The 63051-nt window shown below is 42.1% G+C and overlaps 1 long non-coding RNA gene across 2 annotated transcripts; it reads left to right on the top strand.

Annotated features, from left to right (window-relative positions):
- The first annotated feature begins 7065 nt into the window (after positions 1-7065).
- On the top strand, positions 7066-29452 carry LOC135186575 (uncharacterized). Of its 2 annotated transcripts, none has more exons than XR_010307032.1 (4): positions 7066-7207; positions 7835-7904; positions 21733-21831; positions 29069-29452. It is a non-coding gene; the product is annotated as an uncharacterized LOC135186575 (long non-coding RNA). The 2 variants fall into 2 exon arrangements; XR_010307031.1 differs by having other exon boundaries at positions 7067-7204.
- The last annotated feature ends 33599 nt before the right edge of the window (positions 29453-63051 follow it).

Genomic DNA, 63051 nt, shown 5'->3' with positions numbered 1-63051 from the left:
ACAACATCTCTCTTGAATTGAGGAGCCCAGGACTGGACACAGCACTCAAGGTGTGGCCTGAGCAGTGCTGAGTACAGGGGCAGAATAACCTCCCTTGTCCTGCTGGCCACACTGTTCCTGATCCAGGCCAGGATGCCATTGGCTCTCCTGGCCACCTGGGCACTCTCCTGCCTCATGTTCAGCTACTACCTATGAATTAGCCACTTTGATATTTGAGGAACAGCAGTCTGGTAGAATGGAGAAACACAGCCTGGGCCAAATTCTGCTGTGAGTTGTACCTTTATGATTCTACTTCTGCCTACAATGATTTTGGTAGGAGTTTGAGGATGACAGAGAAGACAACTGAATCCAGACTGCTGGTACAAGTATCTCCATGTACATGTGTAATGCTTCCCACCTTTTCTTCCTCTTCAGTTCTCCTGTGGCACTTACATGGCTACCAATCCTGCTACAGTCATTGCTGGGCCAATTTCCTGGGAACCCCTTTGTGCATGTTTGAGGATTTGCCTGCATGGAGTTTTCTGTACAGTTGTGGCTGTTGCTACTTGGAAAAAAAGACAGTTTAATTCATTGTGTTTGACTGGCACATAGGAAAAAGAAACTTTAATTGTAAGAGCATTTATGCCACTACTACTAATGATAATATTAGTGATATTATTGCTGCTACATGTTGTTATTACAACATTTAAATATGTTATTGTATTATTTTTATTATTAAAATACTGTACTTAGTTTCACTGTAGTGAAACCAATTATTATGTGTACATATATATATATATAAAGAGGGAAACACTTAAAAATCTAATTTCATAGCTGCTAAAAATGACTCATTTTCCAAGCTCTGGCTTTTTGCAGGGATAATCCCCGGCCAAGCCAAGACACTGTAGACTGGAAACAAAAGTGTATGACTCAAAAGAAAGGCGCTCATTCATAGCAGAATTACTGGAGCAGCTCACACTTCTGTGCTGAGACAAAGCAATGTCCAGAAGGGTGTGATCTTGGCTGAGAAGAAAGAGTTTAAGTCCACTCCTCCACCAGTCTTGGTTCATGGTGTCTCACAGGCTGACATGAAGGTCAGTCCCTACGCAATAGCTTGCCCTTCCCCAAGGCACTGTGAAAAGCTGTGCAGCGTTTGCTCCTCCAACTGCAGCCACAAAGGAAACTGGGTAGCCACATGCAGGCTCACTAATGCAGATGTCCCAAAAGCAGCTGCTGCTTTTGCATCTAGAATTACTTACTTTAAACAGTACTCTGTGGCAGGTATGCAGTGTATCCCAGCATTACAATTTTTGGAAGAAAAACCCCAGACAACCTGAAAATGGTAACATGTTTCAGACTACTGCCATGTTGTGCTAGTTTGAGGCAAAGTGGAATATTTCAATGAGAAATTAAATTCTAGGCTGTGAAAAGGAAACAATGGTGATGTCTACTTCACTCATAGGCTCGCTGAGATGTCTAAAAACAAGAGCACAGAACATAGATAAGACAGAGTGGGAGAGTGAGTGTGTGTGTTTCTCTGTTGGGTGCCCTGGGCTGCTTCTGTGTAACTAATTTTTCTGCTTTCTAGCCCCCCTTGCTGATCCTCCAACCCCCCCTTGCATGTAAGGCAAACTCTGGGACAAGGTAGAAGGGTGGTTGGGAGCCCCTCCTGGGGACTCTGGTTTCTGGGAGGGCTGTTGTGTTTCTGTATTGCCTTGAACTTGCTTATTTCTGTCTATAGCTGTAAATATTGTGAATAACTGCTTGTGTCTTGTGCTAAGGTGTGAATATAAAGCTCCATTCCTTAACTCCCAGCTGGCTGAGTCCAGTCTAGGTGATTTCATATGAGTGGAGGGGCAGGTAACACCCAAACCATCACACATGTAAAAGCAAAGTAAAATCGTTATGCGTGTTCTGGGGTACCCAAAAATTCCTTCTTCTCTCCCCTCCCCCCCCCCCCCCCCCAAGGGTTTGAATGGGGAGAAGGCAGGAAAACTGCTTTCCCTCCCCCACCATGGGCTTGACAGGGGAACAGCGAAAGGCCTCCCCCACACGTGTGCTGACCTGTGTGGAAGCCTGCGCTGGAATCGGGCTGGTGGCTGGCTGGGATTTTGCACCCAGTGTAAATGGTAAATGGACACTTTGTCTAGAAAAGCCTGAATAGAGCAAGAGAGAAGGCAAAAAGGTTCCTGCCTTGAGAGTTCCTGCCTTGAGAGCTCCTGACAGAGTGCCCGACAGGACAGGCTCCTGCTGTGACTGGACTGTCTCCATTTTTGGATGGCTCCTACCTTTTTCTATGGCCTTTGTTTTTACCCCGATGGTTCTCCACACTTCTGCACCCTTCTGTACAAACTGGCAGGCTTGGCAAGCCCTGGGGTCCTTTGAGAGAGCTGCCAGTGGCATCTGGAGCAGCCCCTCTTGGGCCGTATCTGGCTGTCCCCCAGATTGTGAAGGCAGCATCGCTCCATGACCATCCCACTCGTGGAAGAAGTGCTCGAGGCATGTCAGAGTTTCCTCAGAGAGTGAAGTGCCTCCACAAAACGCAGCAGAGACAATCACACATCATTTGCTGTAGGAAAAGGCTCCAAATGCCCGGGAATGCTGCAAGAGCTGTGCTGCCCACAAAGCCCACCAGTCTCTGCTGCTGGGCGCTTCCCTTCTAAGAATGTTACTGAGCCAGACTAGTGCTCCCACACATCATAATTGGTATCCAAAAATGTATCTGGGGCAAGCTGAGTATGTTTCTATGTGGGAGGGCATAGCTGCCCCCCCTTGCAGCGGTGGGCATGGGCCTGTGCCAGCAGCTACTCATTTCAGGGGCCAGCTGGCGCCATGGGGCCAGCCATGGCCGCTGTACCACACTGCCCACCCTCAGTGGGTCTTGCTAAGCATTCTCTTCTCCCCGATGCAAACCCAAATAAACAGCAATGTCTGTAATGATGATGAATGCCCAGCAAAGACTCAAATAATGCGCAAGTCTCTAATTTGTTTTTAAATGCAGTGATTTTATTTGCGAGGCTCTCTGTGTGAGCCTTTCAAACACCATTAAACTCATACTCAAATATTTACAACGTGTTTATACTCACCGTGTTCACCTCTGAACAAATTGTTTGACCTTATTTGCAAATGTGTTACGAGGGCTCCCAATGACAGATGATCTTTCATAGGAAATCACAACATGCAAGTGAAGTTGAAGCTAGGCTGCTGTCCTGTGCAGTATGTCAAAGTGCTCTGATCTCCCCAAAACATAAACCTGTAGCGCAGCCACCCTGGGTGGGGATGCAGGACACTCCTCCTTTAACCTCTAGTGCACGGACACCCACTTCAGAGGTCAGTTTAAGCCACATGAGATGAGGGCATTTGACGTGCAAAACCTGAGTGGCTGATGTTACCCAGTCACTCAAATCACATAATTAATGTGCTTCTGGGTTCCAATAATAAACAATTCGGATGTCTACTCACTGCAGCCCAACTTCCCCGGCTAAGTAAACAGCTGTTTCCTTAAAAATGGCTCTTAGCCAAAACGAAGTTTTTCACTGATCAGCCAATCCTGCTGTGAGTGTATATTGCCATGGTTGCAGGGGGTACTAACTGGTTTACTTTCCCACTGATTACGTTAAGATGAAAAGGACTCATTAAAGAATTATTTATGCCTCTGGACCCATAAATTTTACGCCGACAATCGCTCACTTTAATTTTGAGACACAGTAGTCACACTTAAACCCTGTCAATTTAACTGCCTAAGCATCATTGAAAGGGTGGAAGTAATGGAAGGGACAGAAAACACCAAGGAAGAAGTGAAGGAAACTTAAAATAATTCAAAATATGCCTTTTTGTACCTGAATTGCTAAAACAATCACCGGAGAGCAAGAAGGGCCATGCTTATCTTTTTATGTCTTACTCCATGGAGGAAATGGAAGGCTCAGTATGAAAGCTCTTCCCATTGGCCAATGAAATGTTTCAGTCAGGCCTTTCTTTTGCTTCTCAATAGCTTTACTAGTTGAGCTCTTAATAGGAAGAATGTATGTCAAGGAAGCCTCTCCGTCCTCAGGTGTTACACGTGCAACTCACTGGGTGAGAAAAATGGGGAAGAGCCCTCTCTGGGGACCTAACCCTGCCCTTCCATCCACAAATTTTTATGTTGAACTATCTCCATGAATTTTATTGAAGCTGCTGTAAATCAGCAGTTCTGATTTACAATATCTGTGTCCAATAAAAGAGTCAGGCCAATTACAGTCCTTCAAACAGGAGCCTAAGCAATGTCTGTTCTCCATTTAGACACAGTCTAGACATCATTCTTCAGCCATCCTAAAGCCCTTCTGGAAGGGCAGTATCCATAGTCATGCAAGCATTGTCTTTTTGTTGACATTACCAAAAAGAAAGTCAATTGGTATCAGCTGTAGTGGTGATTTTGTGATGGGAACATCTGCCCAATTTATTCCTGATGAGACTTAGTCTTGGTCACTGTTAATTGGGCTAGGATGAAAGCTCCTGATCCTGTTACAAGTCCTTTGAGTAAATGACTTATTCATCATATTTTCACATAGTTTATCTTCTTTGATTTGTAAAATTGCTTCCACTTGATGCTTTGGGGGCCAGGTGTCTTTTGGGTAATAATAAAACATTGCAACAAGCCTCTGACAAATTCTAGGGTTCCTTTCTACCTATCCTGATAGTTTGAGAGATGCTGTATCTTCCTCAGCCCTTTATGGTCTGTTAACCTTTCCTGTTTCTCAATTAATTATCCTGACACACACATGTTCTACCACACACACAAAAAAAAGGGTTGTGAATATTCAATATCTAGTTCCTAAATAAGACTAGCAACTACGGATTTCTGCTTTGTTCCTTTATCACACCTATGAGATGGGTTGGTTTTTTTTCACTTCAATGCAAACACTGTTGCAAAAACAACAGAAAGAGCTCTCTGGTGTCAGGCACAGATTATTCCATACACATCTGCATCCTGTCAGGCAGAGTAACAGTTAGAAATAGCTGAGGTTTCATTGCTAGCTCCACATCCCCCATACACCTTAGACACACATCTTTGGGTAGAAACTCTTTAAAATAATTTGATGGTTGCTAGGACTCATTTAGTATTTATAGACATCAATTAAGGAGCAGAAATAAAGAAATTATTGTGGAGTTTTTTAATTTCCAACAACAAATTCTCACATTCAGATTTCACCTGAGTAGAACAGCTGAAGTTGTTTAAATTTGGAAATGTCTGTTGTGGGTTGGATTTAGACAGGTTGGAGAGTTGGGCAGGGAGAAATTTAATGCAGTTCCACGGGGCAAGTGTAGAGTTGTGCACCTGGGAATGAACAACCCCAGGGATCAGTATAGGTTGGGGACTAACCTGCTGGAGAGCAGTGAAGGGGAGAAGGAGTTGGGAGTCCTGGTGGATGGAAGGATGGATATGAGCCAGCAGGGTGCTCTTGTGGCCAGGAAGGCCAATGCCATTCTGGGGTGGATTAGAAGGGCTGTGGTTAGTAGATTGAGAGAGGTTCTCCTGCCCCTCTGCTCTGCCCTGGTGAGGCCTCATCTGGAGTACTGTGATCTGGGAGCTGCTTGAGAGAGTCCAGCGCAGAGCCACAAAGATGATTAAGGAAGTTGAACATCTTCCTTATGAGGAGAGCCTGAGGGAGCTGGGACTTGGAGCTTGGAGAAGAGGAGACTGAGGGGTGACCTCATTAATGCTTGTAAATATGTAAAGGTGAGTGCCAGAAGACTGGAGCCAGGCTCTGCTGGATGATGCCCAGTGGCAGGACAAGGAGCAATGGGTGGAAGCTAAGGCATAGGAATTTCTATGTGAACCTGAGGAGCCATTTTTTCTCTGTGAGGGTGACAGAGCACTGGAACAGGCTGCCCAGGGGGGTTGTGGAGTCTCCCTCTCTGGAGATATTCGAGAACCATCTGGATGCATTCCAATGTGATCTGCTCTAGGTGATCCTGCTCTCACAGGGAGGCTGCACCAGATGATCTTTTAAGGTCCCTTCTGGCCCCTGACATTCTATGATTCTATGATTTGCATCCCAACAAATTGGAAATTTACCCTCCTGAATAAATTTACCACACCTATTCAGAACTTCTGTAAATAAAATTTCATTTAACTTCCAAAGTAGACTAAATATAGAAGTATAAAAGGCAATGTGATGGTTTGGGTGTTCCCTGACCCCCCACTCTCATGAAATCACCCAGACTAGACGCAGCTGAGCTGGAAATTGGAATGGAGCTTTATATTCACAGCTCAGCACAAAATATCAAGCAGATATTTACAATAGTTACAGCTATAGACAGAAATATACAAGTTAAAAAGGTTATACAGAAACACAACAGCCCTTCCAGAAACCAGAGCCCCCAGGAGGGGCTCTCAACCACCCTTCCACCTCCTTTCCACCCCTCTACCTTATCCCAGACTTTGTCTTACATTCAATGTGAGTTTGGAGAGCCGACCAGGGGGGTTAGGAAGCAGACAGATTAGTTACACAGACAGCAGGTTAGAGAAAGAAGGGAGGCAGCCAAAGCCTGAGAGCAACCCTGTTATCTATGTTTATGTTCTTGCTTTTATACATCTCAGCAAGCCTATGAATGCAGCAGACATCATTGTTTCCTTTCCACATTCAAATACATTTGCTCTTAATGGTCCCTGCATTTAAGATTGTACCTACTCCAGAATCAGCATTATTTGGCTTGTACTGAGGTAGAGCAGTTTCTTAACTGCAAAAGCAGAATGCAAAGCCAAGTAACATCTTATAAGATAGACTGCAATAGTCATGAAAGCAATTATTCTTTGCTCTCAGATGTAATGCTCTGTAACAAAACACTGGAGAAAGTATCACATCACAAGAAACAGCATTCCAGAGCTCATTGGATGCCTGCTGCTGAACCACCACATCAGATCCTGACAGCAGATACAGAACTCCCTTCTAAGGCACATCCTGTCACTGCATTGTGAAATACTGCACAGGGTTAACCCTCCTGGGAGGAGTGAGCTTGAACCTGATCCCAGGTGGTCTTGACTCCTCCCCAGGGGTGGGTGTAAACACTACCAGGTGATTGTGGTTTAGCCCAATCCCCCTTCCTGGCTAGATCCATGAAAGCAGGGGGACGTCGTGTTCTCCCTCCCTGCCAGCATCACCGCTCCTGTTTTCCTGTGGCTCTTTGTCTTACCACGTGGCCATCATCACCACGAGGCGGATGAAACCCACTGCCATCAAATCTGGTTGTATATTTACATGTTTTGTACCTTGTTTTCCCTTCTCTACACCTTTGTAACTTCCCTACCTCATGGACCTCTTACTTATTGTTATTTTTTTCTTAACTTCCAAATCACAGTGAGATTATTTATTTGGGTCTGCATACCTTTTCTCCCTGTCCATCTAATTCCTTCTCTTTTGGGAAAAAAAGGGGGAAGAGGGAAGGGCACTCTATAAATTGTTATTGGTTCTATCAAATACATTTGTGTCTCCTGGCTTATGAGAGTAGAATTTTTAGTGATCAGTTCTGAGTTACCTTTTTGGTCAATGATACTCACTCTTTGAGTAAACCTTCTTGGAGTTACCACTAGTTTGAAAGGTTCTATTTTTCAGATGTGTAACATTGGTGCAAGCTGACCCAATGCTTTCCAAAGAAGTGGGAAGTCTTGCACCGATTACCCAACTGAGTTCAAATCCAATGTTATCATGTATGAAAATGGGGATCCTCATTGCTGCTAGTGACTATGGGAACTACAATTTCTATTTCCTTTGACTTTAGTATCTTGTCAAAAGAACAAGCTAACTTTCACATTTGGAAAAACAATTTAAAGTGCAGTTAATGAATATGGAGATAAATGGAGGATATCTCTACTCAGTCTTCCAGGTATGGTTCTTGCATACTGCAAGGAGAAAGTTGTAGAGACTTCAATTCTTTTGCTTTTTCAGGTGGGTGTTAACTTTTCCAAATAGCTGTCTGCAATATGTGTGGCCTTGTATCTCATGAGAGACATTTTTGAAGGTTTCAAAAATGTTATTGAAAGAGTGTCCCTGTGTAGAATGTTCTTATTTGGGGTCGTTATAGGAAGGGAAACGCATGCCGCGAGTCTGCAATCCAGGTTACTCTCCATGTGGTTCACACATGTGTAACATAGGCATGTTTTTATGAATCATTCCTTAGCCAGGCTCTTGTGTTTAAACAAATGTGGAAACAACACAGTACAGCTGTATAAGGAAATCTTTGTTCCTAAGGAAGATCTATAGGTTTTTAAAACTACACTTTCAGCAATAAAGAAATTGTTCGTACTACTGGGATGTTCTTCATGCCTTGATAAAATCTTTCATTGTTTTGGTGGGGAAAGTAAAGATCTACAAAAAGTCTGGTGATGCCAACTTGGCATTACATGAGTTAGGAGTAGTGAAAACTGAGGTGCTATTCATTACTAAGATCTTAAACCAGGCCTGTCTGCTTGGCAAGAAGATTTGACCTGGTGTTGTTTCTAAAATTAATAACATCTTATTAAATGAAAGGCTTCAGACCTTGAGACAGTTGGACACTAAAAAAGACTGAAAAGTGAAATACAAAATGCATGGCATTTGCTGGCTGTTCCCTCTGTTTTTCCATCCTTCCATTTTCTTTCAGACCATGAAAAGAATAGCTTTGGATGGTTGCAAGTGTATATGAGAAAGTGGTCAGGACTGGGTGACTGAAAATATTACTTCCTGAAGTACTGTGCTCTGCCTAGTCCAAGAAGTAGAGACTTAAAAGCGGAAGGCGTAACTGCTTGCCAAAATAAATGCTGGATTTGGACAATGTGAATTGTAGGTCTCAAATATAAGATGGTCTACATGAGAAATTGTCTATCTGTTCCACTACTAATTTGATGAAAAGATGAGGCAAGTTCAAATTTCATATTGTCAATACACAGAAAATGAACTGCCTTCCACTGGCATACTATCCAGCCTTACTCCTGGGCCTCAGACACAATGTAGAATGGTATTCAGCTCCAAATCGGTGTGCATGACTGCTTGGGAAGCAGTAATTTCTATCTGTTGTGAAGGAGCACTGCAAGCTACTCTCCCAACCATGTCTTTGACTGTGTTGCAGATTTATGTTTATTTTCTACCAAACTTATGTCCAAAAGAAGTATTGTACAAACACCCAGCATCTTTGCCAGGTTCAGTACGTAAGACAAAATTTCTTAATCCCTTCTCATCTTGTTTTCCCACTGAGAAGCTAGTACTGGACTCATCCTGCCCTAGGGTCCTTCAATAAAACTAATAAACATCTTTTGCATACATTACTACTTTTGTTTAAATGAGGCCTTCAAAATCTGTATACTAACAGCTTTGATAAAATGTCAAACTATTTTCCCACAAAGTATGAAATCGACCCAAAATATACATGCCTGTGTGAGCACAGTTCTCTGTGTCCAGAGGAGGGCACCAGGGCTGGTGAGGGGCCTGGAGCACAGCCCTGTGAGGAGAGGCAGAGGTTGCAGAGGGTGTTTAGTCTGGAGAAGAGGAGGCTCAGGGTACACCTCATTGCAGTCTACGACTACCTGAAGGGAGGCTGTAGCCAGGTGGGTTTGGTCTCTTCTGCCAGGCAACCAGCAACAGGACAAGAGGATAGAGTCTCAAGGTGTACCAGGGGAGGTCTAGGCTGGATGTTAGGAGGAAGTTGTTGGCAGAGAGAGTGATTGGCATTGGAATGGGCTGCCCAGGGAGGTGGTGGAGTTGCTATCCCTGGAGGTGTTGAAGCAAAGCCTGGATGAGGCATTTAGTGCCATGGTCTGATTGATTGGCTAGGGCTGGGTGATAAATTGGACTGGGTGATCTTGGAGGTCTCTCCTAACCTGATTGATTCTATGATCTTATGGTCACACAGTTGTGCTCTATGTGTGATATTTAAGAGGCAAGTCATAAACAAAGTTCTTTGTTTTTTTCACAGCAGAGTGATTTGCATTGGAATGGGCTGCCCAGGGAGGTGGTGCAGTCACTGTCCCTGGAGGTGTTTAAGAGGAGGCTGGATGAGGCACTTAGTGCCATGGGTTAGTTAATTAGAAGAGTGAGGGGATAGGTTGGACTCGATGATCTCAGAGGTCTTTTCCAACCTGGTTAATTCTCTGATTCTAAGTTCCTACCACTAAAATAAGCAGTGGTTATTTTATAGTTGATTAGATGATTAAACATTCTTTTATTTAAAATATTGGTTATTTAAGATGATTCTATACCATCTAGGGAAAGTAGAGAAGATTCCTTCAACAACACAAAAAATAAAATACATGCAGCCAAAAGAATATTTTTGCTTTTACTTTCCACAAACTGAGCTTAAGCAACATTGAGCATCTGTGTTCAAACTATAGTTACACAATTTACTTCCAGAGAAGGCAGGTACTTCTAAATGCTTCTGAGTTAGCATAGCCTGGGGATTCATGCTTTTGAAAGCAGGCAGTGTTATGTAGTCTGATATCTACTCATTGCTGAGTAAGGAAAAACTGCTTCAGGTGCAACGTTAGATATGCTCCATGCTTTGCTGAACAACCTAGGAAGGAACTGCGTTGCTGAATAAACTTGCTAGAATGAAAAATATCACTTTATTATTCACTGTTTCCCCCCTTGATCTGTGCTAAGAAAAGACGGCAAGATGGGAACCACACCTGTTTGTTAGCCTGTTGTGTCTATTGCAGCCTGGGTGATGAGTATGGGGTCTGTGATGACCCCAGTGCTGTAGCTGTAGAGAAATCCAGATGTGTGGGAAACCCTGGAAGCAGTGGCGGCGGCACTCAGGAGCCGCCAACCCCAGTGTTTGACGGCTGCAGAGTATTCAGCCTGAAGAGCAACATTCCCTTCATCCTGCAGCAACCATGATTGTGCAAACATACAGCAGGTCTTGAACAGGGTTTTCAAGAGGTAAATGCTGGTTTATAATGTATTTATACTCTTGTGCTTTCCCTTCAGGCTGGTGATGATTTCGATCAGAGTTTTGTGTGGTAACAACAGAAAGAAACTTGGATAGTGTTTTGGGAATGGGATAGCCTATCTATTTCTCTAGGTACCTTTACTTCTAGATGTTTAATAATAACAACTTTAGTCCTCAGCAGGCATTTAGATTGCTTATCTACCTGTAAGGAAACAAAGAACTGTAGGAGTAAGAAAAATGAACAATTCAATAAGCTGTAGGTAAAACTCTCAGCTAGACTTATGTCCAAATGGGTTCCATATGGTGAGTCAGATTCTGTTTTACATTACATGAATGTAAATCTGGAGCCACTCAGCTGATTTCACTGGGGTGACTGCACTGAAAACAGGTATCAGAATTTGGCCCAATAAGTAGAGATACAGCTTATCCTAGTGCTGTTTATGCTCTCGCATTGCACCAATATACTTGGAACTATTCAGTTCTGTCACCACAGGTGAAGTGTTCTAAGCTCTTTATTTTGCACTTCGGGGGTTAGCAGTATTTGGGTGGTGTGGCCGTTTGAGCTGAGATAGAACAGAGAGGAGGCAAGGTGCTCCTGGAACTTGTTGTTTTCCTTGATAACACCACTATCTGCAATGAGCTGAGGATAAGTGGGTTTTGGAAAGTGAGTGTGAGAGCCATTTGTTAGTCATCAGGGAAACCAAAAGGAATTCTAAACTCTCATTTTACTCTGTGCATGAGAAAAAGTTGAAAACCTTCCACCTTTTCTTCCAAAGCCCAGCAGCTGTGTTCAGTATCCCAGATTGCATGCTTCTAATAGACATCTCAGCATGGTTAAAAAAATTAACAAGTATTCATTAACCAAATGTGCTGGGGTTTACAGAGATAGCTGAGTTACAGCAGCTTAATAAGTTACTGCCTGGCAGCAGAGCTGGACATACCTGTCTGAAGTCTGTCCCAGTTGTAAACATGTAGCTGAGATGCTGACAAGTCAGTGAATCACACAGAATGGTAAGGGTTGACAGAGACTTCTGGAGATCATCTAGTCCAACCCTCCTACTAAAACAGGCTTGTCTAGATCTGTTTGCACAGAAATGCATCCTGGGGGGTGCTCAAAAGTCTCTAGAGAAGGAAACTCTGCAGCCTGTCCCTGTGCTCCACCACCCTCAAAGTAAAGTTTTTTCTTATGTTTAGGTGGAACTTCTTGTGTTCCAGTCTGTGCTCATCACCCCTTGTCCTACCAGTGACCACCACTGACAGGAGTTCACTCTTTAGATTTTTATAAGCATTGGTAAGATCCCCTTTCAGTCTTCTCCAAGCCAAACAGCCCCATATCTTTCAGTCTTTCCATATAAGAGACATGCTTCAGTCCCCTAGTTATCTTTGCAGCCCTCCACTGGACTCTGTCTGGGAGTCACTTGGCTCTCTTGAACTGGGGAGCCCAGAGCTAGATGCTAGGTCACACTGTGGCTTCACTAGAGCAAAGCGGTGAAGGAGGAGCTCACTCAATCTGTTTGCCACACTCTTCTTAATGCATCCCAGGACACCTTCCTTCTTGGCCACAAGAGCTGGCTGGTGGTGAATTTATTGTCCACCAGGACTCCCAGATCCTTCTCTGCAGAGCTGCTTTCTAGTCAGTCAACCTCTAACCTGCTCTGGTGAGTGGGATTATTCTTCTCCAGGTTCAGATTGTACACTCGACCTTGCTGATCTTCCTGAGGTTCTGCTGTGTCCAACTCTTAGCCTGTCCAGGTCTCACTGAATGGCAGCGCAGTTCTGGCATGTCAGCCACTCCTCTCAGTTCTGTATCATCAGCCAACTTGCTGAGAGTACACTGTCCCTTCATCCAGGGTGCTGGTGAAGTTGCTGAATAAGACTGGACCCAGTACTGACCCCTGGGGACCACTGCTAGCTACAGGCCTCCAACTAGACACTATGCCACTGATCACAACTCTGAGCTCAGTTCAGCCTGCTCTCAGTCCACCTGTCTGTCCACTGATCTAACACATACTTCCTAAGATGATCTATGAGGATGTTATGGGAGACAGAGTAAAAAACCTTGCTGTGGCTGAGGTAGACAGCATTTACTGCTCTCTCCTCATCTACCCAGCTAGACACAGCAGCATAGAAGGCTATCACTTTTAATCTTGTTCTTTCTGCCTCCAACTCCACGAGCCTGAGAGCACTTTTGTTATACTGCAGCTGATAGATGGTAACTACAGAGAACTTTGTCCCTTCTAGTGAGCAAAACATAGGAGCTTTGTGAATTTGATAATCTATCAAAACTAAATGCTGATTGCTGAGTTATGACTCAGTCCCTGAAGGGCTGGATTTCAGTTCCAAAATGCCTTGTGTATTCCTCATGGGTCAGACTCTGTGAGTTTTTATTCACATGTTCATATAAATCATAGCACTGAAGACAGTAGAATTATTTGAGAGTAGAAGCCGCTGTCCATGCACTAGCCGTGATATCTATGGACCTCTACAGTCTCTTTGCCAGCGAATGCTAACACTTAGAATTCTGTGGTCACCAACAGCAGTTCCACACCAGCATTAGGAGGGTCTCCAAATGACTGCTGAAGGTTAGAAGATAACAAATGGAGGCTGTAGAATGGTGGGATGGCTTATCAGAAACATGTCCGAAGCTGCTGCTAAGTCTTTTTCCCCCTGAAAGAAAAGCGAAAGCAAGCTAGAAAGGAAAAAGCAATCTGCAAATGTAGCAGGAAATGTCCCACTCTGGATTGAATGACAGGTGCTAAGCCTTTTCAAGGAAGGTTTCATTTACTCATCTTCTCCTACTCATGCTGCCTCTAAGCTGGTGCCCTTTGTTGTCCAGAGATCAGAGTATACAATATACAGGCACTGGTTTCTGCAAAAGGAGCTTTAGAGAGAGTCTTCATGCTTTGGAAGTTTATCTCTAAAACGAAGTTTGTGACTCTGCTAAAACAACTCACACTAAAAATCAACGCGATTGAAGAAATTGAATTTGCAGTATCTGCTTGGGCATGACTCCAGGAGCCATTAAAAGAGACCAGATGTCAAGTATTTTCTGTTAGGTTCTAAAACAAGGGGCAGTAAAAGTTTTTATTTGATTTTACTCATTTTAACCTCATGGTGAATCACTGTGCAGATATGCCCACATATTTTAGTGATATGATCATGACATGGGAGGAACGGATGCTCTCATGATAATATTGGCATGTCCAAGATAGTGTTGAGGGAAATGATCTCTGGATTCTCTGATCTTCATTGTTCTGGTCACAGATGAAGACTTGGCTTGACAGATACACAGGACTGAATTTTCCCACAGTTTCCACCAAGAGAGAATGGGAACTGCGTGCAGTGGGGAGAGGTAGGGGTGGTGTGTGTGAGAGAGAATCACTCTTGTTGGTTATTCTGGTAGGGCTAAGAAGTCAATTCATGTGTTCATTTTGATTCCTTTTTAGTACTTTTCTCAGTAAAGGCCTGTGCTTGTATTTTATGAAAGAGCAAACTTCAGGTTTACCTCTTGCTTAACTCTTAATGTAGTGCCGGGCTCTGGGAAGTGCTAAAGAAAGTTCTTCATTCAAAACACATGAACCCTTGGACAAGATTGCTGCCATGCTGCGAGTTGAGTATTTGCTCAGAAATTCCTCTGGACAAGAGCCCAAAGGAATTGACAGCAACATTCTGTCAGATGGTACAAATCTGGTTCATCACAGTGATCCTGGGTTACATGTCTCATCTTGGAAGCTTTCCAGAACTTCCCAAGAATATTCCATTTCCATTAAAAAAAAAAAAACCACAAAACAAAACCCAAAGCTAAAGTTTGTGAAGTGAACTGACAGAACACTGCATTTGATAGCTTTCCATGAATGTGTTAAAAACATAGACCTGGCCTGTTACCCTGTGCTGAGTGGTTAAGATTCCATTGTTGATGAGGTTGTTCCTTGTCCTGCAGCTGGTACCAGGTGTGCAGCCGGTAAACGTTAGGTGGAAGCTTACTGACAGTGTGTATTTTGAAGCAGATCAAACAGAAACTGCAGAACCTGCAGTTCTGTTGGAAGAAAGAAGCATTTCTGGAAATCTACATTTTCCATCCGTTTAATCTTTGTGTCTCATTTGAGCTCTTCTGTGGTTTTCTGTAGCACTAGTGAGAAACTTGGTGTTTCAGGCTTCCTGAATTCCATTAAAAACCTTTGTTCTGGCTTTGGTTTGGATGAATTCATACTCTGGAATTCTGCACTAAGGGTTAGGGTTCAAACCCCAAATCTCAAAGCAATTCTGTGCTAAAATGATTGAGTTTTAGGCTGTTTATTTGTTGAAACCAGGGAACTTTCACCCAGACTGAGGGATCAAATGAAATCTGATCCTAGTTTTGCTAAGAAGCATCTCAGTTTTCTAGCTAGGTGTATAAATGAACAGCATGATCCTATCTGGACACCTCTCACTTAGATAATTTTATCTTATAATGCACCACCAAGGTATGAAAACATTTTCCTTGACTGGTGTAGAGCTTTAAATCCTGATCTGAGGGTAGATTAGGAGTATGTTTATACATGTGGGTCGGTGAACATGAGCAGAAACTTGTCCATGTACTGACCTGGCCAGCCAGTGGAAGGTGAGTCATAAAGTTGACTTTTCATGGTGCCAGACTTGACAACACTATGGCAATGTAGCTGTTTGAATTTTGCCCAGGATTCTGGCTTACGCCTTAGCATCTCAGGAGGGTTTTGTCTGCCTGTCTGTTCTTGTATGGTGCCTTAGAAAATAAATGGTCAAGCTGGGACTCAAATTGAGGCTCTCTGTCCTGCATCAGTGCCATCTAGCATGACTATTCAGCTGGTAAGACTTCCAGTCTGAAATCTGAAATTCCTACACTGGTCATTCTTGCACAACTCTCTTCCTTCACAGCCCATCCGTATGGGAAAGGACTGAAAGCTCTGCCTCCTCCTCAAAACCTTTCAAACTTTCACTTATCTTCACTCAGAATAACTTGCCTGACCAGAGTGGGAGTCCAGGCAGTCCTAATTTGTCCATTTGCCAGAACACTTTGTAAGCAGTCAGCTTCTTATCTTTTGTGTGAGGAAGGAGAGAAAAAAAAATGACCTTATTGTGCTAGCAGGTCATGTCATAGGTCATCCCTTCATTCTCCTCACAATCGACTACATTTGCAATCAAAGAGACAGCACATTTTCTACTAGCAAAATGCTGCTTTCAGAAGCAATTGGAATGCTTGCTGTGCACCATGCCTGTCCTGAGTCTCATTCTTCTTGCAGGAAGCAGAGAATTAAGAAAACTAAAAGATACTAGTGGAAATATACAGAGAGATATAATATTATACTGCACAAGCAGATGCTTTTTCCTGTGAAACCTTCAGTATTTTCCTCTCCCTTTCTCCCTACTCATTTCACAACTGTCAGAGGCATCAACAAGAGTGGGGGTCAAGTTTGTTTTCTTTTTTTCCTTGTAATTTAAGCATTTCATCCTGTCAGGGTTCACTTTCCAGTGACCTCTGAATTCATGTAAGATTGCCTAGAAGAACCCAAGTGTATGCAAGTGTGGGAACTCATCTGTTTGTCACCTCCACCCAGAGCAATGCAGCTTGCCACCGAGCCTAAATAGAAAGGGTGAGTGTGTCTATGCTCACAGCAAAGACTCCCTTAGATATGTAAAGCTTGTTAGGCTCAATATTAACAATTAATCAGAAAGCAGCACAGAGGTGTTTTTAAGTAGTAGCTTTTGGTGCCTTCAGTTTTATATGCTTGAAAGGAGATGTCATGCAGCTGGTTTCTATAGAGCCAAGATGATCCCTAGGTACATTTGGAAATCTTAGGATATGCTTTTGTTTTAGGAAATACACCTGCATCACCTGACACTGTGAACAGAGTAAGACCAGAACTAGGAAAATATGTCTCTAATGATTTCCTGGATTTTCCTGGGTTGTTTTTTTTTCCTGCTGACTAAAGGCTTACATTTTTTTATTTCAGTCTGAGATTGGAGGATATCAGTCTGACTCTCTTGCATCTTTCCATTTAACATGAATAGGAAAACTGCACTTTTTCCTTTTCTTTATTACAATTTATTAATGAACTGACTATGTATTTAGAACATGTGGATCTGATTTAGACTATTCAAAAACCTGCATATATGGTGAATTTAATAATGGAAAAATGATACAAGTAAACTAAGTAGTACAACCCTCATATGTTAAACAGCTGTTTTAAATATGAATATAGTGCATATGCAGTGTATAAGACCTTCAAAAAGAACTCAGTGGAATGCTGGAATTCAGTTGTACTCCACTTAGTTTACAGTGAAGGTTTGCAGATACTATACAGAAGTTTAGAGTGAAATTAGGCAAGCACTGGATTTAGGGCAAATTACTGACACCAAGATATTTATCTGATTAATTTAGTTCCTCTTCTACACATGAATTAGTTACATAGAAATTTATATTTTACAAAATGACTTTATTATCCAAGTACAGCCAGATCCAGTGATGTCTCTGAATGACTCACAGCTTTGAACCAAGGAGCCGTCCAAGCTCTCACTGAAGGTAGTGGGAGATGAACTGGCTCTTCAGTGACCACAGAATGTTAGGGGTTGGAAGGGACCCAGGGAGATCGAGTCCAGCTCCCCTGCCAGAACAGGACAATACTATCTAACACAGATCACAGAGGCACACATCATAGGCTCATAGGATGTTAGGGGTTGGAAGGGACCCAGGGAGATCATCAACATCCAGACAGGCCTTGAAAGTCCCTGTAGAAGGAGACCCCACAACCTCTCTTGGAAGCCTGTTCCAGTGCTCTGGGACCCTTACAGTGAAGAAGTTCCCCCTTGTGTTGAGGCGAAACCTCTCTTGCTGCAACTTACACCCATTGCTCCTTGTCCTATCCCAGGGAGCAAGTGAGCAGAGCCTGTCCCCCCTCTCCTGGCCAGCCTTCAGATACTTATAAACATTTATCAAATCCCCTCTAAGTCTTCTCTTTTCCAGACTAAAAAGCCTCAGGTCCCTCAGCCTCTCCTCATAAGCCATGCCCTCCAGTCCCCTAATCATCCTTGTAGCCCTCTGCTGGACCCTCTCCAGCAGATCCCCATCCCTCTTAAACTGGGGAGCCCAAAACTGAACACAGTATTCAAGATGAGGTCTCAGCAGGGCAGAGTAGAGGGGGAGGAGAACCTCCCTTGATCTGCTGGACACTTTTCCTAATACACCCCAATCTCAACCTCTTTATTTCTTTAAAACTACTTGTTAACTATTTATTTCACTGGTTTTAAAATGTGTTCACCTTCTGATCCTCTACTATTCATCTAGAGAAGGTATGGCACTCGGCATTTAAATCTGTGGACAGTTTCTTCTTGTTTTCTCTATTAACTCTCATACTCACAGAGCAGAATGAGTATGTGGACTTCTATGGCTCTGCAGATCACAGGATAAAAAAAAACCCAACACTTTGTCATGGAGCAATTTGCTCTTCAAAAGTCAGCAGACTTCTCAAATTCTCCCAAAATACTTCTTTCAAAACACTCTCAGTCCAAATACTGGTTCAAATGCATGTCCACAAACAGCAACTAAATATTTTCTTTCTGGCAAGAGAGCTCTTTGGTTTTAATAACAATTCCAGGGGGGGAAACCTTTGTAGTCTAGAGTGCACTAGAATAGGAGACTTGTGGGTGTCCTTGTCAGAGCAGGAATCCAGAATTATACTAATAACCAGGGCTCATTGTCACAAGCATCAGCAAAGTAGAGACTATGAGATGTGTTCCCTATGAATCTTAGAGTCATCTGTATTGCATTTAGTCATACAGCCTGGGTAGCCTATATTATTTTAAGTCAACAAGAGGAACTTTTAAATGGCCTTAGAATGTGCCATAATGATGTACTTTATGTCTTTATTCATTGGTCCCTGTGAGTGAATGTTTATTGTTTTGTGTTCAGTAATGTGTGGTAGATATAAAGGGGTAACAGACACTGTAGATCTCAGTGGTTCGTTAGTCCTGCACTTTACAGTGTTTTAAAACATCTCTTTCTATAGACCACAAAATAGCTTCCTCCTGTGTCATGTGTATTAAGTGTGAATCCACAGAGGAAACTTACAAAATGTTACTGCTCAAAAAATAATAATTCTTCTATATCTGTTATGGTCTAATTTATTATTCTGGAGAAGCTTCCCTGAGTAAATGCCTAGACCTGAGTATAGTCCCTTTTATCCAGAATCCAGTGCTCGTATAGAAGTAATTTTGGCTCAGCTGAAGGGGCATAGTTAACAGTTTCAGAAATGATGGTGTGCTCCATTTTCTGTCCTAAAGGCACATCTCCCTCATCAGTAGATGCTGTGATAAGAGAGACAGGGAGCAGCTTGATGCAAGCTAAGTTCCATTTATTGTACTTTCAGCACTTGATTATATACCTTAACATGCAAGCTAAAAGACCATGCCATAATCCTAATTGGTCATTAAGATAGACCTCAGTACATACCTCATCAAGACAGACCTTGTATGTTAGCAACTAGATAAGTAAAGGTTAACAAAACTGCAGTATCATGTTTTACATAATTTTGTCTGCTGCAACATTCTCTAAGGTCATTTTGACCCTCTATTTACTTAGTAATTTTCTGCCTTTATACATTCTGAACCCATGGCTTATGTTCCAGTATGTCAAGATCAAGCAGCTGCACAGCACTAAAAGTCCTACCATTCTCAACAAGTAGATACAGGAGACTGTTACCAAAAATCCTAGGACACTTTAAGAATATGCATAGTGAATCAGTCGAGATGGGCAGGTGAGAGAATGTACATGAAATGTCACTAAAAAAGTAGTTATAATGAGTCATTCTCCAAAAAGTGCAAAGAAAGAGATGCTGAGGGCTTGGTGCCATTCCTCTCAGAGGGAGGCCTTCTTTCTCCCAGAGGAAAGAGGCCAGGAACTGAGTTGGGAAGAAAAGAACGTGAAATAATGTTTTTTCTAGCCTGGTTCCAGTACCTGGATGATGATCTGATGGCTTGGATAGGAGTTAGTTCTGATTTTAACTAGACTGGGTTTTTTTGCTTTAATGGAAAAAGCAAGGAGATTTGTTTTCCAGTAGGAGAAAAAAATCCATGCTGTCAAATTAAGCTGCTCCTCACACCTAGTTTCCATCTGAATCTACACCATCAATTTAGTCTTGATAGGATGGGTCCATAAATATCAGACAGAGGAATTATTTGACCTATCCATTTTCCTTTTGCTGCTGCCACCAGCATTGTTTGCTGTACTGCTCTAGGACAGAACCTTGTGAACTGCCGCAGCCACAAAGTCACTCCAACCATTCAAACCCTTACCCTGCGCAAAGGCTGAGTGTACCAGAGCCCTGATTATCCAAGGAGGTGTGTGACTTACTCAGATCTCATCTCCTCTGGGGTTAGAATGATGAGTCACTGACAGGCTGTAAACATGCTGCCGTGGCTTCCAGTGCTGCCAGCCTTCTCGTGGTGTTGAAATGTCAGGCTTCTACGACACCTCCCTGGGGATTACTCCTTCTGATGGGTAGAAACTGATTTAGAAACAGCTCCCTCACCCTTCCAGTCGAATTAATGGTCCCTCTGTGCCCCTTACATTCATATTGTCTCTTATTGAACCTGTTTACGACTGTGAAAAATATTCTGACTGGCTTGAGTGCAGGTGATCAGTAGAACAGGTCTGGCCATGACAGCCAAAAAGAGCTTTCTGTCAACAGTGGTCCTATGTGTGAAGGTTGTCTGGAGCTGCAAGATAGTCTGTAGAGCATGAAAATGTAGGCTGGAGGAACCCTTGCTCTTTGCCTGTAGGGCCCATGGTTTAACAGAATTACCAGGTAACAGCTGGACACAGAGGTTCATGGTGCTGTCAGAATAGGGAGGTCTGGAAAGACTTGTGTATCTCTCATTTGGTTAGAGCAGTTGCTGCCTTGTCCTACGAGGTGCTGCGTATGTTACACGTCTGAATTCATATGCCCAGGCAGGCTTCATCTTGTTTTCCAGAGCCATTAGGTTCAGTGTCCATGAGCACTGGGTTAACTGTAACTTCCTCAGAGGCTGCTCACCAGTTCTTTGTTGATGTGTGACTTATACTACACTACCTGCCTTGTACAAGTCCACTGTTTAATCTTTCAGCACTGAGGAACAGTTATTGCTGGATGCAGGAGACATTTATCAGAGACACAACTGCCAATTTACCACAAAGCACTGCTGGATTTCTCTAGGAACTGTCTTTTGACCTGTTGCTATACATTTTGCATTCTAAAATTGGCAGGCTTTGACAGCTTTCTGTAACTGCCTACTGCCAAAAGAAGCTCTGACCTCAAAGGGCCTACACATTTTGAAGCAAGAAGTTGTGCAGTGGTTTTGGTGTTAATCTAAAATGTACAATGAAAATATTGGGTCTCTTGTATATACAGCAAGCCATATTAATTGTAGCTTTCAAAAATAGAAACTAATCTATATTTATTATTTTTTTAATTAGAGGTGGGTTTATGTGCCTTCTCTGGTGTTCATGGTACATGTGTGCACATGCAGGTTTCCCAGCTCAGCCAGGAAATCCAGGCAGCCAGAAGCAGTACCTCAGACAGGAAGCATTGCCTCTAGAAAAGCCAGGTCAGGAGCTGGATCACATCAGATGGCCAATTTCATTTTAGTTTTTAATGGAAAAAAATTGAGGTTAGGAAAAAAGTAATGGCTGCAGCTTGTCTAATAAGGGAATTTCAGATGGTGTACATACCCCAGTATGTTCCACTGGAGGAATACAGAGTATTCCCTCATTTCCCACTGAGATGTGGATTCTGCATCAAACTCGCCTTTCTTCTCTTGGCATTTCCTGCTCACTTTGTTTTTTCTTCTGTCTCCATTGCACAGGGAAAGAAAGGAAGCTCCTGGGTGCTGGGAAGGAGCCTGTGTGATCATGCAGTCAGCTGTGATCTGCACTCCCTTGATGGCTGTGATATTCACAAAGAGGTGAGTAGATGTGCTTTGTTTACTAGTGCTTCTGTAAAGCAATTAGCGTAGTCTTATCATCAGGTGCAGTGCCTGGCACTGCCATTATTGGGGGGTTGGTCTCGATGATCTCCTTGGTTCCAACCCCTAATATCCTGTGATTATACATTTGTGAGGTGGGTGGCAATTAGCTCCAGCTCTGGAAGCTTAGGAAAGGCAGGTCTGCTCCCTTGCACTGGCCTTCTGTGTCCCTCGTTTTGGAGTCAGTGCTTACTCTCAAGGTTATAAAACACACAGGGCAGGTTTTTGGCTGCTACATACCACAGCCCCTTCTTCCCTTCATAATATAATTCACATCTAAAGTAATACTCTGGTTTGTGAATTTTCACACCTATGCTTCTGCCTATGGCAGGGGGTTGGAACTAGATGATCCTTGAGGTCCCTTCCAACCTAAACCATTCTATGATTATTTTCCTACGTGAGCATAAATGAGAGTGAGACATATGATGGCCTGCACATTTACAAGAAAGAACTCACAAAAGTCAGCAGCTAGAGTTGTAAAGCAGCATATTTAGCACCTGTGGCTCAAATGAAATGCAGAGTAGCTGCTGGTTGAATGGACACTATGTTTTCATCAAAATGCACTTTTGGGAGGTGCTCTTCATTCTTGCATCACTGGCTTGCACATTGTACTTTAGTCCAGAATCTGTCTCTTCCTCTGCCCAGTAAGTGGAAATCTGGTTCTTTGTGTATCTGTGATTTGTGCTGTTTATAATGACAGTGAGTCTCCTGAGCTGGTGGTAGAAGTTAAACGACAGGCCCTTCACCTAGTATGCCATATTTTTTGTCAATTACTTTGCTGAATATTCCAGATGGAGAAATGTTTGCATTGGCCAGAATCAGACCTGTGCCTAAAGAAGTATTTTAGTAAAATGAACATTAGGAAAGCCTTGGAATATTGAGTCAAAAATAGTTCTTTCTGCTTAAATTAAATACTCTCCTTAGCCTGTTGTATGCATAGTGTAGTGCTAAGCTGTTATTTGAAAGACTGGCCTATTTTCAGGCATTCAGCATCATTACTAATGACAAAGAAAGAATTCATCTTTTCAAGCTTTTAAAAAGCCCATTGTGTAAGTCAGCAGCCCTTACAATAGACATCTGTCTGAAAAACACTCCTCAAACTTTCACGTGAAGTAATGTTGCGTTCATTAAACACCCTGCTTTTGTAGTCCTGTCTGGTCAAAGATAAAATGCGTCTGAAGAGCCCAACACAGCAGATTTGTGAAACCACATCTGTTTCTGTCTTGGGGAGAGCCTAACTAGATGCTCACAAGCTACAACAGACATGGCATTTGCTGATGGCTGTGTCAAGAGCTGAGCAAACTTACTTCACATGATTAAATGTTTCAGATCAGATGACAGATGGGATCTTCCAGGCAGTAACTCGCACTACATATCCACGGTCGTTTTACAGAATTAGGCTAAGGAACTATTGGGTATGTTAGGACTGCAGATGCCCTTTGTGTTTTCTTTCCTTTTTAGGGTATACTAGAGCTGTATAATTAGATGGACATTATTTGCAACGTTATTTAGCAGTCATTATGGAGTCATTAGGGTTCTGCTTGGCCAAGAAGATAAGTCCTCTTCCTCTCTCACACTTAATGCTTCTATCAACAGCTTGGAAAAGTGATTCACAATGAATTGCTACTTAAGTAGTCCTATCTTCCTCTGCAATCTCTCTCTTGTTGTTATTCCCTGTGGGCTAGCTCAGAGGGTCAGCACACTTAGCTTGCCTGATGTAAGGCAGGCTTTCTGATAGCTTTTGTCACTTCGCAACTAACTGCTCCTGTTTAAAAAAAAGGAAGAAAGGGGGGAAAAAAGGAACTCGAAACTCGAATGGGATAGAGTCACTGCTGATCCAAACAGTGATGTCTTTCCTGCACTTTGCTCAGAAAGCAAGAGGTCGCGCTGTGTGGAGTAGCTCTCTGTAAGCTCCTCAAACACAGCAGTGCTCTCCTACCTCCGCAGGAGATGCTTCACATCGTGACATTGCACAAAGCTTCAGGCTGCTCCATGAAGGGATTATGCCACCTTGATGCTTTCCAAGCTCTATGGTTCTTTGGTGGCTGCTCTAAGAGAGGATGTTGGAGGGCTGGATTGCCTCCATACCACAGGGTGGAAGTGGGCATGTAGTATGCTGCCATTGCGTAGCAGTTAATAACTGCAGATGTGGGTATGTGTGTGTGTGTCTTAGAGATGGCCAGGAAAGGAAAAGCCTCTTTTGTGGCAAATTCCAAGTTTCCAACACTGCATTTTGTTCTGTTCTGGAACGAAACGGCAACGTTTCCGAATACCTGGCAAACCAGGATGGTGTGTGTGGGTGCCGCCTGCCTGCCTGCCAGTCCCTCTTGCTCCCAGCTGGCTGGACAGCCCCACGCTGCGCTCGGGCAGCGGGCACCGCGGGCTTGGCACACCTCGGGAAGGGAGCAGAGGGCTGCCAGCTGGCCGGGATGCCCAAGGAGTTTCCAGAGGAGGTTTAATGAAAACGTGCTGCTTCTGACAGGCAAACAGCTCCGTGTTTTTAAAGCAGAACATTACCAGGTCTTGTTTTCTCATGCTTTAATGTTTTCTTTTAAACAAGGTGAAGCAAATGTATTTTCCTTTTCAACTCTTCACCTGATAGAGGCAAAAAAAATCACCGACTGAAAGGCAGAAGGAAAGATTCTGCACGTGTCCACAGAAGCAGTGACAGCATTTTCTGCTCCTGCAGGACAAAACCTTCTTTCAGAGTCCTGTGCCCTCAATCAGGGCATCTGGCAGAAACCCACTCAGCAGTTCCCCAGGTCAGTCCTTTACAGCAGGGAGAAAAAAAGAAGGAAAAAAAAACAAACAGGTAGATAGTTTTAATTATTGGTTGGTTTGTTTTTTGTTTGTTTGTTTGTTTTTTTCCCTATTGGAGCATAACTGAGGACTTGATTTTGCAGGCTTCGTTGCTGAATACTCTAACATCTAGTTTAATGTATGCTGGTGTGGAGGTGAGGGGTGAGAAGTGTGTTAGGCCAGGATAGAGTCAGCACGGGTTAATCCTGCAAAGTGCTGAGCACCGGCAGTTAGCAGCACCACCAGTCACAGACTGAGGAACGTGTTTCCACCTTAAACCAGTAACAAAGACATTCATTTTGGCTGTGCATGTCTGAAACAAGTTCCTGGGCCTGCTTTCATAGCCTGGCTCCTGTTGAGTTTCGCGTCAGGACACAATCTTTGCCTATGCTAAAGGGAACTTTGCTGGTAATTCCAGTGGCAGCAGGACTTCATCAGAGAATCTGGCAGTCAGGTTTAACGATAGAAGGATTAGACCACCGGCTTAACAGAAGATGAGAGAACAAGTGTTGTGGGATATTAATAAAGCAGTATGGATGACTGCAATCTAGTGCATTAAAGTATGCATCTTCAAATGTGAATTTCCTTTAGAAATAAGGTCTTCTGATTTGAAATATTTTCCCTTCTGTTTTTTTCCTCCTCAAATGAAATCAAAGCTATACCTCTCACTGAAGTGTCTAACTAGATGTGTATACACTGTTGCAGACCCTGGCTTGAAGTCCTGTTTCCGTTATATCTCACAGCTAAGTAGTGCCCAAGTTCTGAGCTAGGTAAGAGATAGATAGTGAAAGATGCATTAAATTTGAAGAGCAAACTGCCTTTGATTTTGTGAGGAAAGTCAGTGTAGTGAAGAAGCAAGAAATCTAATATGCAGAGCCAGTGACTTCTCATTTACGTTTTAAACCCTGCAGCTCATATTGTGAGTCAACTGATCCCGCTGAGTATGTTCAGCTCGGGTCCGAATTGCAAATGGAGCTCACCCTGGCAACGTTATTTTGGAAACAGCAGCTAGATGAATGGCATGCAGGGCAGACAAAGCCCCAGCAAGGCACGTGTGAAGGTTTGAGCAGAAGCCGCATCATGTCATAGTCATCACTGCAAACTTTTTCGCTACTATGCATGAGCAGTGACAGGCTTGTATTGTTAATCAGAGTAATTAGGATTTAGTTGAGGCATGACAATAACCTGTGCCTCATAAAGGCCTGAAAGCGATCCATTTTCTCCTCTTTTCCTAGGAGTCTCCCGTTGTGATTTGTAGATAGCCCAGCAGGAATGCAATCAGGAAATATCCAGCCCATCAGTGTCCCTTAATCTTCGGGCTTGACAGGTTGAAGTCTGACAAGCTATTAGGAAAAAACCTACTAATCATTAGGCTGACTGAAATAGACTTAGCTTGTTTCTGTCTGTATTCATTGATGTATCTGCAGGATGATATTGTTTGAAGCTTAGATTACTGACGCTGCCACCAGCTGACATAGTTTGTATGATAAAATGACAAAGCTTGGCTCTGGCTAAACAAACAAAACTCTGCTGCTTCACTGCTTTTGATTTATTCTACAGTAACAAAAGGTTGGTTTGATAGTGTTGTGAGAAAGAAAACCAGAAATACTGTACACCATTATGCATGTGGACTATAGGTGCATAAGCAAGCTCGAAACTGTGTTTGTATGCACTTGCATACGTATATGTGTTTTACATTATCTGCAGAAATTCTCTTGTTTGTGAAATACATGTGATATGACCTACAGAAAGAAAGATTGACTTGTTATTAAAAAGCAGACAGAAAGACAGGAAAGAAGTTTTTAAAAGTACTTATTTACATTTACAGATACTTAAGAAATCTGGCATGACACAAGCATGGTCATATTCTTGCAAAGGGTCAAGGGATACTTAGCAATGTAGCAGTCAAGTCTCAAGTTTTATGCAACCACAGTGTTCTTTGTGCTGTGTTGTTCTTTTTAGTGGCTGCATCAATAACACGTAACCTTTATATTGTGCTGTATTGCCATTTGTCACTCTAAGAAAATCCACACAACTTGCTAAGAGACGGCACAGACTCTGTTAGAGGGTAGGAGGGCCCTGCAGAGGGACCTTGACAGGCTGGATGAGTGGGCAGAGGTCAATGGGATGAGATTGAACAAGGCTGAGTGCGGGGTTCTACTCTTTGGCCACGACAATCCCAAGCAGCACTACAGTCTAGGGACAGAGATAGTTTTAAATCCTTCTGGAATCGACCAAGATGCCTTGATCACAAATTATTTAGTAGGATTTAATGTAAGAGAAATCTCCATCAATGTGCATTCAGGAGCCACTGAAAATACCCTGAGAGTTCTTATACATCTCTCTGGTATGTGAATAAATAAAGTTAAATTTTACATTTACCCCCTCCACTCCCAGAGATGCTCTGGCTGATGTTAATGCACATCTGTGCAAATTTATAAAGCAAACACCGATGGAACATTAACCTCTGAGTTAGTATGTAAATCAGGTGGAGGTTTTTTGTGACCACTTTCTCCTAAGCCCTGTCATTATTTTTTTCTGTTCTCTGACTTCTATGCCTAGCGAACATTGAAAAAGCAATTCAGAGATTTTTGTGTGCACTAGTAGCATACAAATCTCCATTGAAATACTTCTGAAAATACTTGGGGAATTACATAAAAAATGAGGAAGCTCTTGGAGGTCTCTTCCAACTTGGTTGATTCTACGATTTACGGGAGAATTGGAAATAAAAGTGAGAGTGACACATTTAGAATAGAATCAACCAGGCTGGAAGAGACCTCCAAGATCATCCAGTCCAACCTATCAGCCAGCCCTATCCAGTCACCTAGATCATGGCAAGACAATTTGCAAGTAACATGCATACTATTAAAAGAACAAACACATGCCAGTCAACAACAACACTGATAAAAATGGGCTTAGAAAGAGCCACGGAGAGAAGTGGCTGGCATGGCTAAACGACAGAGTAATAGGGACCATTCAAAATGAAAAGATCTTCCAAAATGTGGAAGCCATGTCCAAAGAAAGAAAACAGGGGGAAAGTATAATCCTCATCAAAAGAAATGCTAAAGCACAGCAAACCAAGCCAAAAAATATTAGTGAAAGCAATTTGCAGAAGTATTGAGAGATAACAGTAAAGTCTTTTGTGTCTGCTTCAGAAGTTGGACAGTTAGCAGGATGAGAAGCAGCAGCATAGGAAGATAAAGACATTATGGAACAGCTAAAGGAATCATTTGCACTGTAAAGGAAGTGGGAGTCTAAGCAAACTTCTGGACTGAAGTGTTAGAGATTTTAGAGCAAATCGGTAGCCACAACCAACCAGTCACAACAGATGGTATTCACACAGGAAGAATCACGATCAGAAGTGGCCAATCAGCTGGCAAAATAATAATAATTATAATGAGATAACACTATGGTGCATGATGATGCCACCAGAGAGGTGCTTGAGCCTTAAACGGAAAGAGACAGTAAATGTTACGCTGGTTTTTGAAACTGCACATGCTGCAAGTCCATTTAAAATGAAAATGGAAGAATGCATTTTAAATGAGAAATCACAATAGGGTTGATACAATAATGCACTGCCTTCTCTTGTTCTCAGCTCAAGCCCTGCTGGGGAGCTTCAAGAGAATGCTTAATTAAAGACACATTGATTTGATAAGGCTCTTTCCAGTTGCAGCTCTTTGCAGTCCTTCGTTTTACAGAATAAAGCAAAAGAGGCACAGGCAGGAAAATAGGTAAAGAAAGAAGAAAGATGCAAAACACAACATGTGTTGGGTGGTCTTGTTCTGCTAGCTGTACTTTGTACAGTCCTTTGATTACAGTGATATTTCTCCTGACTCACATTTACACAAATGGAAGAGCATCAAGCCTTGATTTACACCCTTCCTGGCAGTCGAAGTTGATAGCAATGCTACACTGTACCTTCTCCTCTTTAAATGCACTAACGTTTGTGATGCAAGATACTCTCTTAGAAATGACAGATAGGAAAATGTTACTTGAAAACAATTGTATGTGTAAGTTTTTAGTTATTTTGTTTCTCAGGGCTCAAACTGGACTAATTTTATATTCCAAACAAACAACATTAGTGAAAGAATTTACAGATTGATTGAAATGTTCCCACTTTTCAAAGAAGTTTTTTCTAGCCAAGCTTTTCAATAAACGGAAATAGTAAGAAGCTCCAATTGTGTCAGAAAGGCTTTAAAAAAAAAAAGGCAATGAAACTCCAAGAGAAAGGAAATAAGTGTGTTTTTATAACAAGCATGAAATACCTTATCCATTGAATGCCTCTAAACCCATTACCTATTTAGATAATACTGACAGTAATTTAATCATCTGAATTTCTGGAGATTTAGACTAAAAGAAATGTCCTTTCATTTCACAGACTAGCACATAGTCTTCCTAGGGAGGAATTCTCTTTTAGGGCCACCTCTAAGGATTCATCATTTGGCAGTTCTTGATCTCTGAAAGAAGAACAAAGCCCATACAAACTGCTGTTCTGTCCTTCCCTGTGGCTGACATGTGGTCATCCTCAGCATGAGGGCAGTAATACAGCTGAATTAACAGAGAGTTTGTCTGTACCACAGTGACAGATATTCCTGTCTGGATTATGGGAAAAGTGATTTCAGAGAATGTGTCTCGCCTGCTGAAAACAAGATTTTGTGAAAAATGGACAGTCAAACTGAGCAGCAGCCTCCTCTCAATCCCTTATTTGAGCCATCATTTCCAGAAGTACTTGTAGTGAATGGGAGTGAATTTAGAGGGGCAGTGCTGAGGAAGAGCTGCAGTACCATGTTTGGAGAATGCCATTCGTTTGCTCTTGCTTTAGAACATTCCTGAACATGGTAAGCACTTCAGATTGCCAGTGCTGGATGTGCCAGCTGGCTTACCTTCGTTCTGCTCTGCAGAAGAATCCTGACAAGTTAAATGTTCTCCCAATGTGTTTCTGACATGGTGGTGGAAGACTTAGAGCTATTGTTTGAAAAAGGCAAGTAGAAATAGCTATATGTGTTCTCCTTGTCAGAAGAAACCACATCTTAATGAATAAAGCTCTGGATTTTCACTGCAGAAGATGTTTTGAATCTTTCCAATGGAGACAACCTTAGCAGACTACTTTTAGTGGAAATACTTGTTTGATAACTGAGGAAACACAACAATTGCTAATGCATTCTGCCACCTAATTCTCTCTGGACAAGCATTCTGTGAGGATGATGATATTAAGACATAACTGCCTTTTCTCCTTTCAGCATGCAATTTGTGAACAATTTTGTCATAACAAACCCCATCTTCCCTGCCTTTCATTTATCTCCCTAAAATAGAAATGGTCTTTTTCCATTTATCCTTGCTAGAATAAACATCTATTAATTCTCCCAGGTCACAAAATCTTCAGCTTCCGAAGGTTAGAAACATCTGCACAGTATGCAGCTCCTTTGGTTTTGTTCTGCCTTGAATCAACTCAGTGGAAAATGTCCAAATATTTGCCTGGTAATGGGAAAAATGAATGTAATTGATCCACTGCTCTTATGTCCAACATCAAAGTACTTAGAGACACGGAGCTATCGTAAGACAGTGACTAATAACTGTATGAGGGGATTTCCATTAGCAAGCCCATGAAGAAGATGATTCTAATTTGTGAGTGTCTTGTGAGAAGTTAAAACTGTCATGAACTATAAAAGGACTTTTTAATAAGGCCAAAGTCATGAAAAGAGACATCACTTTTTATATCTATGACCCTGGGATAGCCCAATTAAAGTCAGATGCAATCATAAATTACTTGAATCCACTGAATCCTCCTTAAAATCCTCCCAGACACAATTTAGAGTCTTCTATCCCAAATCTTCCCAATCACCATATTTGACAGGTCTGTGGATGGACAGAAATTAGCAAATTGTTACAATGAATAGTTATAAAATCTTGTGTGACTTAGTGATCCTTTCTCCAGAAAATGCAGCCTGATGAAAACATAGTAGCTCCTGGTACAGTTGTACTTATGAGGCTACCTTTGAAGTAGCTGTTCTTGATATCTAGACAACATCTTTAAGATAAAAGAAGAGAGAAATAAAAGACAGAACAGAGATTTGATTCTGCCACCTTTGCTTTTGCTTTGCACACAATGTTTAAACAGTGGTAGTAAATATTTGGCCCTGCAGAATCTCCTTCTCAGGTGTATTTTAATGATATTCTCAGATGGAAGACGCAGTTCAAATTTTACTCTGGTTTAGGAAGCTTGTGCTGTTGACATTATTAAATGGCTGCCTCAGGCTCCTACAGATAATAGTTTGCCCTTACTTCTGTAAACATAGTTACCTCTGCAAGGAACATACACACACAAATGATGTTCTTTTTCGATATTATCCTAAACATCATCAGAATATTCACTGCTAAACCAGTTTTGGTTGGTTTTTCCTCCCACAAGCTAAACTGTTCATTTCAAATGCACACATACAGTGGAAGACTGGAACAGAGAGTAAGATCACGCTTTGCTTTTTCACAGTCCTAGTGGATGGCTGAGGGATGGGAACTAGGGACCAGGTCCACATGCCTTTGCCTGGAATCAGTGTGAAAAGAGAGGTAAAGAGCATATTAAATAATTAAATTCTTCTCTTTTCTTTTTGCATTCCATCAGAGTTGCCTGGTAGGAAGGAAAAGAAATAGCTTGTTCCTTGAAAAGGCACATCACAAATTCTTCCCTGAGACACAATACTTTGGATGTGCTCCCCAGTGTGGTTCAGCTTCCTTGTTGCTTATTTTAACCCATGCCTTAACGGTATAATTTCACCTTAAATTAGAGGCATATTTTCCCTTTGTTTTGTACGCAGAAATTCCTTTGACGTAATTGGGAGATCCATGCAAAGATGGAGGGTTTGTCATGGCCCTTTCAATGCCTGTGACATAGCAATTTGTTCAAGACATGTTGTCATGCCAGAAAAATGGCATCCCATTGTGACTGAACCTAGGACTAAACAGAGCACAGAACTGACCTCAATAGGATTGAACACAATGTGAAGTTATGGAAAAATCTGATGTATGAGTGCTTTGGTGCCAGCGGATTCTTATGCATCACCACTCAGTGATGGACAATGCATACCATATTGTCCTGAGAAACCCTAACTCTCATTGCAATATTATCAAACTAAGCTGATCTCAAGAGTCTGAGTGATCATTTTAATTGGAGGCATCTGCATAGAGTCCAGGCCAAAGTTCATGGAAAACTGTGGAGCAATCCTGGTGGCTTTTGTATGAGTCCCACTAGGAAATCTTAGGATCAGGGTTTGACATAGTGTCAATGAGCACGGAAGCCATTCTCTTACCAGGTAAAAAGACATGGTGCAGTTTTGCAATTGAGCATGCTCTTGTCAAACAAAGCATCTCCAGACTCCTTTTAGCTTTTTTTTCTCCATTCTTTTTTAATAAGGCAAAATTTGCTAACCTTCACATGGCCTCTCACAAGAGACTCCCTTAAAGTTCTAAGCCTAAAAAATACTAACACTTTAAAACAGAGATGTAAAGCCTACCACATTTTCTTATCTAGGCAGCAATTTCATCAGTGTTGTTCTAGCCCTTTGGCTATAGCAGTGCCCACATCTCCTTTGCAACCTCTCCATGGGGTCTTAATCTTTAGATACATATAAATTGCATTCATTCGTTTAGCACAGGCCAGGGCGGTGCGGTGGGAGACAGGAGGGATTGGTTTGAAAGTTCTGCAGTTTATGAAAGGGACGTGAGATAAGAAAATGTCAAGGAAAACAGATAATGGGCAGAAGCAGATGTTCAGCTTATGACCACATCTTTGATCCTTTCTTCTTTGCTTCTCTGACATAATGTGTATACAGATGCCACAGAGCCTACATTGCTAGTGTGCAGAAGTGAGGGGCATCATGGACTCATAAAAGATGGGTCTGCAAGAGGATTGAAGGGGGTCATAGAGTCACTTATTCCACTCCTTTCTCGTGAGAAAGTAGGACCCATTTCAGCTAGAGTGCAATCGATACACAGCCTCTAGCCCACGTGTATAGCAACACAACACAGCAATGCTAACCTTCAAGAAGCATTTCTATTTAAAGAGGAGAGAATTGCTATGAGCAATATCTGCACTGTAGACCGCAGAACTCTGCAGCAAAGACCTAGCTGAAAAACTTGAACAATGCAGTTGGATGATTTATATGAGGATGCAGCTCTGGCTTTAAGCAGACAGAGGAAGAGAATTTTGAACGTAAACATCATGAGCACTTAAAATAAGTTTGTATTGCTGTTGTTAGAAAAGCAATACCTAAAGTGCTGCAGAGAGAATGTGAACCTCCTTGTACCTGAGCATTGGCTTTCTGGATAACGTCTTCAGTGTCTCACAGGCACTGAACCTTGCCAACTGTGTGTCTCTGCAGCTGTTTTTTATTGAAAGACTCAACAAACACTACAGTTGTATAAATCCTCTATAAATAGCTGTACCAAAAGCCACCATGGCACCCAATTCAAAGCTAAACACCACACTAACTCCCTGGCTCCTCTCTACTACCTTATAACTTGAGTATAACACCGACAGCTACCCTTCCCAGTTTAAGATCTTCTCTTGAGAAGGACTGTGTACTAGAAACGGCAAAACTTTGCACATAGTTACTATTTATTACTCATCATTCCTGACCCATCATTTTCAATTCACTATCATTGATCCCAGCAAGCATTTGAAACAATTGACAGCAGACAGCCTATTGAGAAATGGAAAGTGCTTGCTATTTACTTGCTATTTGTGGGTATGCGTTGTTCCATCAGGAGAGCAGTCAACCACAGTTGGAGAATTTTCTGCTTACCACAGACATTTTATCTCCAGCGTTTACCAGATTCTGAATCTGGTGAAGTTCTAAAATTGTCCAATTTCTCTAAATTTTGATGCCCAAAATGAATAACTCTGCCTAACTAAATTCCATCGATGTGTCATAATCGTTCTTCCCGTTTAAACCAACCTTTTATTTCCTCCAACCTTTTATTCTCCACCCGCACCTCCTCACTTTACTCCACAGAGACCTTTAAGCTCTCTCCAGAACTTTTGTTGCAATCATTGACCAGGAGTAGTCATCACTTTGATTCAGGACACAAAGCAAGCAACAGAGACACAAACCAATCATCCTATAAAAATACAGCAAGAAACATAGCAAACAGATGAGCAAACCAAGCTCCCAGAACCAAACTAAGCCCGAACAAAGAAACAAAGAGAAGCCTCAGTCGTCTTGCACAAAAAGGCAATTTGACACTTGTCTTTGTGCTGAGATGAGGCTTTTCAGCCAGACACTACAGAGGGATTAATCTACTGAAGGTTGCAGAGACAGCAAAGTGGAAGTAGACAGGAAGAAGACCAATGTTCTCTCAGGTGCCTACAGGTTAGGATATTATAACAGATCATGTTTCCTTGGACTTGGTTCTGAAATCTGTGATTCCTGTTTCACACCTGAAGAAGGTCATCTTTTACACTTGGAAGTTTGGCATCTGTTTCAAGGAAACTAATGAGACATGTTCTTTCTACGCTGGGATATTTTCTATTGTCCCATGAGCAGAAAGCTTACTGGTAGGGACACTTTCCAACCCTGACTTCTCTCCATGAGTTATATCTGGATCCAACACAGATTGTAGAATCTTAGAATTGTTTCAGTTGGAAAAGATCATGGGATCACAGGATGTTAGGGGCTGGAAGGGAGCCAAAGAGATCACTGAGCTCAACCCCCTCTGCTGGAGCAGAACAATACTATCTAACACAAATCACAGAGGAACACATCCAGACATGCCTTGAAAGTCTCCACGATCTCCCTGGGGAGCCCGTTCCAATGCTCTGTGACCCTTACAGTGAAGAAGTTCCCCCTTGTGTTGAGGTGGAACCTCTCTTGCTGCAACTTACACCCATTGCTCCTTGTCCTATCCCAGGGAGCAAGTGAGCAGAGCCTGTCCCCCTCTCCTGGCCAGCCTTCAGATACTTATAAACATGTATCAAATTCCCTCTAAGTCTTCTTTTCTCCAGACTAAAAAGCCCCAGGTCCCTCAGCCTTTCCTCATAAGCCATGTCCTCATGTCCCCTGATCATCCTTGCAGCCCTCCGCTGGACCCTCTCTAGCAGATCCCTGTCCCTCTTCAACTGAGAAGCCCAAAACTGAACACAGTATTCAAGATGAGGTCTCACCAGGGCAGAGTATGGGGGGATCTCTAAGATCATTGAGTACAACTTTCTACCAACTATCACCATGGCCAATAAATTGTGTCCCACAGTGCCCTATCTCCAGGCTTTTGGAACATGTCTAGGGCAGTGGCCCGATCACTTCTCTGGGCAGCCTATTCCAGTGCCATTTGGAACATGGTGATATCTGGCATGAATATCCAGAACGGAAGCAAATAGACCATCTTGAGAAGACATCTCAGGAGAGAGGTAGGAAGATTGATGAGAAACTTGATCTCCAGGGACTAACACCATCTTGCCTCATTGTCAAGTTTCAGACCAGAACCATTTAAAGTTCTAATCCAACAAAGCCATTCTCCTATACAGCCTTTGTATCTTTCCAGAATAGCATTTTCTCTGTGATCCAGACAAGCTGCAGTCTGAGTGTTCGGCTTGCCTCAGCACTGCTGCTGCTCTTTGCACACATCTCAGCACTGTGTTTGGGACAATCTAGCTTATGATGTCAAATAGGGACAGAAAACTGTGGTAAGCCCATAGCACAGAGTCCATATTGTCTTCACAAAGAATGTTTTCCATGAGGTAACAGCTGCTGCTTTTAATTAAAAAGCAGTTAAGCGAATTCCTGCCCAGCCTGAGAAGCAGCTTCAGCAGTGAACTCCCGCAGTTAATCACAAGCTAACACTGATGATAAGCATAATGGGCTTAGTTATTAGAAAAATAACTGCTAGCTTTTTATCCTGCAATGCTGATTGGAGACAAAGGGTTTCTGTTTGCTTGCTCCATGTCAATGACATCATGCTGTCTATCCCACAAAGCCTAGTAGGTGCTCCTCAGCCCAGAGCCACCTGTAACTTCAGACCCCTCCAGCCCTGTTGGAGCTTTCCTTGCTGATTTTGCATTTTGACTCTCTTTTGGAGCAGCTAACAAAGTGACAAGCTGGGATTGCCCATCTGCCAGGAACTCTTTGGAGATCACTATTTCATTTAACCAAAACTATCTATGAGGACTACAGTGGAATTATTATTTTTTCAGATAGCTTTGGGGAATAACAATTTGATCCAGGGGATACCCTGGCTTGGTTAGCTCCTATGCCAAGGTGTACTAGTTTGAAGCAAGCTAGAACATTTTGGTGAGAAGAACTAGATTATAGGCTGTGGAAGGAAAACAGTGGTGATGTCTACCTCACTCGCTGGCTTGCTGAGATGTATAAAAACAAGAATCAAAACACAGATAAGGCACAACTAATTCTCTTGCTGGGGAGCTCTGAGCTGCATCTCTCTCTCTAACCTCACCCTCGTTTTTCTTTCCTAATCCACTTTGCTTCCTAACCCCCTGGCCAAACCTCCATTCTTCCTTGGGACTGGGGTAAGGTTGAGAGGGGTAGGGGGAAGGTGAAGGGGCAGTTGGGAGCACCTCCTGGGGAGTCAGGTTTCTGGGAGGGCTGTTGTGTTTCTGTATTACCTTTTACCTTGTATATTTCTGTATATAACTGTATATACTGTAACTATCTGCTTGTACATTCTGCTAAACTGTAAATAACAAGCTTCATTCAATTTCTAGAGCCAGCTGAGTCTAGTCTGGGTGATTTCCAAAGGGGGGGGGGGGGGGCGCGAGGAACACCCAAACCAGCACACAAGGACTGATAACAAGAATGAAGGTGTCAGACACATAGTTGCTATTTTAAAAAGTTAAAAAATCTCTCCATTTCATTTTCCAGATCATCAGTTAAAAAGCAGGGGGATTTTAAACTAGACTGTATAACTCTGGAAAACACAGTCCCCTTGTCCCTTCCCTGCTCTCTTTTTCCTTCTTCTATTTCTGGCCTATATAGTGCAGAGGATGAGTTCTCCCTGGTGAAAAAAGAGTAAATGAATTACAAAAGTATATATTGTAATCATTTAGGAATGGAATATGCTGCACATATCTACTGAGTGACATGTGTGGAAAAATCTATGTACTGTATACATCCCTAAACAAGGCTTTTTTGCTAATGACCTGCGCCTAGAATACTAAAATTGAAACCTTGCTCTGGGTGGTCTTTATTTTTGGTTGAAGCATCCTGATGTTTCCACAAATATTAAGTTATGAAGAAGGCAGAACACAAGTAAATGTAAAACCAACCGCTTTCTTGGTGTTATATTACTTAAACTGTATGATAATTATTTGCTTATAGAACAGTGGGAAGACTGTTCAAAAAAATCAAATCATACTTTTGTCATTCAGCAAGTTTGGATTAAAAAAAATATAATAAAAGCAACTGAGCACATGCAAATAACTTCAGAAATAAAGTGCAACAGTACTAGTTTCGACCCCAGCCCCATTTGTTTCCCCTGAAATGTTTTGCCAGCCCAGCAGCCAGATATTTCAAGAACAGCTTGGCAAGGGAAGATTAAATGTGTATGTTTTTATAAAGCAATGACATCTTGCTTTCAAAGCCCTGCAAGCTTAAAATGGATATTAGAGCAGTCACATATAAGCTGCAGCTCCCAAGGACAACTGTTTAGCTTAAGTGCCATTTAATGTTCTCCTAAATGGTTCCGCTGTTTAGTGTGCAATATATCTTCTAGATTAGACCTTTAATCCTTTACATTGTGCTTGCTGTGTCAAGGAGGGCTCCGTGCCAACCTCTTCCTATTGGTGGCTCTTTCGCTCTCTTTAACAGGCACATGAAGAACATCAAAGTCTTATGCTTTGCCTCTTTGAATCCAAACAAGAAATCCAGTTAAAAGTTTTTGAGAACTAAAAACTATAAACAGTTTAATGTGTTCTCCTCTTCCCCCACCCCCTCCCCATTTCCATTTTAGTGCTTTATGACCACAAAGATGACCAAAAGTAGTTTATGAAGTACTGTTTTTTAAATCAATGTAAAAAACCTACATAGGATAGCTGGGTACATATAATATTAATGGGGACTCCAGAGGGCTACAGCTTTCACACCTCAGTGCCTTAGGGTGAAGGGTACTCAATGCTATTACAACTGGAGTACCAAAAGCAGAGAAATCATTTGGTACACCTTTAAACAGAATACAGTAGGAGACTAAGTCCAGCTTGGATGCCCAGTTTTGTTGAGCCAGCGTCTGAGTGGACTAATTAGAAGACCCTCATCATTGATGGACCTGACATGTAAGTACTGCTTTGAAGCATAAGTCAATACCAGGTTTCTGGAAGCTAGCTCTGAATTTCTTAGTTCTGGCTATGCTTGCATTTGCTCCTGAGGGGAAAATAAATTTGCCCTCTACGACCTAAAAAGCAAAAATAATCTGCTGGTATTATGAGCAGCTCTGTTGTCTGAATTAAGCATCAGGGAGGTCTGCACTTGTTCAGTTCTGCTTTCCAGCTAAGCATTTAGAAAGCCTATGAGGATTAGAATGAAGGCTACCAAGGGTGGCAGTGGAGTGAATTCACTAATCCAACAGCCAGTCATGAAAGGCCACCCCAATGTTCTGGCCAGTAGCAAAGCGTGCTACATACCACACAAAGTAGCCACATTTGGGAACAAGATTGGAGCTCTTGCTCCGGAGCCAATGATGGACAGCAGCCACAGGCTGGGGTATTTAGCAGCTGGAGGAGAAAGCTAAGGTTCAGTGGGTGGTGAGGAGGAGAAAATGATGATGCAGATGAAGTACTTGGATAGGAGAAGTCCCATCTGACTTGGCCTGATTCATTAACCTGAATGTCTGCCTAAGAGAAAGGAAGCTTTCCTCTGGTAACTGCCACTCTCTCTAGCTGCTTCACTAGTTGCACAATGGCTGTGCTCAGATACATGAGGCTGGTGAGAGGCCTGGAGCACAGCCCTGTGAGGAGAGGCTGAGGGAGCTGGGGGTGTGCAGCCTCAAGAAGAAGAGGCTGAGGGCAGACTTCATTGCACTTAGTGCTATGGTCTAGTTGATTGGACAGGGCTGGGTGATAGAACTTGGAGGTCTCTTCCAACTTGGTTAATTCTATGATTCCTTCCATTCAGAACTAAGCCTAAAGACTGAAGCCAAATTCACTCTCAGTAATTTTGAGTTTCATTATGAAAATATTTCCACTAATGTAATGATATTTGTGATAGACTCAGCTGTATGGTGATAATTTATTTTCAGTAGAGCATGGTTGTAAAGACATCCACGGAGGACTGTTTAGATTGTTGCTGTGGTAGATAGCCTATCAAAGAGAGAACAAGCAATGGCTGAATTCATTAACAGGATGTGTTACTTTATTCTTAGAATGCTATGCAGCTTCTCACAGCTACAAAGTAACTGCAGATGAAAGATTAGCTAAATTAACTCTGGTGACTTACTCAAATAACACCAGTAGGTCCTTCATCTCGATCTGAAAGCATACACAGCTCTTCTAATGATAAGGGACCATAACAAAAGTAGATCTGTCAGGAACTGTGAGACAGAGTGAAACATGCCTGTCTCTCTTCAGACAGAGGTTTTACTTACTGTCTCTAACAGTCTCCTTGAAGAGACCCCACACTTGCTCTAGGCAACCTTTTCCTGCACTTGACTTCTCTCAGTGAAAATGCTGCCTTAAAAATATTAATATTTCTTACCACAGTATTTCCTGGTCCTACTAAACCACTTTTTTTCTGGGGGGGTCCTATCTGCCTCGAACTCAGGGATTATCTCGTTCCCTTCATTTCATATCCTTGAATACTGTTTATCACAACTGTGCTCAGTCTCTTTGCCATGCTAACAGACGAGGGAAATCTCCTGTTAATGGGAAGATGGTGCAGCTGCCTTCCTATCAGTCCACCCTTGTCTTCATTGAGATAAGCAGGATTTGGAGCCCTGGTGAATTTTGACGAGCACAACAGCCGCTTGAAGGACTTTGAGATAAAGCAGTGCTGAAGTTGTTCTAATTTATCTTGAGGATATAACTGGATCACACTCATGATCAGAGGTGGGAGGCACATAAAGATAGCTCCTTCTTTTGAGTCTCTGATTTGTGCTGCACATGGCTCAGGCAACCCAATAGTATTTACCCACAGTAAAGTGGTGATTTGACAAGCTCTGCCCAAAGGGAAGCATTCATGATATTCAAGGACTTTAGCTCCTGGATGCCAACCAGGTTGATGTCTTTCACAATTTTTTTTGCAGGCTATTTACTTATTTAATGAGTTTTGCTGTTGTATCCAGAAGATGACCCATTTATTTCCTTTCACTTATCACCAAAATCAAACAATGTCTTTAAAGACTTCTAACTTGACTTCAAATTCAGCATTAGCTGATTTATGGCTGATGTAAAATTGGTGCTCAAGCTAGAAAAGCTGTATGCTAATGACAGCACATTGGCAGAAGTTTTAAGGTATTTTCCTGAAAATATTATTTAAAGATTTTGGGTTGGATTCATTAATATATCTTGGATTCTAATAATTTTCAATGACTAGCCAGCTTCAAGCAGAGGCAGATGAGATCTCCCTTCCTGTTGGGCATGTCCTTCGTGTCTTAGGAAAACACTGTCCTGTAACTTCAGAAACACAAACCAGCAACAAACACTGACTGGAGGTATACCAAGAAAAGTGTCAGCATTAAAGGGCTTTGTCATAGCTGCCAGAGAAACAGTTGACATTATCCAGGTCTTAGACAGCTGAGATCAAATATGTTCTCAAGCAAGTCACAAAGCAAAAGGAAATTCCAATAAATCATTTACTTAATGAGATCAATGTGCAACAGATCTTTTTTCTCTCCTGGAAAGTTAAAGTTATTATTCTGTTATCATCCTTTGTTTGCTGTTTGTGAAGTTACCACGCGACACACCAACAGGGACTGGCACTCTGGTGCAGTCTGACGTTCCTCATAAACATACTCTGTGAATTAGCAGGAACTGCTGGACCTACTAAAGAGAATTTTCTTAAAACACTTCCCTGATGAAAAGTGCAAACTCTTGAGCTGTGGCCAGCCTATATGGCTTACTCCTGTCATCTCCCATGGTCAGCTGAGTAGGAGCTAGGCTTATCAAAGTCTGCAGATGCCCAGTTTGATCCCAGTCCTACCACTTACAGATTCAGAGGCAACTTTTATTTTTTTATCTATCTACTTTTAATCATAGAATCAAAATGGTTGGAAGAGACCTCCAAGATCATCCACTCCAACCTACCACCCAGCCCTATCCAGTCAACTAGATATTTGTGTTTTACAACAAAAACATCACCAAAATTCACTTCCATGTAATAATTTCAGTGGTTTTGCTTATTGCTGCAATTTGGAAAGAGCGTTTCCTAAAATCTTGGACTTTTTCACAGAAGTACAATTTTGTCTCCTGATCACTTCAGCAACCACACCGGAGCCAGCGGAATTATAGCTCCCTCGCCCAGTGAAAACTGTTCTGTGTTCATGGAGAAATTCAAACCTTATGCTAGCAAGCACAGTTTCAACCACACTTAGGGAGACTTCAGAGTCTCAGATTCCAGACACTTTCTCGGAAGTGTGCAGGAGGCAGAGGAGAGAAACCCTATTAATGCTGTCAGTAAGGGAAAGAGAGTAATGTGAGCTCAAATGTTGTTAGACACCAGAGAATCCACATGGAGGAGAGCCCAAAATACATGCTCCAACCACCTGAACAACTAAAGGACAAGGATAAAGTGTAACAATGGAATTTGCAGGAAGTCAGGCCTCTTTAGTCCCAGCCTTCTCCGTGTTACTTGTTTATGGGCTCAATTTTCTATGCACACCTTCAATAACAATAGTCAAAATGATATCATTCTGAAGTCAAGGACATGTGATGGCCATGAGCAGCTCTTTACAGTATGGTTATTGGCCTCTGTGTCCCTTCTATACAGAACTCTCTGTACTGCTTCAGTAAACCTAAAAGCCTACATGACTGAAAAGGGGGGGAGAGAGAAGTGGAGGGGAGAGATAAGGTGGGCAGAGAGAAGGGGGAGAGAGAGAGATGCTTTTCTTTTAGAAACAGACTTTATATAACAAAATCAAACTCATGCACTGAGATCTTCAGGTCTAGTACCATAGGTACACCAAAGAGAGTGGGACAAAGCATGGGATGGGATTTAAGGAACAACTAATTATTTGTTCTTTTAAAATAATTAATTTCCCTTCCTTATTGAGACAAGTTTCAGGAAACAAATACAGAGAAGGAAGAAGAGAGGATGAAATACACTATTCTGGAAGCTAAAAATCTTATTGGTGGTTTTTGGTTTGGTTTTTTTTCCCTGCAATTTTTGTGGCTAAGCTATTGAATGGATTCCATAAGTGAGACTTTGTCAGCGTGCCAAATCTACATGGTCCTCTATCTGTTAAAAAAATGCCTTTGATTTTCACAGGCTCCAGCCCAGGCTGGGACTTTTGTGTTTAAAAAAAAAAAAAGCATATCCTGCTGCCACAGGAAATATTTTCCTCAGCTCCACTGTGTTTTATTTATTTTAATCATATTCTAGAAAGAATCTTATGTAAATCCCAACAGTACTGTTACGCATAACCCAAAAAAGTTCATTTCACCTATTTACAAGAGAAAAGCTCACAGGATTAACACATTTGGAAATGATGTGAAAATGCAAAACAGATTTAAGGTTTTTAAAGAAGCCTAAGTGTTGAATGCAGTAGCTTTCTTCACGTTTGGAGGAAGACCTTGCAACATACTGAATACAGAGATTGGTTTATTTTATACTGGCTTACACTGAGTGCTACTTCATTTTCTAGTAGAGAGACTTATTACCAACACTGTATGAGGCAATTCTAACAAACTTGAGAACTGGATACCAGGCCAAAATTAAATCTCCATGTTTGCATATAACCACATTCTGACAGCATTCAGGTTCGAATACTTTAATGATCTTTGCTTCTCATACTCGTCCAAGTTTAGATTCAGAAAATCCTTTTCTGCAGATGCAAACTTCTGAGGTTTGTTTGGGTTTCTTGTTATGTATCATCCCTACTGGGTTTCTTACAAGTCATCTGCAAGAAACCCAAGCTCACTGTCATTAATAAAGAGGTTTTGAGAAAGTATTACCAAGCAACCATCATTACTGAAGAGTGCTGGACTACTGAAATATGAGGCTGCAGAAAACTGCAGTGGTAATCTGCTACTGCAGTAGTTTGTAGGAAATGCTCTTCAATCAGTGATGTAGCAACACATAAAATGTGAAGAAGAAAACTTCTATTATTGGTGGTTTTATTAGTGATATGTGACCTGTTTTATGCCCTGTGTATTTTAATCCTGTAGTCCTTAGCTGCACCAGGTCCCAAGTTAGTAAATCACTCAGAACAATCTTCTCCTGCACTAGAAGAAAATTACCAGTAAGAATGGCCCAATTTAATCCTGGCAGCAAATTAAGACCTCTCCCATCTATCTGGAGGAATGCATTCTAATTACAGAAGGCCAACCAGACTAGAAACCAGCCCCTCTACAGGTAATTCAAAAGGAGAAAATAGGTACTAAGCAGGCAGCCTACACTTCTCCTTTGTTTACTGTAAGGCACAGCAGAAGAGATGAGTGGGTAAACCTTTGGGTTTTGTTATCTATTCTCTAGGAAGTCCTTGTTTTCATGGGTCAAAATCTTTCCTGACAGGATCCATTCAACTGATAATCATCAGTGTGCCTCAGTAAGCCAAGGGGTATCTTAAAACATAAAGGGATGTTTAGCATATCCTGAAAGGCTAAGCCGTCAGGAAATGTTTTTGCCAAATGTCACTCAGGTTTCACAAATTACCCGAACTGATCCTGGTTCTGAAAATCAGATACTTAAACGGTTCAAGGAAATCATGCATATCCTTTCCAGAACTGGGTTCTTTAGAAGGCAAAGATATTGCCCTCACCGATTGATTTTGACACAACGGCTTTGAAAGACGACAGATTTTATGGGACAAATGACTTGCAATTTGTCCAGACCTATCAAACATAAGAGTCTAAGAATTTGAGCACGAAGTTACCAAAGAGACTTCGAGCTTGGAAAAAAAACTTCTCGAGACTGCTCTAATTGAGTAAGCTGAATTGTGTTCAGTTTTGGGCTCCCCAGTTGAAGAGGGACAGGGATCTCCTGGAGAAGGTCCAGCAGAGGGCAACGAGGATGATTAGGGGACTGGAGGGCATGACTTATGAGGAGAGGCTGAGGGACCTGGGGCTTTTTAGTCTGGAGAAGACTTAGAGGGGATTTGATAAATGTTTATAAGTATCTGAAGGCTGGCCAGAAGAGGGGGGACAGGCTCTGCTCACTTGCTCCCTGGGATAGGACAAGGAGCAATGGGTGTAAGTTGCAGCAAGAGAGGTTCCACCTCAACACAAGGGGGAACTTCTTCACTGTAAGGGTCCCAGAGCACTGGAACAGGCTCCCCAGGGAGGCTGTGAGATCTCCTTCTCTGGAGACTGTTCCTCTGTGATCTGTGTTAGATAGTATTGTCCTGCTCTGGCAGAGGGGGGTTGGACTCGATAATCTCTTTGGCTCCCTTCCAACCCCTAACATCCTGTGATCCTATGAGCTCATGTAAACCTGCTTAAAGGCAGAGAATACAATTTTCCACTTTTTCCCCTCCCAAATTTCAGTAAAACTGTTTTGGTTTTAATTTTAATTCTCCATGAAGAAAGCACACTCTTACTATATTAAATCCTGCAGTTCATTCCAGGCACTACACACAGGCGAGGTAACAATCCAGCCCATATAGTCTTTGACAAAATAATAGAGAAAAATGTTTTTGAGGATCTCTGGTTAGCATATTTCCTTTTTTTTTCTTTCCTATCTTTTAAAGTCATCATATCCTAAAATTGATTTTAACTGAAATGTGTGCAGAGATATGTGCAAATTTAATGAAGTAACCCCTTAGGGATGGTGAAATGACTGCCAAATTGCATTTCATATTCTCATGGTTCTTGAGTTTTTTCACTTCACAGATTTATTGGAGTCCATATGACAACACTATCTTGGCAAGCAGTGACCATGGCTGCTGGAGAGACTTCTTGGCCTTCAGATACACCAGCGAGGTAGCACTGCACGTTTAATAGAATTAGGTGTAAAGTTATGTTCTTTTTTCACCATTTATTGCTAAGCCAACCTGCTATAAAACACTGATCTCTCAGATACAGGAGACACATGACTCCCATGTCACTAGGTCCAGTAGGCTTAACCTGCTGAACCTGAAGTGCTAAAAGGACTTAAAATGTAATCATTAGTAGACTTTAGTAAGCAGCTGGTAAAACAAGACTTCTAGGCAGTCACGGTGCTTTCATTTATTTCTTAATCCTGCCAAATCAGCAGAAAAATCTTTTAACTTAGTTCCACTTGGCAGACAAAAGGTAGGATACCAAAAGGATGGCACAAGATAAAGAAAGCATCCATGCAGGTAGAAAATGCTAAACTATGTGCAGGGGCAGCTATCAGCTCTGAGGTCCACACTTTAAGTGTCCTTCTAGAAGAAAAAGAAGGCAAGAGAAATACTGCATTTCATTTTGGCTCAGCCCCACTAGAAACAACTATTACTTTTATTTCAAAACACCAGCAACATTCTGCTCAGACTTCCCAGCCTCTATTAAATCCAGCACATTGTACAGAGACAAAAGAGATCAGGGAATTTTTTCCTTCTTTCCTTCCCACCCAGCTTGGAGCTCATTTGTCAGCAAGAATTATTGCCCTAACAAGTAACTTACAAGTCACCCATTTGTAGTTGTGCACTTTTCACATTCAGAAAAAACACAGCAATGGGCAGCCTTTACAACCAGGCTTCCCATTGTTTAAGCTTGACCCTGCTGGTGTTTGCACACAAGACGTCAGGATAAATAATAGGGACTGTACCTTTGAAGGCAAACAAAAATTACCATCCACAGGAATCTAATTAATTAATTAATTCTTGGTTGATATATTCTTTCCAGAATTTTTGATATGCTGAACTATATCATTATTCTGATTTCTCCTTCATCCCTAAATGTGCAGTGAAGTCTGTGGTGCTTGTTAACTATAAGTATTGATTAGGCTGCAGTAACTGCTGTACAAATACATGCCATACACTTATTTTCATGGTCTCATTTAGATGATCTGTTTAATTGAACGCAACCTACAGACTTGATCTCTTGCCGTGTAGCACACACAAGAAATCCTGGAATAACATCCAAAGGCTGTGCATTGGACTGAAAGTGAAAACATTTGGTTCAATGTGCTGCCAAATGTTTTAAACTCACAAAAAGAAAAGCCCTTAGCTCTCTTGAGATCATAATGTGTAGCTCTGGCTGACTGAACTGATATTACTTGACTTGCAGTTTTAATTAATTCTCATGGCTAAAATGAACTATTGATTGATTGACTGGGATATAAAGAGAACCTAAAAAGCAAAATACAATAGCTTTTAAAGAAAACTTATGAGAGAAATTAGAGGAAGGATATGAGAATAAACATGTTGAAGGTATTCACTAGAGAGCTTTTGTTAGACTCTTGTATTAAAATGTTATAAAAACCTCCAAGATTTTTTCCTTCAACAATTAAAAAGCCCTGATCAAAGTGCATGCCATGCCTTTAATACCATCTGCTGTGAAAGCCATGGATTGAGGGTTAACTGCCAAGCTTTTCTGAGTGGGTACAGAAATCCTGGGTGCTGGTTCACTAAGTCTCATCCATTATACCACAGATTCCGTTTGACTGGCAAGTAGAGGTGTTTTGCTTTCAAATCCACAAAGTCAAGCCGACTCTTACCATCTCCTGTGCCAAACAAGCATGCTGCAAACTACTGTGGTTTTTCAGATGTTGCTGAAGGCATAGTCTAACCACAACTGACCATGCAGAGGTAGAATTAACGGTGTACTTTGGTTCTTGTTATCTTTACTGTCAGTGATGATGCGTGAAATGAAAAGAGCTCATGGAGAGCTCGGAGAATTTCAGATGAGTCTTTCAGCTGAAAAATGAGTAAATTTAGTAAGGATTCGGTGGGAAACAAGAAATTTGGACTCTGATGAAGAGCAATTTTTTTAAGGATAGAATTGGTCATCCAGGCAGTGTCATTTACAGCTACCGAAAGTTACTCACAGGGCTGCATCAGTAGCTTCATTTGTAGATTTGAAGCCATGAGCCAACAACTGTTTGAAGAAAGTGTTTCCTATTTGGAGAATACATGCTTCATAAGATTACTGTACTGGTTATCAGGATTCCAGACTTCACAAAAACGTGTTGGTGTTATCCAAATGTAGTCTCATTATCTATCAGAACAATTACCTATTCACTAAGGATTAGATAAAAACAAGAGCCAGAGAAATTGGCGTTCCTACAATGAAAGGAAATACAAGAAGCTATGCATCCAGTCACACGCAGAATGTCTGAATTCTAAGCAGAAGTACACTTGCTTGGACTCTCACACTTTTTAGCAGCACATTCTTACAGTTCACTCATATTTTTAACAAGGAACTACTACAGGATCGTCATCATCTGTTTTACTATAAACCATTCATTTTGGAGTGCATTTACACAGAAGTTGCTCTGGCACACAGTGGAGCTGCAGATGTGACTCCCTTCAGAAAGCCAGCTTTGTTTTTTAAGCACTATTTTCTAAAGATCAAGTTTCCTTCCCAGCACTGATCATGTCCCTGGGCTTTTGCTTTAAATCTCTCCCGGGCTCAAAGTAAAATAGCCTCCTTTCTGAAGGACAGTAGAAATCTCCAAAGTCCCTGCCTCTGGGAGGAAGAACATCAGGGGGACATTTGGGTACCCTATACCACTGTGTCTTGGGAAGATTGCCATTACGGTAAGACACTGATGTCTCACTCCCATCTCATTAAGGTCTGGACTTCTGCCTGCTGCAGCTCTGGAAGTGGAGGAGACATCAGCAGCTGTCTCTGGCAGCACCCACATGTTAGTTTTCTCTTTATGCCAAGCTCATATGCTAGGACAAGACTGAAGGTATTTTCTCAAACAGTACAACTACTGCAGCAGTTAGATCAGCTCCATGTTTAGAATTTCTGTACTATTTCATATTCTGACACTGGAAAATGTCTTTTACTTTGGTCTGGTTTTCTCTGAATAAGAAACAAGAGGAAAGGGGAAAACTGGAGCAGGAGCTGCTGAGTGAATCTGAGCTGAGGAACGCAAGAAATACAGCAGAGACTGTCTGGCAGAAGACTAGTCCTTTTTTTGTTACACACACAAAAAAAGATGTAAGAACCTAAATTTTCTCATACAGGGTGTACTAAAGTGTGTAACCTAGTAACTGAAATTAACATCACAACTGGAATTTGTTAGAAAGCATAAAAATTGCAGTGCAAACAAATATCCATAACCTCTGTAGGTATTCATGTACAATTTATACATCCTAGTACATACTTTGATGTGGAGATTGCATTTTGCAGCTAAACTGATAAACTGTTCAAAGTGCTGGGAGTTAGCAGGAGAGAGAAAGCAGGAGCAAAGCTTTGAACACTTTAGGACTCCAGGATTACTACTCTCTAAGTGGTACATCATTGACCTTCTCAGGTCAGTACACTCAATTAATACAGGGTATTTTTACGGGATGGGACATTCCTCAAGGATGCGAGAAGATGAGGTAGCCTTTGACTATCTTCCTTGTGTCTGTGGCTACACAGTCACAATGACCACATGTTACTTTGGGAGGAGCAAAATTAAACTGAGGGCCTCTATCAAAAATATGGAGTTCAATAGCAAAAGAAGCCTCAGGTAATGAATGGTTTAGAACAAAATGTATTACTGATCAAGAAATCTTTACAGTCATTCTATTAGCACTATGTATGATATTCTAAAGCACAGCAGAAATTTTGGCTACAAAAATGGAACCAGAAGTTGCTCCCATATGATAGCTGCAATCAAGTATAGAGCTCAGTCCAAAGCCAGGCAAGGCTGAAATGATGCTATTGGAAATGAAGCTAGCTGTCTCTCATTAGAGGCCTGCAAGCTTGCCTTTTGCTTGTTTGTTTGCTTTGGGTTTTGTTTTGTTAAGGTTCTGTGAAGCCTTGGACTCTTATCTGACTCCTTACTGAGTCTGGATGACTGGGCAGCATCCCAAAAATACCTTCTCACATCTTTAGCTTTATGGGGAGTTTCATCTCTTCCTCCCACTGAGGCCACAATATCCTCTGCATTTGTTACCTGATGGCTGTGTTATTGCAGCCTCCTGTTTCTGAAGCCGACTGTAAGAAATGTGCCAACTCCAGATGCAGCAGGAGGCCATCTGCCTCATGCCTGCCTTAGATCACTGTAATCACTTCAGGTCAGTGCTCAGGTCCTTCTTTCAGCTCCAGGTAATTCCTGATGCCATTTTACAGCCTTTGGTGTATTAAAACCCTGAAGCAGTTGCCAACCACTGAGGCTCAGAACAAAGCCTTTGGGACCTAGGACAAAACACTTCTTTGAACGCACTCCAGCATTCCTGTGAATATAGCATCTGACCATCTTTAGAAGATAAAAGAAACTTTCTCCCTGGAGAATGCCTTCCATCAGAAGTACTACTTGTTTCAAGTTTCAGACTCGCATTTGCCTTCTCAAAAACACACCAAGCACAGATGAGATTTGATTCAAAAGGAATCACAGAATGTCAGGGGCTAGAAGAGATCTCAAAAGCTCATCCAATCCAATCCCCCTGCCAGAGCAGATCACACAAGAATGCATCCAGGTGGGGTTTGAGTATCTCCAGAGAAGGAGACTACTCAGCCCCCCTGGGCAGCCTGTTCCAGTCTTCTGTCACCCTCACAGGGAAAAAATTCCTCCTTGTGTTTACATGAAACTTCCTGTGCCTCAGCTTTCACCCATTGTGGCAGACATGTCTCTAGACATTTCTGAGTTTGTCAGTTTTGCTGCTCACCTTGGGCTTCTGCTGCATGGATCCAGACTGCTGGATATTGCTTGCAGTGCCAGGAGGCAGCTGAGAGCAGAGAAATCCAGCAAGGGATCACTGCTGAATACCTATCTCACCTCTGTGAGTAAAACTTGATGCTCCCTTAATTCTCTGCTCAGTCTGATTGATAGGCAGTAAAGATGTGTCTGTAGCTTAGCCTTTTCTATTCCCTGACTTCCTAAATCTCTAAATTTGTTCATAACATCCTTTTGAAGAATTCCTGATTGAACTAGAATCTGGAAATAAACCTAAACTAGTTCTGTATATAGTCTGGGGAGGTGGAGGGATGTGCTCAGGAAAATAAACTAATTCTATTTTTATAATTCCTGACTCAGCCACATGAATTCCCTGCCTCCACGACACTATGTCACTAAAGATACTGACCCACAGGGAGGCTAGATGGTAAAGGCTAGAAGTCACCAGCAAAGACATGCTCAATGGCACAAGCAAAACGTGAGATCTCTACCTCCTAATACCAAAGACAGATGACAGAAATCACTGGTCTGGAACATTCACTTCACCAGTGCAACTTTGATGGATTGTCTTTGCAGAAACAGGCTTCAAGCTTTATCAGGTACCAACTTCCAGCATACTGCCAGCATAAGACTCTCAGGAAAGCATCATAGAATTATAGAATCAACCAGGTTGGAAGAGACCTCCAAGATCATCGAGTCCAACCTATCACCCAGCCCTAGCCAGTCAACTAGACCATGGCACTGAGTGCCTCATCCAGTCTTTTCTTGAAGACCCCCAGGGACGGTGCCTCCACCACCTCCCTGGGCAGCCCAGAGTAAACATTGTACCATATGCTTTGCCGAATTCAATGGAAAATGATCCTGTGCCCTGGCCTGATTGCAGTCCAAATTGCACTGCTAGGTAACAGCTGTGTGCAGAGTTTCAAGAGTAATGCTTGAGGAACTAATCTTTACCTTGCATTAGTTTCCTTTTTTCATCGTATTTTAACTTCGGCTTAGGTCTCACCTTGCTGTTGATACTGCCTAAGGGTTTTGCCCTGTACACATCAGGTAACAGGGTCTCACTCAACCTCACATGGATTTATACCCAAAAGCATACATGTTCATATATATGCACATGCTGTGTCCCATCAGCTGAGAAACAAAGCTTCTACATGAGCTGCCAAAGAGCCTTAGCATACACTTCACTCTCTACCTGTTCAAAACTTCTGCTGTGAAGTCACAGATAAAACCAAACATACTACCTCATTGACAAAGCAGCTCAGTAGACATCACCTAGAGCATGCAGCAGTTTTCACCCCAAGATCTCATCCACCAATCACAGAATCACACCTCTGGAGATCATTGAGTCTAACCCTCCTGCTGCAGCAGGTTCACCTGAAGAAGGTCACATAAGAAGGTGTCCAGGGACATTTTGAATGTCTTCAGAGAGTTTTCACACTTCTTTTTAGTCAGTTCCTTAAATTTACCAGAATCTCCCTGTATTTCCCCATGTACCGTTCAACTTCACTGCTGTACTTCATAATCCCATGACATGGGCGTCTTGGTCCCAGTTTCAATTTCCCAGAGACTCAAAATACATATACAGCCAACAGAACCAATACAATTACAGGATGTCTTCCCTTCTCCTCCCCTCTACAATTAGATGTAGAGAGGAAAAGATAAAGCACATGGAAATAAATAGTCTCACACTTTGATTTGGAAGTTAAAAAACCCAACTTCAACAACAAACAGAAGGTATGTAAGGTAGGGGAGTTACAAAGAGCTATAAGGAAGGGAAAAGAACAACCAAGACGCAAAAAGCATATCTACAACCAGACTGATGCTAATGGACAGAGGTAGATTTTTCAGGATTTACTCACCAGGTGGAAGGATGACCGCATGGTAAGACAGCAGCAGCAAGGAGGCGGTGGCAAGAGGCAGGCAGGTGAGAGCAAGAGAGAAACAGGAAGTTGCTCTGGTTTTATAGGGGGCTAGACAGGAAGTGGGAGTGGCCTAACCGCTAACACCTGGGGCCAGGCTCAGCCCCGCCCCTGGGGAGGAGTCAGGAGGCCCTGGGAGCAGGTGCGGGACCACACCCCCAGGAGGGTTAACCCTTTACACGTAGGGGACAGATGGTGGGCTTCTCCAGCAGCAACAGAGGTGTGGGGCAAGGTCACCCATGCAGAGTTGTGTGCAAGAGAGCCACATGTGCTGCAGGCACCCACTCCCTACTCAGGGAGTGGGGGCACCCCAGCCACTGGACCAGAGTGGGCTGTGCAGCACAGGCAAAATGCACAGGCTAGGTTTTGAAAACTGCCCACATTAACACCTAACCACATGGTGCCATGGTCTAGCCTTGGGCTCTGTGGTAAAGGGTTGGACTTGATGATCTGTGAGGTCTCTTCCAACCTTGGTGATACTGTGAAAAATGTGAGAGACCTTCAGGCAATAATCAGTACTCAGGGATCTTTGCAAGGATTTAAATAACAAATCTTTCTCTTATCATTCATTTCTTGATGTGATTTCCGTATATGTCTCCTTGATAACATTCCTGAGGCACTGGTCCAAGGTCTTTTATTAGCTGACCATTCAAGGTCAGCAGCTGCACCAAGTTTCAGGATGATGGCTACTTTTATCATTGTTAAATTACTTACAGTATCATTTCAGTGTAATTGACTAGTTTGGGGTTTGCAGTAATGGCTGAAAAGGGGTAGAAGTGAGCAGTACTGTGTTCAGACTGCCAGACAGCCAGAAATCCTGGGAAAAACAATCTGATATATGTCTCAGGGGAATGAAAAAAAAAGAAAAAGAAAAGAAAAAGTAGAAAACCAGGAAATGCCTACTGGAAAACAGACAGAATTCCTACTTCTTCCATGATCACAGAACCATAGAATCAATCAGGTTGGAAGAGACCTCCAAGTTCATCCAGTCCAACCTAGCACCCAGCCTTAGCCAATAAACCAGACCATGGCACTAAGTGCCCCATGCAGTCGTTCTTGAACACCTCCAGGGACAGCAGCTCCACAACCTCCTTGGGCATCCCATTCCAATGGCAAATCACCCTCTCTGGGAAGAACCTCCTCCTAATATCAAACCTGAAAAATCTAGATCCTAGAATCACAGAATCATAGAATCAAGCAGGTTGGAAGAGACCTCCAAGATCATTTGGTCCAAGCTAGCACCCAGCCCTAGCCAATCAACCAGACCATGGCACTAAGTGCTTCATCCAGGCTTTGCTTCAACACCTCCAGGGATTGTGACTCCACCACCTTTCTGGGCAGCCCATTCCAATGCCTGGGAAGAACTTTCTCCTAACATCCAGGCTGAACCTGCTCTGCTACAACTTGAGACTGTGTCCCCTTGTCCTGTTGCTGGGTGCCTGGCAGAAGAGACGAAGACCCACCTGGCCACAACCTCCCTTCAGGTGGTTGTAGACAGCAATGAGCTCTGCCCTGAGCCTCCTCTTCTGCAGGCTGCACACCCCCAGCTCCCTCAGCCTCTCCTCACAGGGCTGTGCTCCAGACCCCTCACCAGCTTTGGCGCCCTCCTGTGGACACCTTCCAGTACCTCATCATATCTCTTGAATTGAGGAGCCCAGAACTGGACACAACACTCAAGGTGTGGCCTGATTAGTGGTGGGTATAGGGGCAGAATAACCTCCCTTATCATGCTGGCCACACTGTTCCTGATCCAGGCCAGGATGCCATTAGATGATTAACTTGAACAGATGAAGTACTGATTTAACTTCCAAGATTTTGATGACTATTTTAAATGAGCTGTATAGCAAAGCTTAGGTTAATTTAACAAAGGTTAACTTAACAAAGCAGCTGGCTGAAGACACAGATCTCACCCATCAGTACCCACTGTACTGAAATAAAGAATATTTGACAGAGGGCTGCAAAACTGGCAATTTTACACTGTTCACATTCGAAGCTGAGAGGTTTATAAAGTTTTTAACTTATCTGCTAATTGATTATGTTAGTTCTAATGAAGTAGGATAGACACTGACTTGGTAAAACACTTCTAGCAGACAGATGGTGGTGAGGCAGAACAGGTCATAGAGAAAGACAAATAGATAAGTTTTGTTTACTGAGTTCAGAATATGCAAGTCATTCAATAGTTCTTAGTCTTCTAGATTCTTCTTTATTCCTTCTGTAGAAAGAATCCAGAATCCTTCAAGAAGTAATTAAAAACTGCAAAAGTAATATTTTTCTCTACCTGGCAAATTTTCAGAGCAATACATTTACTGGATGGAAAGCTCCTGCCCATACTGGTGGTCTGTTAGTATGAATAATGAGCAATCCATCCATCATTAGGGTTAGAAAGTTTTCCATTTCATCATCTTTCCTCTTTAAGCCCATGATTTAATTCACAGCACATAAACATTTAAGCAGAAAACTTGTAAAAGGAGGACCATGCCCAGTTTTTTAGATCATGTATGAGACAAGCAGGTGGAGAAAGTCACTTTAAAACTAACTGGTGTCCAGAGTTTGTTCACAGTATCTAACCTCTGTTGTCTATGTCTGTGCCCAATTTATATATCTCTTTTCCCTCCCCCCACCACCCTCCCCCATCCTTATATACAAATATCACACTTGGTACTGCTTGGAGCTAGAGCTGCTACACACTCAAGAAGAAATTTGTTCATGGGTCAGATATGAGCTCTGGCAGAGGCTACTTCACTTGGGAATAAAACCTGGTATCTCCCATCTTCAGTTCCCTGTCCTACTTGTGATGGGTTAGAGTGGATCCCTCCCCCAGTAACTTCTTACAAGAGAGTAAATTCATTACAACTCAGAATTTGGAAAGTCAGGAAAAGATGAAATTGCATTTTTACAATTTAAACTAAATATAGCAGCATAGACAGAATAAACTATCACAGAACATAGTAACCTTAAAGAAGATGGGGATGGGAACAAACAGTGGAGGAGCAGCAAAGCAGCAGCTAAAACCACAAGGGAAGATAGTAGCAGGAGCAGTGAAAGCCACAGAAGCAGCAAGGGGAAGATCCAAGCTGTGCTTCCAGACAAAGTTTTTGATGCTCCAATGAAATTTTATTAACTTATCCATTCTTGCAATTTTATGGCCTATCCCTGGAATGTTCAGCTCTCCCCTCAGAGATTCCAGTACTCTCCCACTTTAAAGTTTCTCTGTTCTTAATTTTTTTTCTGTCTGAGTTAGAAATCTGTGCAAACAGCCACACTACTGCAGACTACTTCATACCCTGACTCATGTCACTTTAGGGATGCTGAGGTGTGAGAACCAGGTGAATGTACGAGGAAGACGTTGCCTATCATATTTGAACATCCAATATTAACCACAATACAGAACCAACTGTCTTCTGGTTGGAGGACACTTGAAATAGCGACAGTTTTCTGTTTGTAATGAGGCTGTGACATCTCACTCTCAGGTGGGTGCATCTCTCTATAGAGCGTGTGCAATGGCCATGTGGCCAGTCCCTCTCTCTGCTAAGAAAAGCAACAAATGTTGTAGTTCAGAAGAGAGGGGCCCTTCTCATATCTTTGAGACATGGCAGGAAATCTCTTTTAGTCAGTGTGTTTTCAGCCACCTTTTCTGTGGTTTTCTTTGCCTCCTCAAAGGTTAGTGACCTCATTCTACAGACAGTGCACTTAGGGCAGAGGAACTTGCCCTGCAGTTCCAGTATCTGAGAAGTTTTTCATGGACTTTTAGTGACTGTCTTAATTTAGTTTGCAGCTCAGCATGTGGCTATCCTCAGTCAACCCTCTTATGCTCTCTGCCAGACATTAAGAGATTAACCCTTTCTTTCCATAAGAAAAGCTGATTCCCTTGTCCATTCCCCAAAATCTACCCACAAAACTGCTTACTTAGTGCAACCAGAGGGTCATAACAGCAAGAGTCTTGAACTGCTGGCAGAGCTGTGAGGCAGAGCAAAGCAACACTTTTTCAATGGACACTGAGCCATTTTAAACACTCCTCCTCCACAGCCTTCCCTTAAAATTGAGATCATTAACGACTCACATTTAGATTCATATTCCTCAGAGCTCTGCTTTAGAGAGAAACAATAGCCAGGTCTCCCTTGCCTTCCTCATGGGTGGGCAAGCAGCACAATGCTAAAGCATTATCACATCAACTGCTGGGCTAAGAAGCTTGACCCAAAGCCCTGTGCCACTGAATTATTTTCCCCTGACATACGGCTTAAGGCTGAAGGATTTGAACACTTAATTGGTGCATTCTCTGCAAGGCTTTAAAGGCTTGGCAAGGTGAGATTCCTGCTAATCAGTGATACAGCTGGGAAACAGCTCCTGCTGTGCATCAGCAGCCTCCACCTACAATATTTATTGATCTCTTGGAGGCCAAGGGTCTTGTCTTATTTGAAGGTGTTAAGACAATTTTTAAGTGAACTTTTCCAAAGACTGTGTTTCAAAATGTGTATTCACTGAGACATGGAACACCACAGAGCTGTTAATGCATGTGAAAAAGAACACCACGTCTTTCTCTCTTCTGTTATTGTGGTGAGGTAGCTCCTGTTAACCAGGAAAACAAAACTCACTCTCTGGAACGTTTGCCTTTTCCTGCAGCAGCCCTTCTCTACAAGGAAGCATTCACAGAATTAACATCTTGACAGCACTTTTTGGGCATCGCATCTATTGAGCTCCTTTCTTCCCCTGAAATACTTCCATCCTAAAGATGTATCATTTGATGAGAAACCTTGGAAATTAAATCTTCAAGTGTTATAAGCACCTCTGGGGAACAAATATTCAGAGCATTCATTTTCCATTGTCATTCTGCCATTTTACTGTACTTACACCTCTGACTTGCAGAACAATTATTTCTGTAATATTCTGTGTGTTTTGCTGGCATTTTTTTATCGCTCTGCCACTCTCCAACACTTCTGCCAAATCGCGGCAGACAGGGGAGGTGCCTGAGGACTGGAGGAGACCCAAATGCACTCCAGAGTTCACTCAGCCCTAGCCAGTCAATTAGACCATGGCACTAAGTGCCCCATCCAAGCTTTGCTTGAACACCTCCAGGGACGACTACTCCACCACCTCCCTGGGCAGCCCATTCCAATGCCAATCACTCTCTCTGGCAACAACTTCCTCCTAACATCCAGCCCAGACCTCCCCCAGCACAACTTGAGACTGTGTCCCCTTGTTCTGTTGCTGCTTGCCTGGCAGAAGAGACCAACCTCACCTGGCTACAGCCTCCCTTCAGGTAGTTGCAGACAGCAATGAGCTCTGCCCTGAGCCTCCTCTGCTGCAGGCTGTACACCCCCAGCTCCCTCAGCCTCTCCTCACAGGGCTGTGCTCCAGGCCCCTCACCAGCTTTGGCGCCCTCCTGTGGACACCTTCCAGTACCTCAACATCTCTCTTGAATTGAGGAGCCCAGAACTGGGCACAGCACTCAAGGTGTGGCCTGACTACTTCTGGGTATAGGGGCAGAATAACCTCCCTTATCATGCTGGCCACACTGTTCCTGATCCAGGCCAGGATGCCATTGGCTCTCTTGGCCACCCAGGTTACTCATCAGAGAAAAAGGACTTTCCTTCCAAAACAGCTCTTTCTGCCCACAGACTGACAACTATTCTTACTAGTTAAAGACATTGTGCACACATGGCACTCTTGCAGCAGCACTTGTTCACTCACATAGAAATAAAATGGATACAGTCTCAAAAGTATTAGGGCTACACTAGATGGCATTCCATAAATATGTGTCATAACTCATTGCTTAGGTCACTCATCATGAAAAGCTAGGTAGGACAATAAATGAGATGGTGAAAGCTTCCTCTGTCCATTTTCTTTGCTCACCTCCATTAGCTAGCAGTTTTATTTTTTTACATTTTAGAGTCTTCAAGCCTGCTTTCTCTCCTGGCATCCCGTAGGAGTTCTGTGAGAGTCAGAGTAAGATGAACCTCACTCGAAACAAAGAGCAGTCCTGACAGAGATAACAGTGCTTCTTTTTCATTCCCTGTTTACACCAGCATTACCAGGGGCTTTGCAGCACCTCTCTCAGATTTGTAAATGACAAAGACCTTCAAACAAAACCAGGCTCAGCTTCTTAATCTATCTTTGACAACTTAATTAACTTAGCAGGCTGACATCTCAAGAGTGTCAATTGTAAGGTAGTTGAAAGATCAATTAAAATATTTGTTCTTTGTATACGGGGAAAGTATTTTTACACTAGCAAACATCTATTTACACTCATTAAGTTCTGTGAATAAGCCTGCTGGCACACCAAGGACCCTGCTGAAACACACTCTTCACAAATACAGTAGGTGTAGTGTTTACCCATTGCTTAACTGTGCTGAATAAGCTCTTTGACAAATAAAAGCATTCTTGCTGGCCCCCGTTATCAGAAGGTGCACTATGTGCACTCTGCTGCAGTCACTCACTACGTTTTCTCATCATCCTACCAAACATATTTTAATTAGCAAAGATTCCTAAATGGTTAGGACTAAATCTCCCTGTGCACTGATGTGTAAAACCACTGGTAGGAATTGCAGTCGCTCACTGGTGTAGAACTCGCGTATCTCATGCAATCCCAACATCTCTTAGTTTGGCTATTTTTCTGCCCTTTAATTATGGGCAGTAAAAGTTTAGGGTTTCTCCTCAGGAAACTCTCACATTGACAGACAGCTCAGCTGCTCTCCCTGCCTCTGGCCTGGATAGATGCTGCTTGAGTGGCAGCCACTTGTGATAAGCATACATCTTGATACCACTAAACTCTAACTAGGAACTGTGTGGCTCCATGCAGAGCGGTACTCATGGCATATTACGTGTCATAAAAGGAGTATCTCTTTTCTTCATGACTAATTTCTGTCTTGCCAAGGTTCATTTCTATCTCAGGAGCTCACCTGAGATGAATTTTGACTCAGTGTCATGAACAGGCTGTGCTTTGTGCAGGTTTCTGTTGAACTGCAAGAGAAAAGCCTTTCTTCTTTGTAACACTGGAAACAGAAAAGCAAAAGCAAAATCCATTCCTAACCAATTGCCCTGTTGAAACGCCTCAGAATTGTGTAAACAAACAAAAAAAAAAAATACTTTTTTTTTTTTTTTTTAACAAGAAGCAATTGCTGAGATAGCACAAAGCTGAGTGCACTGGGGAAACCCAGACGAACCAGGCACTGGATACACAGCATTTGCTTTCTGAGTCTTTGCCCACACAATGTGTTCTTGGAGGTACAAAGCAGAGGTCCTGGGAAGGTAGAAATCTCAACTAACTGCATTTTGCTGGGGAAAAATGAAATTCTTTAAAAGGGTTTCTCTATTTTTTTTTCCCTTCAAGCAATTCAATTCAATTCTTTGGAGTCACACTTCAATAAAAAATTCTCCGAAGGGTAACAGCTTTTAAATATCTCTTTAATCTGTAAAGCGAAGAGTTCTGCTTATCACAGTGGGAGATGCACATGCTGCCTGGCTATTTCTGATGGTCACATATCACAGAAAGGCTTCTGGAAGAATCCAGAACATGTGTGTTGCAATGGCCCTAGTTTTCACAGCTTGGCTGACTTTGTTATTTGTGCTTGATTATACAGCCAGCAAGTAGAGGTAGCTGCTGTAGCAGGAGTCATATAAACACTGGAGTTCTACACTGCAAATACTCTCAATTAAAAAGTCCAACTCTTCATTTTGCCTTCAAAATAAAGTGTGTGTTATAATTTCCTTGCCCTTGAGGATAATCAGTTCCTCCTTTCCACATACTACAAAATTCAGTTTTCTATTATTCTAACCACTGACACCAGTGGTTACAACAGAAATAAACAAGAGTAGCACAGAGACGAATGAGACCATATGAAGTTATATTGTAAATATGCCTTCCAAGGAGGTTTGTTTCTCCCACAGTGATCTTTTATTATGCTACTGTCATAGAACTTGAAAGTGAAAAGTGTTTTCCAAAACCCTTTTGGAAAGTGAGTGCCAGGAGGCTGGAGCCAGGCTCTACTCAGTGATGCCCAATGACAGGACAGGGGGCAATGGGTAGAAGCTGAGGCATAGGAAGTTCCATGGAAACGTGCATTAAAAACTTCTTCACTGTAAGGGAGACAGAACATTGGAAGAGGCTGTTCAGGGGAGTTGTGGAGTCTCCCTCTCCAGAGATATTCAAACCCTGCCTGGATGTGTTCCTGTGTGATCGGGTATAGGAGATCCTGCTCTAGCAGGGAGGTTGGAGTGGATGAGCTTGGGAGGTCCCTTCCAGCCCCTGACATTCTGTGATAACTACCTTCTCAACAGAACAACTCAAGTTGAATTCTGAGCCTTTACCTCACTTCAGAAACAGATCCTATGCCTCTTGACACATTTTACCATAATTACAGATTACTGGAACAATTTATTTAAATGGGAATTAAGATTAAAAATACAATGTCAATGACATGGAGAGAAAGCAATCGTTTTGATCCACTTGATCAGGTGAGGTGTACATAAAGATATTTGGGGATCATTGCAGCAGAGATTAGGTTGGTGCACAACAGGAAATATTTCTTTAGAAGAAATAAATTCAGAACTGCTGTTATGTGAAATGTTGGCCAAAAAAGCCCAAACAGACATAAAAATGTAGCCTGCAAAATATACTCTGTGTTTTATTGTAGGGAACTACTGATCAGGGAAGATCTTGTGGTAAAGGAGTGGGGAGGTCTCAGGAATTCTCTGTCTAACAGGGTGACACAGGGTGCCCTGTGCTCCCTCTGTAGTGACTTTGAGTCTTGATAAGATGCCCTGAGGGCCTTGTGTATGCATATGCTGGAGGTCATTCAGAGCAGGCACTCTAACTTGCAGGTCAAAGTTGCAATATGTTGATTAAACTCCTTTTGTTTTTCAGTCTCTGCATCTATCCCCATCAGTTTAACGCTATTTTTCTTCTCACAGGAATGAGGCTACATGAATTTATATGTGTTGTGCACAACATACAAATGCAATTACAAAACCAAACAAACACATAAACCCTAGAAAATAAGGCAAAACTGAAGTACTCCAAATGCACCAATTCAAAATTGAATTGGGAGTCAACAACTCTGTTTTATTTTGATCTCCCCTCCGATTTTTAGTTGAATATGTAGATAAGCTGCAGAAGATCTCTATTTAAATCTTTCCATAAAATCATTCTATGACTCTATGACCAAAATCACAGTTAACACTATGAAGGAAGATGCTGAAAGGCTGGTTTGAGTGTGTTTTTTTTTTCTTTTTAATCTACTGAAAACAGTGTCTCTTACTAGGCTTGTCTTAATACTAAGTAGAAATGATAGTCAACAGCAGATTCAGCTGATGTCATCTTAGACTAAAGAAGAGAACTTTGCCTGAAGATGGAATAAAAAAATTAGCCCTGTGCCTATGCCAAATTTTCTATATGTTTTTAGTTTATTTCAAAGGGAAAATAAGGGAGCTTCTTACACCTACTTCTAAAGTGGACTGTTGACAGGGCAGCTCTGTTTTATCCTGTTTCTCTTACAGCTTGTGCATTTATCTCTAGCTTTCTGAGGCATGTTGTCTCTCTTTGTTCTGATAAGAATAATCCAGTGATTCTCCTTCCTTTCCCTGCAGTATTCATGTGGTGGCTGGAATGAACTGACATCCACATGGCATTCATCCCATTGAATATCACCGGGGCCTCGGGGAGGACAGGTCAGCATGTGCAACCCATGTTTGTTGGTTTAGATAAGACAATAATGTGTCCATCAGTCAGTGAAGTTTCTCCTGCCTGTCAAGTGACACTCTTGCCAGAAATAAAGCTTCTCTATAAGTCAATATCCTTGTTGTCAAACAATTAACTCCTTCAGTATTGCATTAAGTGTTTGCATAAAATAAGGCTCCTGGTGCCAGCTACATGATTTTCAGTCAGGGTCTTTCCTCATGAGTCCTCCTCAAGTTATTCTGCCTGATAATTTAGGGGCACATAACAGAGGAATGACGAACACGTTCCAACCTCCATAACTCTTGATATAGCCTTTTGGGGAATGCAATAGCATGAGATTTCTAGTTATCAACAACATAAGGCCCCAATGACATTGATTCTCATGGCTGAGATACATTGATTGCAGAAGAGGATAAAGCTATCATCACCACAAAGCTATTTGAGTTCACTTTGCATGCCATGTGGTACTGGACTATGATCAGGCTAACTGTGGTGGGTTGTCCACCATCGGGGGGGCCTCTAACAGCAGCTTTGGCAACATTGCTTGAATCAGAGAGTCCCATTGTCTTATTGATTATGTAATCTGAAAATCTCTACAGGCATGGCAATCCTGTGGCAGTCTTCAATATTGATATGACATTCAACACAATGCATCTCTATTTCAAAAGTTAATTGAAATCCTCATGGGTAATAAATAAATAAGTAGTTGTGCAACATTTGCTTGATTCCTGAGTTACTGCAGGCTACAGTGATGCCTCCTAGCTCACCGTGATGGATAAGCTCACAACAGCACTGCCTGACATTTTCTATGCCTTGGCTCTTATGTATGCTTTATGTTTACACAGTTGCAATGAACATTCTCCACTGCCTTTAATCCTGGCTGATAAATGAAGCATGAGTCTGCCTCTAACCTTGGATACAGCTGATGTTTGCTTGATATGATCTGTGTTTTTTCATGGGCTGTTGGAAACTGTCCAATTAGCTCTCCCCAGCTATTGAAGAGGAGCATTGTCATTGACTGCTTAATGCTGTGCCTAAAAATTATTAGGCAAGCCTGCTTTTTTAACCATACAATAGTCATGAATATAATTTAACCAGGAAAAAAAAAAAAAGGTCAAGAACTGAGATGGTGATCCTACAGCAAAAAGAAACAGAAAATCCTTGGACAAATAAGCATTCTTATCTCATTGCCTGTAAAGTGATTTACATCTGAAGCCACACAGTCAGACTCTGTGCCTCAGTTATGTATCTATACATGGAAAAACAGTTTAATTCTGATGTCTTATCTTGAATGAGTGATGCACAAAATAAGAAAATGATAATGCTAGAAAAAATTCCTCCTCCTTTCGTTCTCACATGTCAAAATTATACTTGAAGAGTGCTTATGATCTCTGGTTCTCCATGTATCTTTCCCCTTCTAGTTGTAAGCTTTTGAAAGCACACACTTTATTAATGAAAGTAAGCTGCAGATCAAAGCATGATAGCTGACACCATGAAAACAAAGAGGCAAGGTTACTGGAACAAAACCAAGAAGTAAAATTGATGAAAAGTCTTCAAGTATAGAGAGGGCTGATGAAAATCAGTGTGCACTGCATGATCTGAGTAAAAACTGGAGGAAATAGAAGCATGAAGAACTGATGAAAACCAAGGACTGAAGACTCATGAAGAAATCATAAGAAGTTGATGTCTCATGAAGAAAACATAAGACTCTGAGGTCTCTAGATTTAGATTTTTTAACCAGAAGGTCTCCAATACATTTAGAATTGACTGGGGAAACCACTGATTGTGACATCAAATCAGAGGACAGAAAGAGATGGACTAAAAAAAATATTCCTCTAGTGGGTAAACTGGTAGTGCTCAGGTGGTAACAAACAAACGTCTT

This window comes from Pogoniulus pusillus, chromosome 25 (genome assembly GCF_015220805.1).
Source record: "Pogoniulus pusillus isolate bPogPus1 chromosome 25, bPogPus1.pri, whole genome shotgun sequence".
NCBI lineage: Eukaryota > Metazoa > Chordata > Aves > Piciformes > Lybiidae > Pogoniulus > Pogoniulus pusillus.
Note: the sequence above shows the minus strand (reverse complement) of the source record. Positions and strands in the feature narration are given on the sequence as shown.